The sequence below is a fragment of the Bos javanicus genome, chromosome 2 (genome assembly GCF_032452875.1).
Source record: "Bos javanicus breed banteng chromosome 2, ARS-OSU_banteng_1.0, whole genome shotgun sequence".
NCBI classification, from domain to species: Eukaryota; Metazoa; Chordata; class Mammalia; order Artiodactyla; family Bovidae; genus Bos; species Bos javanicus.
The window spans coordinates 128,609,956-128,677,628 of record NC_083869.1 but is presented as its reverse complement, the minus strand read 5'-3'; the positions used below and the strand labels follow the sequence as shown (position 1 = coordinate 128,677,628).

The window sequence follows — 67,673 nt, the reverse complement described above, 5'->3', positions numbered from 1 at the left end:
TACTTGTTTTCTGTCAGCTCCGAGTCCTTGGCAAAATTTGTTTGACTAAACAGCCACAGTTGAGGTGTATTTTGGGGGAATTAAGGTATGGCTTGTGACCTTATTTTTTTTTGGTTCCAGAATCACTGCAGATGGAGACTGCAGCCGTGAAATTAAAAGATGCTTACTCCTTGGAAGGAAAGTTATGACCAACCTAGACAGCATATTAAAAAGCAGAGACATCACTTTGTCAACAAAGGTCCATCTGGTCGAGGCTATGGTTTTTCCAGTAGCCATGTATGGATGTGAGAGTTGGATTATAAAGAAAGCTGAGTGCAGAAGAATTGATGCTTTTGAACTGTAGTGTTGGAGAAGACTCTTGAGAGTCCCTTGGACTGCAAGGAGATCCAACCAGTCCATCCTAAAGGAGATCAGTCCTGGGTGTTCATGGAAAGACTGATATTGAAGCTGAAACTCCAATACTTTGGCCACGTGATGCGAAGAACTGACTCATTTGAAAAGACCCTGATGCTGGGAAAGATTGAGGGCAGCAGGAGAAGGGGACGACAGAGGATGAGATGGTTGGATGGCATCACTGACTCAATGGACATGAGTTTGGGTAAACTCCAGGAGTTGGTGATGGACAGGGAGGCCTCGAGTGCTGCGGTTCATGGAGTCGCAAAGAGTCAGACACAACTGAATAACTGAACTGAACTGTGCCAGTCCTGTCCTGTTAATTGCAGGAAACTGCCTTTCCCAGACTCCTTTGCCAACGACTTCCTGCTAGGTTCAGTGCCTTGGGAGGTGAGCTGGAGGAGAGAAGTCAGGGGATTTTCCCCCCTCTTCCTCTGCTTTGAGTGGCCTCCCCCAAAGGCAGTGTCTCCTCTTGGGCTCCTGCTGCCTCCAGCCAGGCAGCCGCCACCATCTTTCCATCAGGTGGCCTGGGCTCTGATAACGTCTCCTTCCATTTTCCCCTTTAGTTCAAAGGATGGAGCAACTTCCTGCTGTGGTGCCTCTCTGGGCTGCTTCTCAGTTCCTGAGTGAATTCTCAGCTCTTTCATCACCTGGGCAACCAACTCCCTTATGTGAAAGTCTCTTGGTTTGAAAGACTCAAGAGGTTTCTGTGCTCCTGAGTGGACTATGATGGCTGGAGGGCCTTTGGTGACTTTAGGGACAAGGGGGTGTGGGGAGATCACGGTCAGAGAAACAGGTTACAAAAATGCCAAGAAGGGCTCGTCAGGAGAGGAGCAGTCGCTGGAATAATCTGGGCTGGTTGGATGAGAGGACAGGCTGCAAGCCTGAAGGTCTGTGGAAAGTGAAGTCTTCCTTGGGGACTCTCAGAAACACCTGGAAGAAGGAACCTGTGCGAGAACTAGGCCCCCCATACTTAGGCGGGACTATGATTATGGGACTATTAATGACAAGGAAGACACCTGGATTGTTAAAGAACTTGAGAACATCCAGACATCATTTCTAATAGTAAAAAATAAAAGAGAACAGCATTCATATCTGACTCTAGGGGTTTGGCTAAACACATAACTGTTAAGTCCATCCAACGCAGGATGAATGCGGCCGTCAAAACAACGCTGGATAAAACTGTTTTGTGACCCAGGTAAAGGGTCACCATATTTTGCTTAATGAAAAGAAGCCTGGGGAATTCCTTGGTGTATAGTGCTTAGGACTCTGCGCTTTCACTACTAACAGCGCTGGTTCAATTCCTGGTTGGGGAACTAACATCCCGTAAACCGGCCAAAAAGAAGCATGGCATGAACTATGCACAGTATAAGGCTTGTTAAAACACATACACAAGTAGAGAAAACAGTCTGAAAGATATATATGAAAACATTCACGGAATTAACTCTGGCTGGTAGTAGAATTAAATGTATTTTTATTTTCCTTCCTTTGCTCATTTGCATTTTCTAAAGTTCTTACAGGAAATATATTATTTTATGACTTCAGCCGGAGAAGGCAATGGCACCCCACTCCAGTACTCTTGCCTGGAAAATCCCATGGACAGAGGAGCCTGGTAGGCTGCAGTCCATGGGGTCGCTAGAGTTGGACACGACTGAGCGACTTCTCTTTCACTTTTCACTTTCATGCATTGGAGAAGGAAATGGCAACCCACTTCAGTGTTCTTGCCTGGAGAATCCCAGGGACGGGGGAGCCTGGTGGGCTTCCGTCTATGGGGTCGCACAGAGTGGGACATGACTGAAGCGACTTAGCAGCAGCAGCAGCATGACTTCAGCCATGAAACTAAAAGACGCTTTCTCCTCGGAAGACAAGCTATGACCAACCTAGATGCATATTAAAAAGCGGAGACATTACTTTGCCAACAAAGGTCCATCTAGTCAAAGCTAAGGTTTTCCAATAGTCATGTATGGATGTGAGAGTTGAATCATAAAGAAGGCTGAGGGCCGAAGAATTGATGCTTTTGAACTATGGTGCTGGAGAAGACTCTTAAGAGTCCCTTAGACAGCAAGGAGATCAAACCAGTCCATCCTAAAGGACATCAGCCCTGACTATTCATTGGAAGGACTGATGCTGAAGCTGAAGCTCCAATATTTTGGCCACCTGATGTGAAGAGCTGACTCACTGGAAAAGACCCTGATGATGGGAAAGATTGAAGGCAGGAGGAGAAGGGGACGACAGAGGATGAGATGGTTGGATGGCATCACCGACTCAATGGACATGAGTTTAAACAAACTCCGGGAGATGGTGAAGGACAGGGAGGCCTGGTGTGCTGTAGTTCATGGGATCACAAAGAGTGGGACACGACTGAGTGACAGAACAACAAAATATTAAGGAAAAGTACAGTGGCAGCACAACGCAAGTGGCCACTGAAGCAGGGCCTTTCTCTGGGCTGGCCTGTCTCTGGGATTTCTTTTCCCTCAACCAGAGACCCCCTTCTTCACAGCCCGCTGGGATGGTTTCTCCTCTACTCATGATAGCTCCAGACTATCACAGATTCACTCTAAAAACTCCTTCTGGAAGATGTGGTATATATATGAATATATATAATGGAATATTACTCAGCCCTAAAGAAGAATGAAATAACTCATGGATGGACCCAGAGATTACCTACCAAGTGAAGACACACAGAGAAACACAAATATCATACGCTACCACTTACATGTGGAATCTAAAAAAAAATGATGCAAATAAAGTTTTTTTTACAAAACAGAAACAGACGCACAGATTTAGACAACCAACTTATGGTTACCAAAGGGGAAAGGTGGAGAGGGATAAATTAGGAGGTTGGGCTTGGCATATACACACTATTATATATAAAATAGAAGATCAGCAGGGACATACTGTATCCCACGAGGAACTCTGCAGTGTGGCTCTTCGGTACTCTGTGGTGACTTATACGAGAGGCGGATCTGGAAAAGAAGAGATTTTTGTGTATGTATAGCTATATTGCTTTACTGTACACCTGAAATGAAAGCAACACTATATATTAAAAAAAGAAAGCAACATTATAAATCAATTCTACTCCAATACAAAATTAAAAATTAAAAAAATCCTCCTTGAACTCTGGTCTGCTGTGTACTTGGCATTGTCCAATATTATTCTTGAGTTGTGCTCATGTTTATGACTGGACAAAAGAGGTCTGGTGGGGGCAAAGTGGGGTGCCAGCATCATCTTCAAATATCAGACAGGCTGCTGCATGGAGAAGGGTTGAGCCCCTTTTTGGTAACCACCTCCAAACAAGAAAACCAGAGTACAGAGTAAGGGGACGTATTAAAGAGGCAAGTTCCTTTCGGTTTAAGGAAGCTGTTCTCCCCATGAAGGTGTGGCTGATTCTGTGATGGGCTGCACTTGGCTGCTGGGGATATTCAGTGAGAAGGTAGGGCACTGGGAGAGGCCCCCTAGATGACCTCCTTCTCTGGCCTCTCAGGTTTAAGGTGTTTGTCTCCCCAGTGAGGAAGAAAATGTTCTGAGCGCACAGAGCACCCCTTGTGTTTCTCGGTAGCCTCCTCTGTACTCTCTCGTATCCTTCACAGAGCAGCTCTCCAGCACCGACTTACAGAACTGACCTTTATCTCAGCAGATTGCCCTTGCTAGCTCTTTTACTCAGACAGCCAGAAAAATGCACTTGTTTTCCCTCTGATAAAATTTTCCAATTACACCTTGCATTGTCCTGCCACTGAGCCTCTGCACAAGCTGTACCCACTGCTCAGAACACCATGTCCATCCCACTTTAATTCCTCTTCATTCTTGACTGCTTCTCAAGCTCACTTCCTCCAGGAATCCTTCCCCATGTGATCAGCTCACCTGGGTAGATTAGGAGGCACAGCTCCCATGGCCCCCTGTTTCTCCTCCAACCTGGTACGTATCTCACCATTTGGGGGACAGAGCATGTAACTTGCATCCTGCACGAGCTGACACCAAGCAGATACCCAGGAATATTTGCCGGATGAATGAATGTGCTGAGGGAGCTGGCCAGGGCTTCAATACTGGCTGTGGAATACCCCTAAGCTGTGGAAAAAGCATTTCCTAAAATGACACTCAGGGATATGACCTGCTTCTGTCCCATCTCTGAACACCTGGGGATGCCAGAACCTGTTCTGTAGAAGCAAGAACATTAGCAGGGAGTGGGGTGTGCTTTGGGGGAGGGGAGTGCTGTTTCCATGGTGATTCAGCAGTGAAATGCTTGAAAGGGGTCCCTGACCACTCGTGGATGGGAGGAGCAAGGGATGAATCTTTGACAATTCACCCCAGAGCCTTTTATTAAAGAAAAGAAGCATCATATTCACTTTGGAGTCATTTGCCTCCAAGCCTGGCTGTGTTAATCAGGGACATTGACTTAGATGTTCCAAGTTGGGAGCCTGGGTCTGCTCCCACCCCTACACCTGACTCCAGGTAACCTTGAGTAGACTTTGGTCCCTCTCTGGGCCTCTGTCTATGAAGGAGGCTGGGGTCTAGGAGTCCTCTAAGGGCCCCTGGAGCTCAAATGGCCTCTGCTTCTATGTCACTTTGACGTTGGAATCCTCTCCTGACATCCTGGAATTCCTTATCCAGTTGTTGTCAGTGACCACAAACACAAATTCAGCTCAGCAGTCACTGACTCTGCTTAGAATTTTAGCTGTCTCTCTCAGGGTAAGGAGTTCCAGCAGCTTATTACATGCTAACAAGGTCATGCTTCCTCATAACACATTAAGAATACCCTGCATCACATGCCAGGATTGGGGAAACAGGTTTATACATACCCTGGGAGTCAGGAAGTGAAAAGAATATGGGCCTTGGGCAGACAGACCTAGGTTCAAATCCTAGCTCTGCCACTTGCTTGCAGTGTGCAGGTAGCTTAAGTTCTCACCCTGAGCTTTCTCATTTACAAAAGAGAAAAAGAGCCTCTACTCTCAGTGATGCTGGGAGGATTAAACAAGCTGATGTCTCTGGGCAGTTTTGGAGGACACTTCCTGCAGTGAGTCTTCTCTGGTACAAAATGAGGAACCAAGGATCAAGAGAGGAGCCTTAAAAACCTTCATAAAAAACCAGCCTCCTGGGTATGTAGGCATGGAGATGGCAGGAGGTGGCAATCAGGACAGTCATAAATATCCACTTAGAAGGTTGAGTTGGCAGTAGTTTGTGAGGCCAAATTCCAGAGATGGGAGAAGTAAGGGATTGCATTCTGCAGTTTAGGCGTTGAGGCTGGATTAGAGCTATGTAGAGGAGGCTCCTATTCTTGCCTGGAAAATCCCGTGGATGGAGGAGCCTGGTAGGCTATAGTCCATGGGGTCATGGAAGAGTCGGACATGACTGAGAGACTTAACTTTCACTTTTCACTTTCCTGCATTGGAGAAGGAAATGGCAACCCACACCAGTGTTCTTGCCTGGAGAATCCCAGGGATGGGGGAGCCTGGTGGGCTGCCGTCTATGGGGTCGCACAGAGTCGGACACGACTGAAGCGACTTAGCAGCAGTAGCAAGCAGCAGAGGAAGCTCGACTGAAGCGACTGAGCACGCACGCCTGCACACATCCCGTGAAAGGGCTGCCCAGGTGGCGCTAGTGGTAAAGAACCCCCCTGCCAATGCAGGAGACATAAGAGTTGCAGATTTGATCCCTGAGTCAGGAAGATCCACTGGAGGAGGGCACAGCAACCCAGTCCAGTATTCTTGCCTGGAGAATCCCATGGACAGAGGAGCCTGGTGGACTATGGTCCATGGGGTCACAAAAAGGCGGACACAACTGAAGCAGCTTAGCATGCATCCCCTGAAAGGGCCTGGAACTCAGAGATAGGAGTTGGAGTTGTGGAGTCTGAGCCCCTGTTGGAATCTGGCTTCCAAGTCATCCATTTAGTGCCCAGAGAAGTCAAGGCTCAGAGTGGGATGGGATGTGCTGAACAACCTAAAAGAATGGATGGGACTCACCCTGGAGGCACTGGCTCCTGGAGAGCAGCCTCCCATTCCCTGCTGATGGTTTGTCCCACCAGGACCGTGTACTCTAAGGCATTCTTCTTTTGGGATCGCCACCTTCTTCTCCCAAGCCCACTTAAAGAGACAGTAAGGGAAAAAACAGACTGCTGATAATTCATAAAGTGTAGTCACACCTCTGCATCCTATATCATCACATCACATGCCAAGGGGTGCGGCTCCCTGGGCAGAAATAGGCCCGAGCACTAACCAGTATCTCTTGAGTAACTGATTCATGGAACTGACTCACTCATTTAGACAGAGATATAACTTTTTGAAAAAGCGAAAGAGTTCCAGAAAAACATCTACTTCTGCTTTATTGACTATGCCAAAGACTTTGTGTGGATCACAACAAGCTGTGGAAAATTCTTAAAGAGATGGGAATACCAGACCACCTGACCTGCCTCCTGGGAAATTTGTATGCAGGTCGAGAAGCAACAGAACTGGACATGGAACAACAGACTGGTTCCAAATAGGGAAAGGAGTATATCAAGGCTATATATTATCACCCTGCTTATTTGACTTATATGCAGAGTACATCATGAGAAATGCTGGGCTGGATGAAGCACAAGCTGGAATCAAGATTACTGGGAGAAATATCAATAACCTCAGATATGCAGATGACACCACCCTTATGGCAGAAAGTGAAGAACTAAAGAGCCCCTTGATGAAAGTGAAAGAGGAGAGTAAAAAAGTTGGCTTAAAAATCAACATTCAGAAAACTAAGATCATGGCATCTGGTCCCATCACTTCACGGCAAATAGATGGGGAAACATTGGAAACAGAGTCAGACTTTATTTTTTCGGGCTCCAAAATCACTGCAGATGGTGACTGCAGCCATGAAATAAAAAGATACTTGCTCCTTGGAAGAAAAGCTATGACCAACCTAGAGAGCATATTCAAAAGCAGAGACATTACTTTGCCAACAAAGATCTGTCTAGTCAAAGCTTTGGTTTTTCCAGTAGTTAGGTATGGATGTGAGAGTTGGACTATAAAGAAAGCTGAGCCCTGAAGAATTGATGCTTTTGAACTGTGGTGTTGGAAAAGACTCTTGAGAGTCCCTTGGACTGCAAGGAGATCCAACCAGTCATGCTAAAGGAAATCAGTTCTGAATATTCATTGGAAGGACTGATGCTGAAGCTGAAACTCCAATACTTTGGCTACCTGATGCGAAGAACTGACTCATCAGAATTGCTAGGAAAGATTGAAGGCAGGAGGAGAAGGAGACAACAGAGGACGAGATGGTTGGATGGCATCACTGACTCAATGGACATGAGTTTGAGTAAGTTCCAGGAGTTGGTGATGGACAGGGAGGCCTGGTGTACTGCAGTCCATGGCGCCACAAAGAGCTGGACATGGCTGAGCAACTGAACTGAACTGATAACTTCTCATCTTTTTATATATATTTATTTATTTATTTGGCTGCACTGCATTTGGGTTGCTGCATGTGTGATATTCTATCTTCATTGTGGCATAACGGGGTATTTTTTTTTAGTTGTGGCATGTGGGATCTAGTTCCCTGACCAGGGATTGAACCCCTGTATTGGGAGTATGGAGTCCTAGCTACTAGACCAGCAGGGAAGTTGTTGGTTTTTTTTTAAGTCCCCAAACTCCCATCACTTTAGCTTGATTTTGTGCACACAGGAATGGACTCCAGGAAGCTGTAAGCAAACAGTCATAGATGCTAAGTTACAGAAAATAAAAGATTACAGGTAGGGGATTAAGGGCTTCCCTGGTGACTCAGACAGTAAAGAATGTGCCTGCAATGAGGGACACCTGAGTTTGATTCCTGGGTTGGGAAGATCCCTTGGGGAAGGGAATGGCTACCCACTCCAGTATTCTTGCCTGGAGAATTCTAGGGACAGAGGAGCCTGGCATGACTGAGTGACTAATCTTGGGAGGACAGAAGGGAGAACTCTCCTGCTCTACCTCTTGCTGTGAATCACAGACTCCCCAGAAAGAGACATAACCTTGCATGCCCAACAGGAAGAGGGCTACTATGTTACTACCCAGCAGGAGGAGGAATTTCTCTTTGCCTGGCAACAGCCTAGCCAATGAGAGACTGTCCTAACTCAGCCAATGAAGAGCCACTACCCTCGGAACTCCCAGTTTCCTGCAATAGATGACTTATAGCGGCCCGTCTTTCCCCTATAAAGGAACATTCCTCTCCTTGTTCTTTGGACTTGCTTGTTCACCACGGATTGCATGTCATAAATGGCAATTCTTTGCTCTTTCTGAATAAATCCATTTAGCTGGTAAAATGACAGGCCTTTTTTTTTTTTTTTTAAGGTTTTCCGAAGTTATCCTGAGGGATTGGTGGGAGCTGGGAGACCCTTCCCCAGTAGAGAGCTACTAGAATGAGTTTGGGCTCGTAAGGCTGCCACATAGGATAGTCTCTATCCTTCCATAGGCCATTGTTGCAAAAAGGTAAGCTGCCAGGGTGGTAGGCACAACTCTGGCCACACTGGAGCAGTCTTCTTGTGCACTCAGTTTGATGGATTCCAATTGCAAGCACCTGCACCTCTCTGGGAGGGAGTGGCTCTCTACACAGGACTGTTGGGGGTTGGTGGATAAATTCCCCAGTTCCTGTCCCTGGTAGTGGAACATATCCAGAGGGCCCAATACTGAACTCCCAAAGCTCCCTGGGAAGACTGAGTCCCACTTGCTCAGAGGCCTTACCTGTCTGGTTGTGCCTGGGCTGGCTGCCTCCCCTCCCTCTCTTCCACTCTCCTGTTGGTGCTTTCTGAAATCACTGCACTGCTGTATACCCCCAAGTCCTTGTCTCTGGTCTGCTGCCGGGGACCCAACCGAGGACCTTATCCAGGAAAGCCCCTACATATGAATCTTCAAACTGTGACCTTTCAAAGTTGCGAACATGCATCTGATTCCAGCAAGGAACCACAACCTATGCCATCAGCATGCCCTCCATCGCCTATTGCTGACAATCCTTCAGCTCTACCACCTCCCATCTCCTCTCTCTCTTCCAGTCAGTAGTTCTTTTTCCTGTCCACTCGATACCAGCCCTGTATGCCAGCGGTTGTACGTTTCAAGGTACTGTGCATGAGTTCTCAGTTGTGTCTGATTCTTTGAGACCCCATAGACTGTAGCCCACCAGGCTCCTCTGTCCATTCTTTAAGGAAGAATACTGGAGCGGGTTGCCGTTTCCTGCTCCAGGGAATCTTCCGGATCCTCGTCTTCTGGGTCTCCTGCATTGGCAGGCAGATTCTTTACCACTGTGCCACTCGGGAAGCTTCAAGGTACTGTACTGTAAGGTGAAATATATTTTACTTTCTTGTGTTTGTTTGTATGCATTATTTGTATGAGAAATATTATAAATCTATTACAGTACAGTATAGCGGATAGTGTTAGCTGGGTACCTAGGCTAACTTCTTTGGACTTAATGAAAAAATTGGACTTACCAATGTGCTTTCAGAATGGAACACATTCGTATGTAGGGGACTTACTCTAGTCTTAACAGTCAAGACTGGTGAAAAGCCTTTGAGAAATAAGAGCACACACTTTTCCATTCGATTTTGCCTTTTTCTCTAAAAATAGAGCTCTTTATTTAAAACAGTTTAGGGTAGGTCCCAACAAACATTAGGAAATTATTTAAATATGATATAAACATAAAATAAAGCTAGAAATAAATACAAATATCTCAGAGCAACATATAAACTTCTCAGTACCCTAAAGAATCGGAATGTTGCTTTTACTTAGGGCATCGCCTACTCCACCCCCGTTGTCCTTCACATGTGGCTTTGGAGCTCAAGCTATGCAGTTCCTGGCCAATGAGTCTATGAAAGGGCTTTGTAAACAGTTCAGTGCTGACTACACCTAACAAATGATAATACTGGCCAGCATGTTCTTTCCTAATGCTGCCCATAGTTTTTTGTTTATAACCTAATGACCATGAAGGAGCTGGACTTTTAGAATTCAAGGAGGGTTCAGCCTATGTCAGAAATTAAACTTTGAAAAAAATACTTAGAAAACACACAAGGTTTCAGAATACAGTGGTTAGTTACTTGACACCAGCCTAAGACAACAGTGATGATAGCTTTTAGGGACTTGGAATTACCTCCTTGAAGCAGCTCGACAGGTTCCAGAAAGGACACCGGGCTTGGTCTGGGTATTTCCCCGGGAACTGGCCCTGGGCCTTCCCCAGTGCCACAGGCACAGCTCGTTTTTCTTCTCCTGTGTTGCATGATGGATGCAGACAAGCCTCATGGGAGAGAAACCCCTGCAGACAGGCACGTGTGTGTGCCTGGGCACGCAAGCGTGTGCATGCCTCCCAGCAGTGGGGAAGGCCCCTGCAACCCCGTGCCCCTTGCCGAGACCTTGGTACTGTTTACATGGCCAAGGGGATCGGGGTTGCCCAGGCGGGCCAGAGACCCAACCTCACTCTTAGCGACGTATACAGTGAAGTCAACATTTCCGCTTCCTCATCTGAAACAGAAGACAGGATTTTCAACTTCAAAGGGGCTTTGCTAATTTTTTCTTTAGCAGTGGAGACTCCCAAGCACCATTGCACGTGGAGAGTGCTGGAGAAAAATGAGGGGTCTGGGGAGGCTGCTCTGGTTGAACCTGGGGGAACCTCTAGCTTCCCCTGAGATTGAGACTCCTCCTCCTGTGAAGCCCAGGTCTTTCGGGAGCACAGTTTGAGAAGCCCTGGAAGTTTGAGAAGCTTTTCCAGATCATTCTCTCAATGCTATACCTTTATGCTGACTTCTAAACAGCACAGCCCTGTGGCTACAAAGCTTATGAAGATGTTTTTTGCATCAATGGAAAAATGTATTAAGTCCTGGCAGGTGAAATGGCAGAGGCAAGGTTTGCTCTGATCTCTGTGGTTCTTGCAGGGCCACAAAGCTGACAAAATTAGGTTACCGAAGCAGTTGTTTGAGAACATCCATCACTACCCCCGGGCAAGAACCTGTTTCCAGAGACAGTGGTTTCTCAAAATCGGAAGGGAAATGGGACACCTTTACAACCAGAATGGGCAACTGAAGGGTCTAAAGTGCTAAGCTGGGGATCACAGGCCCGGGGCCCAGTTCCCTGCTGGGCTGCTCCCCACCACCATTAATCAGACTCCCTAGACAGTGCACCATTTGGTTCTTTGCCGTGAAAAGGGAGAGGGACCAGAGATGCCCCTGACTGGGCTTCAGTTTTTGAGAACTCAGTTTCCTGACCACAAGACGGGGGGCAGTGAGGGCAGGAGGTAGGTGGGAGACTTGGAGTGAGAAGCCAGTCACTCTGAGTTTGGGGTCACAGGTGGGAGATGCCCAGTGGTGCCCCCACCTGCCCGGAGCCTGGGTGGATGGGAGAATTCTCTGGTCACCGCGTGATGAGTGCCAACGATGCGGCAGGCACCACGCGTCTGTCGGACCTCTCGCCACGCCCCAGGGGGTAGCTGCGGTGGGGAGACTCAGGCACGGAGGAGGAGGGTGTCTCCCCGCCAGCCACACAACTGGTGAATGTCAGGGCTGGGATCTGGACCCAGGTCTGTCTGATATTCTAGATTGTGAAACACGTGACTCAGAGACTGGGCCTTCAATGACGACGCCCTTCCCCTTCCTCTGCCTCTCCAACACCCTCGGCCAACTAGATTTTCTTCACCGGGGCCCACCCTAGGGAACTCATAAACCAGAAGGCTGAGTTCTGCGGAGGTGGAAGCCCAGCGGATGCTGGAGAAAGCTGCGAGTCTCCGCTCCACCAGGTGCGCTCCAAGTCCTTCTCTCCCCAAAGCCGGATGGGCCCTTGTGCTGTCGGCCTTCATGTCCGCTGGGACCTGACGTTGCCCGTTTCACGGTGTCCAGAGATAATCTTTCCAGCTGGCCTATCACCCCAGGGGCAGTGGGGTGATCTACACCCAACCAACCTCTGACCTCCACCCATTCTTGTCTCCACCCCTCCTGGTGCTTGGTGCAAAGCAAGCAGGTCATAGGGCAGGTGGCTTCTGACGGCTTAGGCTGGTGGACGGCTTCTAATAGCTGGGGTTCTCCGAGGTGCTCTGAGGACCCTCTGCTGCCCCAGCAATGATGCTCCCGGGATTTCAAGTCTTGATGATGTCTTGGGTCCCCAGAAAGCTCAGCAGCAACCAGACTCGGAGGCACAGCTCACCTGGCCAAGTAATGCCCCAAGGGTCTGACCTCGGTCCTCTGGAGGCTCTTAGCCCCCCAGCTGCCAGCACCGCTGTCCTCACTTTCTGACTCCCTCCAGCCCTCTTCCTCCTCTTCTTCCTCCCCCTCATCATCCTCAGGACTACTGTCCCAGCAGAAGGTCAGTGTCCGAAGAGAAACTGGGGGTTCTCCAGGGACTAGATTCAGCCCTGGTGATGATAAGCCCCAGCTGGTCCAGGAGGAGAGGTTGTCTTTGGAGGGCTCTCCCAGGGAACTGGAGTCCTTGGGTGGTGGGAGAGGCTTCTGGTGTTCCTCCCGACCCATCCCCTGGCCTGGCCCCTTCTTGGCCAAATAGCCCGAGGATCCAGCCTCATCCCAGGGGGAGGAGGACCCCGCAGTGCTGACCCAGCTTCTGCCTGAAGAACTGCAGGCAGAGGACCCTTCCCCCTGGACCAGAGGAGTCCAGGGCTCTCCTGCCTTGGCGGGCCCCGGGCTCTGGGGTTCCTGCCCCAGGAAGGGCGGTGGTTCAACATAGGGCTGGAAGCTGACGCCAGGATCCAGGTCCTCTTCATCTGTGCTCTCCTCACCGTCCTTCTCCTCAGCGCTGTCCTTCTCTGGTCTGGCCTGGACGGGGGCTGGGGCCCTGACTCTAGAGGTCAGCCTGACCCTTCTGGTCACTTCCTTTTGGGGACATACGATCAAGTCGTGCAGGCACTCTGGGCCACCAGGCTGAAAGGTTGCCCCGCAGAGTCTGTGTCCGGAGAAGCTCTGATTTGGGGAGAGGAGAGAAGAACAGAAGATTCAGCCTTTCTGGAAGCATGACTGTTCTAATTTGGGTTCCCCCGGAAATAGACAAGGGATTCAAATGGAAGTCGTTTCTCTGGGAAGTGATCCCGGGAAGTGACAGCAAAGCACAGCAGCCCATAGCGGGGTATGATGAATCAGGTCACCTCGAGGGCAGCTGGAGCTGAGCCTTGCTGGGGACTTGGAGCCACTGCAGCACTCGGGCCTCAGAGCACCAGCGGGGGAGGGACGGAGGGGGTGGTGGCGTGAACTCCCTGGGACACGAAGCCTGTGATGTGCACAGGCAGAGGGCACCAGAGGCCAGAGAAAGCGTCCAGGTTGCAGGCGCTGGCTTCAGGAGGTCGAGCTGGTGATCTACCATGTAACGGGAAGGTGGACAGAGGAGCTTGGTGGCTATGGTCCATAAGGTCGCCAAGAGTCGGACATGACTGAAGCGACTTCACACGCATACATGCTCGGGAAGGTAGAGGGATGGGGCAGGTGTGGATATGTCTAACACAGAGGTAGTCCTCCAGTTAGTGGGAATTCCCTGCAGGCCCAGGAATGTCAAACACTTCCGTCTGGCAAACCCTCAGAGCCCATCCTCAAAGTTTCCACATAACCCAAGTGCGCCCCGAGCCCCATGTATGACTCAGCTTCCTTTCCTAGGCCTTCACTGAACAGATCTGACCTCTCCAGGCTTCCCTTGTCCCTGTGGCCCCAGGTTCTAAGTGAGTGAGCCAGCAGATCAATGAAGAAACTGCAGGGTCTGCCTGTGTAAGACTTACCCTCGGTTAGATGGTGAACAAAGTGCTGGGACCTTTTTAAGATGTCTCCTTTTGATCCCATCCTCCCCGCCTCCCCTCCCGGCATCTCTCCTGAGTCCCAAGGCTGGGGGTTCTGCTTTTGGCACTTGACAAATCCTTACCAGAGATGAAACTATTTTAAAAAGGGACTTAAGGCACTTGTCCCTCCCAGGCATATCTGCTATTTTAATTTGGTGCCAAAGGAATGAATCACTAATGGTGAAAATTTAGATGGGTAGATAGATAGATGTTTTGCAGTCTAGGCCATCCTAATACTCTACCTGAACTATCTACCAAGTCTAGCTCCACTTCCTTCCTCTTGGATAACCCTCCCTCTCTGTCCCACACCCCCAGATTTGCCATACCAGGGCCTGTGGCATCTTTGTCTGCTGAAACCAGGGGTTCTCCCTGAAGGTCTTCCACATCACAGGCCCTATGGCAACAGCCAACAGCAGTGGAAGCAGAAATGGTAGCAGCAACAAGAGGGCCCAGTTGGATCCTAGGAAGAAAAAAATAATGACTAGAGAAAACGACTAGAGAAAGTGGGGCTCCTGTCTATCAGTTGCATCTGAGCTGAGGCTTCACATACATCATCCTGTTTAATTCTCACAAGAATAAACCCGGGACTTCCCTGGCGATCCAGTGGTTAAGAATCTGCCTGCCCACGCAGGTGACACGGGTTCAACCCCTGGTCTGGGACGATCCCACATGCCTCGAGACAACTAAGCCTGCACACCACAACCACCGAGGCCCACCCTCTAGAGCCTGGCTCCTCAGTGAGAGGAGTCACCGCAACAAGAAGCTCCTGTGCCCCGACAAAGAGCAGCCCCACTTGCAGCAGCTAGAGAAAAACCTCTAGCAGCAGTGAAGACCCAGTGCAACCAAAATAAATGAATACATAAAACTTAAAAAGAAAAAAGAAAACCTAATTAAACCCATCCTACAGATGGTGGAAAGCAAGGTTCAGAGAAGTTATGTAAACTGGCCAAAGACACATAGCAAGCGGGGCTGAAGCTGGGGTTTTAATGGAGGCAAGTCTGTCTCTAGACCTGGGCTCTTAACCACCAGGAAGATCCTAAGGCCCAGGGGGAAAGTCCTCACTTCTGTACCACCTGGCACTCACCCGGGGCCTCCAGGAAGAAGCAGGTGGGCTCGGAGAACTCGCTGTATTTAGGGTTGCCAAAGAAGTAGATGGTTCTGGCGCTGAGGCAGTGGTGCCCACTGGTGTCTGGCTGGAGAGGAATCTGGACTGGCTGGCCATGGCGAGTGTCTGGAAACCGGGTCTGTGTGGAGAGAGAAAGAGGAGGATGGACCTGTGAGGAGAACTGGCTCCATGCAGTCAGGATGGGGTGGGCTTGGCAGGTGTGGCACAGCTGGGATTCCCACAACTTCTTTACTTGCATTAAGGCTTAAGCATTCAGAGAGCACTTCCCAACACTATCTGGCTTCTCTTCTTCACTGAGTATCAAGGTAGAGATGGGCTGGGTTCAAAAGCAGCCCTGCCATTCAGGGTCACTCCCAGGCACACCCCACCAAGGCCCAGGGGTCCTCACTTTCGGGGACAGATGCCTCAGGTTTCCCACCCTTAGGGCATGTCAAAATATTAGGGTGGAGGAAATCACCCCTGAAGATTCACCGGAAGGACTGATGCTGAAGCGGAAGCTCTAATACTTTGACCACCTGATGCGAAGAGCCGACTCATTGGAAAAGACCCTGATGCTGGAAGGGATTGAAGGCAAAAGGAGAAGGGGGCAGCAGAGGAGGAGATGGTTAGATAGCATCACAGACTCAATGGACATGAATTTGAACAAACTCCGGGAGATAGTGGAAGACAGAGGAGCCTGGTGTGCTGCAGTCCATGGGGCTGCAAAGAGCTGGACCCGACTTAGTGACTAAAGAACAACACTGGAGTAGTCCCTCAGCCATTACAGACACAGAAAACTCTTGGGCTGCTTGTCCAACACAGTAGCCACCGGCCACATGGGGCTATTGAGCACTTGGAACATGGCTGGTATCAACCAAGATGCGCTCCAGTATAAAATACATACCAAATTTCACGGGAGACCAACCAAAATCTCAGTAATTTTTATATTAACTACATGTTGAGATGATTACATTCTAGTGAATGAAATAAAATCTACTATGAAAACTAAATTCACTTGTTTCTTTCTACTTAATTGAATGTGGAACGTTTAAACGACAGGATATGTTCTACATTATCTTTCTACTGGACAGTAGAAAGAACACAAGAACACCTGTGAAGTTCTTGAAGGCAAGGACCACATTAGATGAAGATCTGGGACCCAGAGTGTGCAGAGGTCAGGGGTAAGAGTCTGGGTTCAGTAAAAGACAGAATGAACAAGAACAGGGGTCCATAGACTTTAACCTCACCTTTCTTTGAAAATAGTTTTCCTGGAACATGGCTACGCCTCTTCATTTACCTAATTACTTATGGCTCCTTTTGTGTTACAGATAGAGCTGAATAGATGTGAGAGACGATATGGCCTGCCAAGTCAAAAATATTTACTCTCTGGCCACGGAAAAAATTTGCTAACCCCTGCCATAAACAAATAGATACTGACATAAGCACATGTATACACAGAAACAAGTCTGAAATGGTATATATACCAAAGAGATATTTGAAATCATCTTTGGATACTTTTGGTTTTCTTCCTAGAATTTATCTGAATTTTCTAGTTTTTTTTCCCTAATGAATCTGGTGCCTCAGCAAGTAGGCCTCCCAGAGCCCATTATACTTCAATCAGATTTTTTTTTTTTAAGTTTCGTAATAAAAAAAAAAAGAAAACTGCTCTGTTGTTACTAGCTGTAATATGCAGGTGAAGGATATCCTGGATTTGGCCCCTTGGGTGGGGGCTTGGGGCAGAGGTGAGCCACAAGTCAATCACACTGCAAAGTCAAGGGGTGACTGCAGCAGTGAGCGGTAGGCATGGAAGGCTTCCTGGAGGAGGCATTCAGGGACAAAGCTTGGAGGGTGAAGAGCATGGGGATCTGCTGGGAGAGTGAGGAAGGGGAGTCAGTTTGTGGGGGCATGAAAGGGGCTTCTCACCTTGTTCTTAGTCCCTTCCTTCCAGAAATTCACCTCATAGTTCATATCTGGTTGGGGCAGACAATGCGGTAGCTGGTATGTAGCATTGACAATCAGAATCTCCTCTGTCTGGTTGAACACCAGGACAGGTGGGGCTGGCTCCACTGGAGGAAACAGAACGGGACCTGTCAGGACCTTCCGCAGGCCACAGAACACGCATGCCCCTGCCTCCGGGCAGGCCTGCTCCTCACCCAGCACGGAGACAGTTAACCTGCCTTGACTCGCGTTGTCCCTTCCCCCTGGGTGCCCTTCACCTGTCACTGGTCTGTCAGCATCCTGCCCGTCTGTATCAGTATTCTGTTGCTGCCATAACATTGCCACAACCTTAGTGGCTCATGTCCACACAGATTTATCATGTCACAGTTCTAGAGGTAAGAGTCTGGGCGGGCTTGATGGGGTTCTCAGTGGAAATCAAGGTGTCAGCCGGCCTGGGCTCTCCTCTGGGATCTTTGGGGGCAGAATTCACTCCCATACTCATTATTGTTGTTAGCAGATTTCAGTTCCCTGTAGCTATGAGGCTGAGGTTTATTTCCATGCTGTTTGTTAGCCGGGAGCCTTTCTCAGCTCCTGAAGACACCTGCGCTTCTTTCTTCTTGTAAAATTTTTTGGCCACACTGCATAGCATTGTGGGAATCTTAGATCCCTGACCGGAGACTGAACCCATGTCCCCTGTAGTTGAAACATGGGGTCTTAACCACTGGACTGCTAGGGAAGTCCCAGCACCTGCATTTCTAATCATGTAACCCCTTCATCTTCAAAGCAGAAACACCACATTGAATCCTTCTCACATTTCAACTCTCTGATTCCCCCCTTCTTCTATACCTCTTTTGCCTCCAGCTGGAGAAAGGTCTCTGCTTTTAAGGACTCAAGGGACTAGACTGGGCCCATTTGGATAATCCAAGATAATCTCACTATTTTAACACCCATAAACTTAATTAAAGTACCTTTTGCCATCTAATATTAACATTTAACATACTCAGAGGTTCAGGGATTAAAGCATGAACATCTTTGGGGGGAGTCATTCTGCCTACCATGGTCCTCCGTCTGACTCCTGAGAGACATACTGAAATTCCTGTCTCTCTCAAGGGCAACATACATTCACCCCATCCTGTGCGTGCAGGCTCAGTCACTCCTCTGTGTCCAACTCTTTGTGACTCCCATGGACTGTAGCCCACCAGGCTCCTCTGTCCACGGGATTCTCCAGGCAAAAATACTGGAGGGGATTGCCATTTCCTTCTCCAGGGGATCTTCCCAATTCAGGGATCAAACCTGCATTTCCCGCATCTCCCACACTGGTAGGCGGATTCTTTACCATTGAGCCGTCTCACCCCATCCCAAGGCCCCCCAGGATCTCATCCCATTACAGCATCAACTCAAATTTCAAAATCTCATCTTCTAAAGTATCTAAATCAGGCTCAGGTGAGAGTCTGGGTACAATGCATTCAGCATGACTCCTGGACTCAATTCCTGTCCTCTTGTGCACCAGTGAAAATAAAGTGCAAGTTATCTGCTCCCAATACAAGGAGGTGGGATAGGCAGCGGACAATAATCACGGACATTTTGGTTCAAACAGGGGGAAACAGGAGGTAAAAAACTCACCGAGCCCAAGCAGTTTTGAAATCTAGCTACACAAACTGTATTAGATTTTTAGGCCTGGGAACTACATCTCCTTGGCTTTCAACACTGCCCTCTGGGATCTTGGTTCCACTCTCTGAATAATCCTTCTTTTTCATGAAAGATATTTGCAGGTAAATAGTTTACAGTCTGCTTCTTTCCAGTAGAAATTGGGGGACCAATAACCTTCTTTCATTTCATATTCTCTCTGCTCCTTTTCATCCAAACTGACACTGTTTCTGCTGATATAAAATTCTCAAGAAGCTTGTGGATCTCCTACAGATGTCACGGGGACCTCCTGCATTCGACAGAAGCCAGTTCCACATATCTTTTTGAGAAGAGCCATTTCTATTTTTGGCTTTAGCTGAGCTGGCTGAGGGATAACACTTCAGCTTTCTTTTTTTTAAATTTTATTTTATTTTTAAACTTTACATAATTGTATTAGCTTTGCCAAATATCAAAACAGCTTTCTTGCTTGAAGGGAACTGTATGCCATACCCTTAAATCTCTTCAAAGAGCCTTTTTTTCTGGACTGACCACTTCGATCTTTCTGAGGTTTTAGTAAACGGTTGTACAATCATGTGGGTGTGTGAGTGCACAGTTGCTTCAGTCACTTCCAACTCTTTGCTACCCTGTGGACTGTGGCCCGCCAGGCTCCTCTGCCCCTGGGGATTCTCCAGGGAAGAATGCTGGAGTGGGGTACTGTGCCCTCAACCAGGGAATCTTCCCCACCCAGGGATCAAACCCACGTCACCTGTGTCTCCTGCCTTGGCAGGCAGGTTCTTTATCACTAGCGCCACCAGGAAGTCCCGGTGTACAGTCACGTCCTTGGCTATTTCTCTGCGTCACACTCTTAATTTTAGTATCTTTTGCCATCTGGATAGGTTGAGAATTTTCCAGACGTTCGAGTCCTGGTTCCTTTTTGTCTAGGCTCTTTCCTCAGTTTCTCTCTTTCCTCCTTGCCTTTTGATATAGTTGCCAATGATAAACCAGACCATGCCTTCAGTATTTTGCTTGGAAATCTCCTTGATAAATGACCAAATTAATCATTTATAAGTTCTGTTTTCCATGCACATGCAAGACACAATTTTGCTCATAGTTTTCCAGTATATAAGAGGCATCCCCCTTCCCGAATTTCTCAGTAACATATTCCTCACTTCCTTCTGTGAGGCATTACCTTTAGTATCCATACTTCTACTAACAGTCTGCTCATGATGATTTAACTATTCTTAAAAGAGATTTATGGCTTCCTAGATGGCTCAGTGGTAAAGAATCTGTCTGTCCACGCAGGAGAGGCAGGAGACGAGAGTTCGATCCCTGGGTTGGGGAGATCTCCTGGAGGAGGAAATAGCAAGCCATTCCAGTATCCTTGCCTTGAAAATCCCATGGACAGAAGAGTCTGGTGGATTTCAGCCCAAAGGGTCTCAAAGAGTCGGACATGACTGAGTGACTGAGCACACACACATACCTGAAGGGGATGTAGGTTTCCTCTGTGACGCTCTTCACTTCCTTCTGAGCCCTCACTGGCAGAATCTTTAATGTCCATTTCTACGGACAGTCTGATCAAGGTTATCTAGGTTTGACTGATGGTTTGAAGATGGAGGGGGCAATGACAAGGAATAAAGCAACAAGAGAAAATTAATATACCATTGTTCCAGGTCCAGCTGAAATGCCACTGTTTCCATGCAGCCTTCCCTGAGTACCAGACGGCAGGAGCCCTGACCACACTGGCCTTCCCTGCTCTGTGTTTGTGCTCAGGGAAAGCATGGGGCTTCTGCAAGGTGCCACCACTTACGTGTTCAGGAAACACCCACTGGACTCTGATATGTATTAAGCCCCGGGTAGGGAGCTGAGAGAACTGGGGAGACGAGGCCCCCACAAATTTTGACCTCAAGGAGTTGGAGGAAATTAGAGGGAAATGAAATATTCAAACTAAAAAAACTCAAGAGAGAAAGTGACCACGGTCACAGTTGAGGGCAAAAAAAGGCAGGAAGGATCATTCAAGTTTGAGGTGTGGTCTAAGAGAGAATCAGAAGAGCTTTAGGGAGGAAGAAACAACAACAAAAAATTAATTAAAAAAATAAAAAAGTAAGCACCTCTCTGTATCTGTCCCTTTATTGTTCTAATTCTTATTCATATTCATCCATCGTTCTTCTAGGCAGACAATCTCTCTGTCTGCCTTCCCAGCTTTCTTTTCCTTTCCATCCACCTATCCATCTTTCGTGACTATGCTTCTTTTCCTTCCCACCCACACATCCTTCTCAGCCGTCCTTCCTTCTTCCTAATTTTCCTACCTTGCTTTCTTTCCAGCTGACATTTCTTCCTTCCTATCCATCCTGTCTTCCTAATCATTTATACTTTCTTTCTTCCTTTCATCTAGCCAATCAGCCTTCGTTGCTATCCCCCATCCTTCCTATCCATCCACTTTTTCTTTCCATGTGTCTTTTCTTCTTGCTTTTCCTTTCTCCTTTGCCTCTCCTTCCCTCTCCCCCTTCCCTCCCTTGCCAGGCACCCAGCCTTCCTTCTGTGCTCTCTAGCCACTGACCCAGGCATCTGAGTTTCGTTCGTATCCTGTACTTCTCCCTCTCCCCCTTTCCCCCCTTGCCAGGCACCCAGCCTTCCTTCTATGCTCTCTAGCCACTGACCCAGCCATCTGAGTTTCGTTCGTATCCTGTACTTCTCCACCCCTACTAGCTCCTTCACTGTAAGCATCTCTCCATCCTTCTAACTGCTTCCTTTCCACGCATCCATCGCTTCCTCCCTATCGTTTCCACATTTCCTTTCTTCTCATCCATCCATCCATTCTTTTGTCCATTTGTCCATCTGCCCTGCCAGCTTCCTCCCATCCCAATCACCGCTTCTTCCTTCTCTGTCATTATTTCCCGCCATCCTTCATCCAATCCTTTCCTCCCCTCCCTTCAAGCCCTATTTTGTCCTCAAACATTTTGAGAAGCCTGAGTGATAAATTACAGATTGTAGTTCCATGAAGCTATTGTGTGAGTATTTATACTCCCTTTCTTACTCTTGACCCAATCCAGCATCTTGTCCAAGATCAGAAAGAGCCATTTCATATCACATCTCTATCACTTACGAGCTAGTAAGTTTCTTAACTTTTTTGAGTTTTAATTGTTTAATTTTTTTAAAACATGGGTGGATTAAAATGAACCTCACAGGCCTATTGTGAGGATCAGAAATAAAATACACTGGAGAAAACATTGCCCTCTTCACTCAATGCTAACAGTGGTGGTTCCTGAAGGTTATAAGCATGGGGAATGTTTTCCTCCCTATTCTTATCTCTCTCTCCCCTGAAATTTCTGTGGTGTACAGAAGTTATTTTTGCAACTAAAATTTTTTAAAAATTGTTTCTGAAAGAGAGAGACTGAACATTAACAAAAATAGGAATAAATAAAATGCCTTGTGCCGTTCATAACCAAGGTTGTACACAGTAGAAGATCATGAACCTCATTAGTTGGAGGTTCAAGCGCAACTGGGTTTCCCTGGTGGCTCAGATGGTAAAGAATCTGCCTGCAATGCAGGAGATCTGGGTTTGATCCCTGGGTTGGGAAGATCCCCTGAAAAAGGGATAGGTTACCCACTCCAGGATTCTTATCTGGAGAATTCCATGCTCAGAGGAACCTGGTGGGCTATAGTCCATTCAGTTGCAAAGAGTCAGACACCACTGAGCGACTCACACACACACACACGCACACACACACACACACACACACAGACTGAACTGCTGGCACTGGCGAACTCTGATTCCCAATTGCAAAGTCAGACTACTTGGACTACAGGCTGGGGCCCGTGGCGGTGGCTCCAGAGCTGCCCACCGCTTTGGGGAAGTGGAGGGCAGATGGCTAGGACAGATAGCAGTGCCACCGAGCTGAGCTCCTGGGCAGACAGCCTCCCTCTCACAGGTCCCTTCCCTACCTTCAAAGAAGTAATCCATGAACTTGGACTCTACCCAGGGGGACCTGGCGCTGGGTGAAACTGCTTGCACACGCCCCTTGAACTTGTTGCACAGGTCTTGCTTCTCCAGGCACATCAGAGAACACACCAGCTCTTTGGTTCCTGCACACTTTTTCACTCTCCGCCACCGTCTGGGGGGTGCAAAGCTGAGAGAGGAGACAAAAGAGTGTAGGTCATGGATTCGGCCTCTTGGGATGAGGAAACTTGGAGAATACATGATTACTTGGCCCTCCATCCCACCTGATTGTCCATCCATCTATCTGTCCAGCCAGCCAGCCATCGGCTGAGAAAGAAGAAGGACCGTCTTGTTAGGAGCTTGGGCTCAAGAATGACAGATGAGGGTGGAATCCAGGCTCTGCCCGTCACTAGCTCTGGGACCTTAACGCCCCTAAGGCTGAGTCTCCTCATTTGTGATGTCTCCCTCACAGGGCCGCCCTGCTAGTAACCATTCTCCACCACGTTTATTCATTCAGGCAGTTACAGGCCCCCTGCTGTGTGTCCCACTCAGTGCTGGCTGCTACGTGAATGTCAGCGGGGACACCCAAGTCCATGACTCCAACTTCCTGAGAGCACTGAGGTGCAAAGGAGGGACCCGCTTGCTGGGCATTGTTCTTGGGGAATCTGCAATTCTTGGCAGACAAGGTCTTGCCCTCAGGAACTGATGCTCTGGAGGGAGGGGCTTTCCCACCATCGGCAAATCGACAAGACAAATCCAAGAGCTGGTAAGTGCAGTGATAACAGGGGAAGGTGGGGTGACTACTTTCTGAAGGCAGCTCAGGAAAGGCCAGGAACACAGTGCTGAAGCTGAGGCTGGGATGCTGAGAAGGGAGCCAGGAGAAGGGGTGGGGGGAAGGAAATCACAAAAGCAAAAGCCTTGCGATGGAAAGGGACTTGATTAGTCCAGGAAAAAAGCAAGACCAGGGTGGCCAAAGCCCAGTGGACAAGGAACACAGAGGGTGGGCAGACAGGAGATGAGGAGGGAGGGGGGTGGGCAGAGCAGGCGGAGTCTCACCGTCTTGGTTTGGAGTTTGGATTTTATTCCATATGTCATAGGAAACCGCCGGAAGGTTCTGAACAGGGGAACTGAGGTTATCCAGTTTATGTTTTTAAAATATCACTGTGATAAGCCAGTGTTTAAACAGAGTTTAGGCCCCTAGTCTGGCATTTTGTTGCGGCAGCCCTGGCAGACTAACACTTCAGCTTTCTTTTCTTTCGGTGTCCTAAGAAATGTGAGCCTGACTCAAGGCCACGAAGATCCTCTCCTGTGCTTTCTTCTGTCAGTCTTATAACTTGAGCATTTACATTCCAGTTCTCTTTGATTTTTAAAAGTTTCTCTCTTTTCACCTTCTGTTTCTTTTAAGGCATTATCTGTTGTTTTGATTTGCTCTTATATTTCTTTTAATTTATTCTTCATTTATGAAATATGGTGGTGGTGGCTGTCATCTGCAGCAACATGGCTGGGCCTAGAGATTGTCATACTAAGCAAATTAAGCCAGACAGAGGAAGACAAATATCATATGAAGTCACTTATATGTGTAATCTTAAATGATACAAATACACCGATTTCTCACGGTTCTGGAGACGAGAAGTCCAAGATCAAGGTGTCAGCAGATTTGCTGTCTTCTGAGGCCTCTCTCAGGAGATGGTCACCTTCCTTCTCCCTGTGTACTCACCTGGCCTTTTCTCTGTGTGAGAGCAGCCCTGGTGTCCCTTCCTCTTCTCATAAAGGTGCTAATCCTATTGGCTAAGGGCCTCACCCTTAGGACCGCATTTAATCTTAACTGCCTCTTACATCCTAAATACGGTATACTTGTGACTCTATCTCCAAATACAGTCCCAAGGGTATTAGAGCTTTAACACATGAGTGACTAAGGGGTGGAACACAATTCATTCAGTCTGTAACAGGGAATTATGAATTAAGCTGCTATGAAAGTTCACACACAAGTCTTCATATGGACATATGTTTTCACATCTCTTGGATATAGATCTAGGAGTGGAATTCGGGAAACGTGGTCACTGAATGTGTAACTCTACCAGAAACTGTAAAGCTGTTTTCCAAAGTGACTATATCATTGTAGTTCCCGCCAACAATATATATCCACAAGGGATTGGTTGTGGATCAGTATCCACAAGGGATTGGTTCTAGTGCCCCCTCACTGATACAGAAATCTGCAGAGTTAAGTTCCCTTACATAAGGGGCTTTGTATCTGCATACAACACATGTACATTCTCTCATATACTTTAAATCATCTCTAGATCACTTATGATATTAAACATAAATGCAAGCACTATGTAAATAATTGTAAATATGATGCAAATGCTACATAAATATTTGCTACTGTGTGGCAAATTCAAGTTTGTCTTTTGGGGCCGTCTGAATTTTTTTTTTTAATATTTTTGTTCCATGGTCGGTTGAACCTGTGGCTGCAAAACCTCCAAATATGGAGGGCCATATGCCCTCCATACCCACTCCAGTATTCTTGCCTGGGAAATCTCAGGGACAGAGGAGCCAGTGGGCTACAATCCCGGGGTTGTGAAGAGTCGACACAACTTAGCAACTAAACAACAAAATGCCCTCCACGTGCTTGTCTACATTTAGTACTGTCACATCTTTTCATTTTAACCATTCTAGTGGTGTGCGTATTTCCTTGTAGCTTGAATTTGCATTTCCCTAAAGACTAATGATGTTGAACATCTCTTCATATGCTTTTTGGCCATTTACATATCTTCTTTTGTTAAGTGACTATTCAAATATTTTGGGGTGATTCATCTTACTTTTGAGATGTAGGAGTTCTTTGTCTATTTTGGATATAAGTTCTTTGTCAGTGTATGTATTGTGAATATATACTTTTCAATGACTGATTTTTTCATTTTCTTTGGGGTTTTATTTTATTTTTTTAAAGAACAAAAGTTTTAAATTTACTGAAATCCAGTTTATCAGTATCATTGGCTAAATCGTATGGCACCCCCCCCCCTTCCCAGTTCATATGTTGAAGCCCTAACATCCCAGTGTGACTGTATTTGGAGACGGGGCCTTTAAAGAGGTAATTAAGATTAAACACCGGAGAAGGCAATGGCACCCCGCTCCAGTACTTTTGCCTAGAAAATCGCATGGATGGAGGAGCCTGGTAGGCTGAAGTCCATGGGGTCGCTAGAGTCGGACACGACTGAGCAACTTCACTTTCACTTTTCACTTTCATGCATTGGAGAAGGAAATGGCAACCCACTCCAGTGTTCTTGCCTGGAGAATCCCAGGGAGGGGAAGCCTGGTTGGCTGCCATCTATGCGGTCGCACAGAGTCGGACACGACTGAATCGACGCAGCAGCAGCAGCAAGATTAAACACAGTCCTAAGGGTGAGGCCCTAAGCCAGTAAGACGAGCACCTTTAGGAGAAGAGGAAGGGACACCATGGTTGCTCTCACATGGAAAAAAGGCCAGATGAGGACCCAGAGAGAAGGGAAGTGATCATCTCCTGAGAAAGGCCTCAGGGGTGCTAATGTAACAAATACCTAAAAATGAGTTAGTGGCTTTGCAGTTGGGTTATGGGTAGAAGCTGCAAGGGTTTGAAGTTCATGTGAGCAAAAGCCTAAATTGCCTTGAAAAGACTAGTGGTAAGAATATAGATCCCCTTCATGGATTACAGCCTTGTCGTGGTGAAGGGGCTTATGTAACTCAACGAAGCTATGAGCCATGCCATGCAGGGTCACCTAAGATGGACGAGTCATGGTTAAGAGCTATAACAAAATGTGATTCTGGGAGTGATCAGATGGAAAGGAGGAATATCTTATTGGAAACTGGAAGAAAATCGGTCCTTGTTATAGAGTGGCAATGAGTGTGGCTGAATTACATCCCAGTGTTTTCATGGAAAATCAGAAGTGGAAAGTGATAAACTTGGTTACTTAGCTGTAGAGATTTCTAAGCAATGTGCTGCAGATGTAACCTGATTTCTTCTTACTGCTTACAGTACAATGAGAGAGGAGAGAGACAGAGACAGATAGAAGGAATTGCTAAGTCGAAAGGAACCAGAACTTGAAGATTAGGGAAATTCTCAGCCTATGGATATTGCAAAAAAATAAGAAAGCATGTTCTGGAGAGAACACCAAAGTTGTGGCTGGAAAATCATTTGATAAAGAGATCATGAGTGTGACTCGCAGATTTAATCAGCCATCTCAGTAGAAGCCAGGAATAGAGATGGGATTTTTTATACATATCACCCAGTTCTGTTCACTGGAAAGATCTCTAAGCAATAGGGCAGTAGTGATCAGACAGCTACACAGTGTTCTTTAAAACCATTTTTTACCAAATGGAGACATGGTTGATTTCAGGTTTTAGGTCAGGAATTGTGCAAATGAGTCTGGAACATCTGTTTGCAACAAATGACAATAAAGATATCAAGACTTACTAGGGTCAAGTTCAAAGGACTCAGGAGCCAACCTGAAGAGACTTTCATTGGCCAAAGATGAGACAATTCAAGCTTCAATGAGTAGAATCAATTGCAATGAACTAAACCATTAGATATGTTTAACTACTTGAGTTGGTGATAATAATAAAAAAAACAAGGCAATCATCTTTGGGACATGATAGGGAACCAATTCATTATCTTCCAAACTGGTAAAGAAAAAAATTTCAAGCATTTATTCCATCTTGCCTGTATGAACAGTACCACTGAATATCAAATACTACATGAAAGGAAGCATCTCTTTGTAAAATAATTCTAGCTAATAAATGAAAAAATAGTACTATTAGAACATCACAGTTTTGGAATCCGCACAGGTGTTTCAAAAGTGTAAAAGGACAGGAAAATATCATAAAGGTCTGAGGTTAGGCTTTCAATTCTTTAATCAATTTATCCCAACTCCACTATGCCTAGCTGTGTGGTTTTGAGCAAAACACCCTCTTAGTGCTTCAATTCCCTCCCCGGTAGAGGGGAGTCCCTGAATCCTTCCTCGCAGCGCAGTGTGAGACTAAATATGTTTCATGAATGGACACGTGCAGACACACAGCCAACACGCAGAACACGCTGGGTATTTTCTGCCTCCGATACAGTTCTGCGTCATTCTCTCTTTCTTTTCTTTCTCTCTTCTGGCCGCACTGGGTTTTTGTTGCTGCGTGTGGACTTTCTCCAGTTGTGATGAGCTGGGGCTACTTCTCAGTTATGGTGGTTTCCTACAGTGAAGCGTGGCTCTAGGGTGCACAGGCTCAGTAGTTGTGGCCCTCGGGCTTAGCTGCCCTGCGGTGTGTGGGATCTTCCCGGACCAGGGATCGAACCTATGTTCCCTGCATTGGCGGGCGGATTCTTAACCACTGGACCACCAGGGCAGTTCCCATTCTTTCTTTGGAAAGCTCTCTACAGTCTGTCCTCTCCCAAGCCAGGCCCCCACCATTCACATCTGGAGGCTACTGATGGAGGCACCATGATAGAACAGGAAGAGCACAAGCTTTGGGGTTGGACAAATGCGGGTTTTTCTTCTGCTTCCATCACTGACTTCCTTACTCAAGTCACGGCCTGAGTTATTCCTCACCTCTAACGCAGGGGAAATGCAGAGCCTGCCTGGCAATACAGGGAGGCAGAAGGGAGGTACTCACGCTAGGCTCCTAACACTCAGCCTGGCACAGGAAGAGTCTTGAGTATGTGGCAGTTCTTCTCCTTCCTGCCTCCTCCTTCCCACCAATTCTAGATTAATGCTGCTGAGTAGCTGCTTTTATTAGCTTACTCTCTAATGAAAGATCTTCAGATGACTTCCACCTATGTGCAAAGATGACAAATCTGCCTTCACTTTTAGACTTTTAGACTCCTCTGCATCAGTGATGGATACCTGGGCTGCCAGCGTGAGAAGGACCCCAAGGCTCTGTGCAGGCTCCGTGGGGAAAAGGGTGATCATTTCACCATGTCTAACACAGCTCTGCAAGAGATATCTCTGCCTCCTTTACCTGCTATAATGTCAAGCACTTTACCTAGGCCCTCTAGATTCCCATTGTCGGGCCCTCACAGCTCCATCCATGCCCTTCTCGGACTTTTCTCAAAGATCCTGCCTTGCTCCTGGCAGGTCCATCGCCTGGGCACTGTTCTCCATTCAGCATCACCCCCACCTCCAGAGTTTTCATGAATACCCTCTCCCAATACCTGCCGCATGCTATCACCTGTGAGACTAAGAGAACCAGCGGGTGCTGTCCACACTGAATGCAGCTACTTATTGCAGAGAAGCCCCTCCGGCCCCTGTCCACGTCTTCAGGCCCACCCCCCCCCACCCCACCAGCCCAGAGGCACCCCTCCACCTTTGATAGGCCACAAAATAGGTCACGTTCTGGGGGTTTCCAGGCCCTGGGAGCCACGTCAGGTACACACTGAAGTCCCGGGAGAGCAGCGTCACATTCTGGGGAGGGGCCAGGAGGGGCCGCCCTGTGGAGGAGAAAGAGGTCATGAAGCCTGGAGCCATTCTGAGCTGAAGAGTGGCATGGCAGGCAATTGGGTGCTTGCTCAGTTTAAGAAACAGGCATTATCTGGGGTGGCTGAAGCAGACGGGATGTGATGTAGGCTGGGGACCCAGGGGGCATGATTCCAGTTATAGCTGTGTGACCTACAGCCCCTTCCCCTCCTTAGACCTCAGCAGCCCATCTGTGCCAGGCTGGGAAGCCCACCCTGGCACTTGAGGGTTCCAGCAAAACAGCACAGAGCAGGACCATCTGATAGATCCCTGGACTTCAGGGGGAATGGCCCCGAGGGTCTCATGGAATGGAGGCTCTGTCCTGTCCTCGCCATGTCCCCAGCGTCTGCCTGCAAAGGTCCCTATGCACACAGTAAGTGCACAGTGAAATCTGTTGAGTGAATGAATGAATACTGTGAGGACTTGGATTATCCCTAAGGCCGCCTAACTGCTGTCCCTGCTTCCAGCCTTGTCTCCTCAATCCATATGGCATGTGGCAGCAAGGGTTAAAATGAAAGTCAGATCATGTCACCCTTTTGCTTTAAAGCCCCAGTGGCTTCTGTTTCACTCAAGGTAAAACCAAAGTCTTTGCCGTCACCCACAGGACCCTACCCAGTCTGACCCAGGACGCCCCAGGACTCTGTCCCCTCCAGCCACACTGGCCCCTTCCTGTTCCTAGAGCGTGATGGGCCTGCACTCACCTCCAGGCCTTTTCACAAGCTGTCCCTTCTGCCTAGACTGTTCTCCCCCTGGATATTCCATCTGGCTCACTTCTTTGCTTCCTTCACATCTCTGCTCAGATGTCACCGTCCCAGTGGCTCTTTCCCTGATCGCCTCTAACTTGCCCCTAACTTCCCTCCTTGGCACTTCTTCCTTCTCACTGCTCATCTTCTGAAATATGCATCTGCTTACACAGCTGCCCAGTTCCCGCCCTTCCCTTGCTCTCAGAATAAAGTCCATGCTCCTTATCAGGGTACGTGAAGCCCTGCCCAGGTTGGCCTGGCCATCTCGTTGACATCTTCCTGACAGCTCACCAACACACCTCACCAGGCTGCAACCAATCTTCCTTCCCACCCTTCTCAAACTACTCCATTTCTCTGTGTGTCCTTGAACCCAAGCGTCCTTGACAGCGTGGTATTTGCCATCTAATCTTTTCAACACTTGATTCAAATGTCACTTCCTCCGGGGAGTCTTCCTGACATCTTTCAGAAGTGGTGGCGATGCTGCTGCTGCTAGTGATAGCAGCTAATGTGTATCGTGTCCTAACTATGGGCCAGGAGCGATGCAAACTATGTTATCTGCACTTTCTCCTTCAATCTGCCCCACATCTCCAGGAGGCAGGTACTAATTGTGAGCATCACATTACAGATGAGGAAACTGAGGCCCCCTCAGCTAATAAGTTGCAGAAATGGAATTCAAATCCATGCAGGCCTAGTCAATCCCAAAGTCTGAGCTCTTTTTTTTTTTTTTAATTTATTTTTATTTTTGGCTGAGGTCTTCATTGCTATGGGAGGGCTTTCTGTAGTTGTGGGGGCTGGGCTCTTTGTTGTGGTGAGTGGGCTTCTCATTGCCTTGGCTTCTCTTGTTGCAGCAAACTGGCTCTAGGGCACGAAGGCTTCAGTGGTGGTTCACTGGCCTAGCTGCTCCGAAGCATGTGGAATCTTCCCCAACCAGAGATTGAACCCATGTGCCCTGCACTGGCAGGTGGATTCTTAACCACTGGACCACCAGGGAAATCCCCAAAGTCTGAGCTCTTGATCACACTTCCTCCCCTAGGTTCTCATGGGGCCTGTTGTTCTTCAGCCACGAAGTCATGTTCAGCTCTTTACGATTCCATGGATTGCAGCATGCCCAGCCTCCCTGTCATATCTCCCGGGGTTTGCACAAACTCATGTCCACTGAGTCAGTGATGCCATCCAATCATCTCATCCTCTGTTGTTTTGTTTTCCTCCCACCCTCAATTTTTCCCAGCATCAGGGTCTTATCCGAAAAATGAGTCAGTTCTTTGCATCAGGTGGCTAAGGTATTGGAGCTTCAGCTTCAGCATCAGTCCCTCCAGTGAATATTCAGGGTTGATTTCCTTTAGGATTGACTGGTTTGATCTCCTTGCTGTCTAAGGGAGTCTCAACAGTCCTCCAGCACCACAATCCAAACACATCAATTCTTTGGCGTTCAGCCTTCTTTATGTGAGCTTAACTCTCATATCCGTACATAACTACTGGAAAAACCATAGTTTTGACTAGACGGACCTTCGTTGGCAAAGTGATGTCTCTGCTTTTTAATATGCTGTCTAGGTTTTTCAGAGCTTTTCTTCCAAGAGGTAAGCGTCTATTAATTTTGTGGCTGCAGTCACCATCTGCAGTGATTTTGGAGCCCAAGAAAATAAAATCTGCCACTGTTTCCACTGTTTCCATCTATGTTCAGCATTATTCTTCCAATATCTGTGGCTCATTACTGGTCAAGAACATCTCTCGATCACTGCATGCCAGAGGTTTCAAAGAGGGCAACAACTCTACTCCTGCCGTTTAGGTGCTCATGATCCCATGGAGAATTCACATGCGCCGGGTCACATGCACCGTGATAGATATCCATACAGTTTACACAAGGGCACCAGGGAGGGAGGGACCCATTCTGCTGATGGCCCTCGGTTCAGCCCCACACCCCTGCCCTTTTGGGCTCCTGCTCTCACCCCAACCTGTGTCCTCTCGTTGGAACTGTATCACCTGGATGCTGCTGCTGACACTGCTCCCCGTTTCTGGACTTCCCAGCAGGTGGCCCACAGGAGGCCAAAATCTGTCTCCAAGTGGCTTATCTGAGAACAGGCTTCACATCTGAGCTGGGCCACAGTGGAGAACTAGCAGCCAGCAGTTGCCCTCGAGGTGCTCAGTCGCTCCATGGTGTCTGACTCTTTGTGACCCTGGACTGTAGCCCGCCAGACTCCTCTGTCCGTGGATTTCCCAGGCAAGAATACGGAGGTGGGTTGCCATTTCCTTCTCTGGGGGATCTTCCCGACCCAGGGATCAAACCTGTGTCTCCTGCACTGGAAGGCAGATTCTTTACCACTGAGCCCCCTGGCAATCCCAGTTGCCCTCCACTGAGCCTTCAAAGGGTGCCAGGCACAAGGGTGGAGTTCAGTCAAATCCGCATTCAATGAAAACCTCATTCAGTCCTCAGGACAAACTATTCTGTGGTGTAGGCGTCACTCCTCTTCCATAGAGACAGAAGAGGCTATATACCCATTAAGACAGAAGGGGCTACACACCCATTGCACAGTAATAGTTTAAGAGCTATAAGAGCCCTTGGATATAATCTAATATTAATGTCAAAAGCCAATATTTGTCTGAGCAACTTCTTTGTGTTGGGCACCACATTATTCTAGTTAAGTGTCACAACCCAACTGCCTGAGACTACACACCCATTGTGTGTGGGAGCCAGGATTAGAACCTGGATTCAGCTTTGCTTCACCCTAAACCTTCGCACCACAACTTGTGTTCTGTACATTAAATATTCATCGAGTGTAAGGAGAGCTAGGGCTAGACAGCAGAACTACGGAGTTTGGTGGTGAAAAGGGGAGTACAGAGTACCCCCTCCGCTCCCACCACGTAGGTACCCTATTCCTCATCAGCTGCCGTAACACTGCTGTGAAGGAACCAGGAGCTGGGGCGTCCCTGGACTGACCCGGGTAGAAGGACCAGCCGCCTGCCCCACAGCCAAAGCTGGCCATGCTCACTTCAGCCTCAGGCTTCTCTGTTCTGTGTGTCTCACCAATGCCTCCCTTCTGGGGTAATTCCCTTAACTTCTCTGAGCCTCAGTTTCTCCATCTGAAAAGGGAGAAAATACTACCTACATTGTAGGACAGTTGGGTTGCAACGCTTAACTAGAATAATGTGGTGCCCAGCACAAAGACGATGCTCAGACACATGTTGGCTTTTAACATTAATATTAGATTATGTCCAAGGGCCCTTCTAAGCTCTTAAACTATTAGTCTAGGATCAGGGCGATATCCTGGGGCCAATCTGGGGTCCTTCTCCCTGGATTGGCTGCGGTTTGGTGGTTGGATCCCAACCACCCAAGGTATTTTGTACCCTGTCACCTTATTTACTAGCGAGGGTGCAGGAAAAAAAAAAGGTGACTTGTTAAAACGGTAGCACAGCTTAGACTAAGCGGGTGCTCCTTCCCCTCAGGCTTGGGTGGAACTTTTGACACCCTGAGTTGGGAGGAAGGGGAGGGGAGGGAACCCCCCCAACCCCTCCACAGCCCCCAACACCCCCACCCCCACCCCCGACGCCTGTCCCCCCGCCAGCGAGGGCAAGGCACTTCAGCTTGGTTTCCTGTCCAATGAGGGTCAAGTGTGGTGGTATTCACGCAGCGGACAGGGCTTTTAGGAAACCTTAAAAAGCGCTTTATAAACAAATGCAGCTGACTTTTGAACTGTATCTATTTTTCTCTGTTCACCTGGGGCTGCGCTGGCACTAGGAAACTGGATCAGGTCCTTCCCGTAAAGGAATTTCAGACTCGAGTCTGTTAAGTCCCCGGTTAGAAGAAAACTGGTGGTGGCGGGTTGGAGGAGGCGGGGAGAATGGGCTCTGCCGATTCGCACGACCAGGGTTACCCCGCACAGACCTCTGCCCGGCCACTCCCTCCCTGGGTCGGTATGAAGGTGGGTGCAGACCGGATGGAGCGCTCCCGCGGCCCCGCGCCTGCCCGGCGGCCCCCCGCCCTTACCTGGAGCGGACTGCAGCAGACACAGGAGCAGGGGGGCCCAGCGTCGGGCCCCCGTCATGCCGGTCCTCCCACGGCCCCGGGTGGGACCGGGTAGGCCTCCCACTCCTCTGGCCTCCTGGTTCACACCCGGCAGGTGATGCGACCGGCAGCCAATAGGAGGCCGAGCCGCGGGCCCGCCCCTCCGAGGGCGGAGCCTGGGAGGCTCCAGGGGCTTCCCCTGGGGCCGCCCCGCTCAAACCCTCCAGGAGCTCCTCAAAGCCTCTACTTCGTTTTTTTCTGCCTGATCCGGGAGAGGGGTTGGAGTCGGGGGGCGATCAGTAAATCCGCCTATGGAGGGAGGGGAGAAGAGGAAAACTGTTCATAGTTAATAACCACAGGAATTTCAACACGGGACTTGAAACAGGACGAACTAGTTCAGGGCCAATTTAAGAACGTAGCCCCAGACACCACTGGTTGTATCCGGGCGCGTTCCAAGTGCCAGGTTCCAGGTCAAGCACTTTGGCCGGTTATTTACTTTAATTCTAGCGACAACCGGGGGCGGGGTCTGTCCTGTTATTCTTTACATCCTTCACGCGGGAGTGACAGCTTCCAGAGCTTCCTCGGCATGTTCCCAGGAACACTGGTCCCTCTGATGCCAAAGCCTGTGGCGTGGTACCTGTCACTGGAACAGTAATTGCTTCCAGACAATGGAACAAGCCTCACCACAGAAGAGTCTACAGTCATTAAAAAAGATGTTGCCAAGACATACATAGTCACTCGGGGATGTTTACTCAGTAGCAGAAAAGCAAGTACCAAAATATGAGCGCTTTAAAAATCTGTGTGCCTATAAGCATTTGTGAGCTTCCCAGGTGGCAGGAGTGGTAACGTATCTGCCTGCCTACTCAGGAGATGCAAGAGACTCAGGTTCAACCCGTGGATCGGGAGGATCCCCTAGCGTAGGAAATAATGGCCCGCTCTGGTATTATTGCCTGGAAAATTCCATGGACAGAGGACCCTAGCGGGCTACAGTCCATGAGTTTGCAAACAGTCGGATATGACTGAGCAGGAACACACACATAGGCATAGAGAGATTTGGAAGGGTATAACACCAATATGTTCCAGTAGTCACATATGGATGTGAGAGTTGGACTATAAAAGCTGAGCACCGAAGAATTGATGCTTTTGAACTGTGGTGTTGGAGAATACTCTTGAGAGTCCCTTGGACTGCAAGGAGATCCAACCAGTCATGCTAAAGGAAATCAGTTCTGAATATTCATTGGAAGGACTGATATTGAAGCTGAAACTCCAATACTTTGGCCACCTCGTTGGAAGAGACCCTGATGCTGGGAAAGATTGAAGGCAGGAGAAGGGGATGACAGAGGATGAGATGGTTGGATGGCATCACTGACTCAATGGACATGAGTTTGACCAAGCTCTGGGAGATGGTGAAGGACAGGGAAGCCTGGTGTGCTGCAGTCCATGGGGTCGCAAAGAGTGGGACAGGACTGAGCAACTGAACTGAACTGTACTGAGCACCAATATGTTAGCCTTTGTTATCTCCCAATGGTGAGGATTTTTTTTTTTAAGTTTTCTTCTTTCTGTTTATGTCTAACTTCTAAAGTTAAGTAATTAAATTAATCCCAAACTAATTTCTAATTAATATATATTGCTTTTCGAACAAGAAAAGTCACTTGTATTCTAAAGAAAAACCATACCTCTCCTTTATGAACTCTGTTGTTTTCTGTTCTTCCACAATTCTCAAAGAAGGTTTTGTTTCCTCTTTACAGATGAGGAATCTGCCATTCTGAGAACCTTGAGAGCTCATGCAGGTGCTGAACTCCGGATTCAGTCCCAGGCCTGTCTGACTCCATGGCTACACTGCCTCTGGGTAACTGCTTTGTTCATTCTCTGGGTCTCAGTAATGGGCTTGGTAACTGTTGATCAGTTGTGACCAAGCCCATGAACTAGGACCAATGATGTTGCAGAAAGAATTCTGGGGCTCATTTGATTGTGTTCCAGCAGTTCTTGGGAGAGAGAATGCATCTTCTGGGGACCTGGTTGCCCTGTATTTGTCCCTGGGTGCAGATGTTCAGACATTTCAGGAGACTTCTGGGATTTGCATCATGTATTGAATTCAATCAGCACTTCTTAACATGGGTTCACAGAAGCCATGTCCAGACCTCAAAGGTGAGCAAGATAGAAGCAGTCTCATCTGGGAGCATACTTAAGTATCTTTGAATCGTCCCTGGAACTGTGGCTTCATCTGACCAACTGCAGTTCTTTCAGACCCAGAACCCCACTGAACTGGGAGCAGTTTAGCAGGGGGCACAGAAGTGTCTTCCTTTGCCACCTGTTCCACATGTGTGGCTCATCTGAATCTGGCACCTGTTCTTTTTGACAAAATCTGCCACATGCTTGCTTTCCCTTGTTCTCTTTCTCCCCACCCCATAATTTCAAATTAGGAAGTTGTGTATCTGAATGCCTTGCTGCAACTGTTCGAAAGGACATTTTGTGACCACAGAGGTCGGGTAAGTTGCATCTCTCAAAATGTTAAAAGACCTCATCTTGAGAAAAAAGAAAGATGAAAGAGAAAATCTCAGCTAGTTTCCACGACCTAGCTTCTATGTAGGTCCTCAGGGAGCTGCTTCCGTGTCTTTCCAGTATCTCAAACACTGATTATAAGTCCATTCTGGAGTAAACTGAGTGTGTCTCTATCGAGATCTCTTTACCTAAAACAGCATTCAATAGCATTACTCTATATTGGAGTCCTTATTATGCAGGAGGCACTTCAGTCTACATGTATTATAGTCTTTAGTACACACAGCAATCCCATGAGGTGGGTGTCAATATCTCTTTTAACTGATGACACTGAGAGCTTGCACTGCTTGCCCAAGGTCACACAGCGGATTAGTGATGGGGCTGGCATTTGGATCTCAGTCTGACCTGTGGGTTTAAAACTTCTTCTACTCAGCCCCCTGATGGTTAAGGGCAGACGAAAATAAAATGCCCCGATCTTGATCACTTCCTGATTTGCAAAGATCATTAGCACTAAACTTACCAGTGCTGGGATACCAGCTTCCTCTTTGGTGAAAGAAGAGGTGCTGGTAAGTGTTTAAGGACTGGGTCTCTGGGGGCAGGGGAAAGCCCTGCTTGGTAGCACTTGCCAGTTTCTGTGGTATAAATACTTCCATCATGGTCAATTTCAGTTTGACGTCGCTGAATACAAAGTTGGGAAGAAATGCACACTGTGGGCTCTTCTGAGTCTGTGGTAGCCAGCTTCTACACAACACATGGTGGGTGGAAGAACCAGAACTGAGCTTCTCCATGTTTTGAACAAACTATATCTCAAGACCTAAGTGGCCCATAGGGATCGTGTTGAAGTCTCTGGTCCAGACTCATGACCCCTTACGTGGCAGTCAAACGCTTTTACAGCGGGAGCTTCCACTGACCTTTTGAACCTCCCTCAGGTTCTCTGTTCTCCACCCACACAGAGAGTCCTCCTGGAGCCTCTCTCTGTCTCTCTGTCTCCTTCCTCCTCTCGCTCTCACTCTCATTCTCACTCTCTCTCATCTTTCAAATACTGTGCCCAGGATTCCCTTCCTCAGCTTATCTCGCCCAGAGTCTTTTAGTCTTTTAGCCAGTTCCTATTCTTGCTTCCTGTCTCAGCTCATGAGTCACTTTCTCAGGGAACTTTCCTTAACCCTTGACTTTGATTTGTTCTCAGTCCTCAAACATGTTTCCTTTGGCAGTACTAATCACCATTTCATAGAAATCATTTTTGTACCTTTAATATTTCTTTGCCTGGATATATCCTCACAGCTTAGCACATAGTAGGTATTCAATGATGAGTAACAGGCTTTATTTTTTCTTAACTTTTTATCTTATATTGGAGTACAGCTTATAACAATGTTGTGATCATTTCAGGTGGACAGCAAATGGACTCAGTCATGCATATATGTGTATCCATTTCCCCCCAAATTCCCCTCCCATCCCAGGCTGCCAGATAACATTGAGTGGAGTTCCCTGTGCTACACAGTAGGTCCTTGTTAGTCATCCATTTAAAATAGAGCAGTGTGTTCATGTCGATCTCAAACTCCTTAAGTATCCCTTCCCCCCATTTTTCCCACTCAGCAGCCGTAAGTTTGTTCACAAACAGACTTTTAATGTCTGGAGTTCAGGCAACACATTTCCAGATGCCTGAGACAACTCAGCCCCACTCCTGGCTCTTAGCTGGCACATGGTAGTTACTCTATAAATGTTCATTAAGCTGTACTTGGCGTATGACTCATAATTGAAAGACCTCAGTATCTCTTCTGAAAGTATGATTTCACAGTCATGCCTTGCTCCATAGATGGGATTTTATAATCACACCTCTTCTATTGACTCCGAGACTGATTTGCATAAATCCACATTACTGTACAAGGAGTTACACCTTTCTTCTTTCCTTCCTGCTTCCAGGATCCAGCAAGGTTGGATCAGGATCTGTGGACATTGGAAAATGCTGATGAGGAGGAAAAAGCTAAGAGCCAACTGGGCCTTAGGTGTTTGGAGAAGAAAGAAGCAAATTTAGGAGCCAGTCGCGGTGACTATGAGATGAGAGAGATGGAGAAAATAGATTTTAAAACTTTTTGTTCTGTGTTGGGACTGGAATCTCTTTTGGCATTTTCAAGAGACTAAAGATATTAAATGTTTGAAACTATTGTTGTTTTGTCTGTTGTTTTTGTTGCTCTTGCTGTTTTAATGCAATTCCAGGCAGGCCTCAAAACAAAGACAGAAAGTCCAGTTTTGTATATGGTAGTATTCAGTTCAGCTGAGTTCAGTCGCTCTGTTGTGTCTGACTCTTTGCGACCCCATGAATCGCAGCACGCCAGGCCTCCCTGTTCATCACCAATTCCCGGAGTTCACTGAGACTCACGTCCATCAAGTCAGTGATGCCATCCAGCCATCTCATCCTCTGTTGTCCCCTTCTCCTCCTGCCCCCAATCCCTCCCAGCATCAGAGTCTTTTCCAATGAGTCAACTCTTCGCATGAGGTGGCCAAAGTCCTGGAGTTTCAGCTTTAGCATCATTCCTTCCAAAGATATCCCAGGGCTGATCTCCTTCAGAATGGACTGGTTGCATCTCCTTGCAGTCCAAGGGACTCTCAAGAGTCTTCTCCAACACCACAGTTCAAAAGCATCAATTCCTCAGCGCTCAGCTTTCTTCACAGTCCAACTCTCACATCCGTACATGACTACTAGAAAAACCATAGCCTTGACTAGATGGACCTTTGTTGGCAAAGTAATGTCTCTGCTTTTGAGTATGCTATCTAGGTTGGTCATAACTTTCCTTCCAAGGAGTAAGCGTCTTTTAATGGTAGTATTACTTAAAACTTTTTTCAATGGTAGGAATAGAAACCCTGAACTATCTTAAGCCAAAAGGGAATTCTGCAGGCTCACCAGATTGGGAAATTCAAGAATGGATATAGCTTTGAGAAGGCTCTGGCAGAAAAAGATTCTGATTGGCTTGGCTTGGGGCAGGTGCTATTCCCCGAGCCAACCAGTGTGGTCAGGATCAGTTCAGTCACTCAATCATGTCCGACTCTTTGCGATCCATGGACTGCAGCACGCCAGGCTTCCCTGTCCATCACCAACTCCTGGAGCTTGCTCGAACTCATGTCCATTGAGTCAGTGATGCCATCCAACCATCTCATCCTCTGTCATGCCCTTCTCCTGCCCTCAATCTTTCCCAGCATCAGGGTCTTTTCAAATGAGTCAGCTCTTCGAGTCAGGTGGCCAAAGTATTGGAGTTTCAACGTCAACATCAGTCTTTCCAATGAACACTCAGGAATGATCTCCTTTAGCATGGACTGGTTGGATCTCCTGTCAGTCCAAGGGACTCTCAAGAGTCTTCTCCAACACCACAGTGCAAAAGCATCAGTTCTTGGGCACACAGCTACAAAACAATAGGGATGGGGTGGTGGTTGGGAATGGGGCTCATGGGGCAGGCTAATTGACTAGTCTGGGTAGTTTGCCCTCCCCTGGGGTGTGAGGCATGAATGGAACACCCTGATTGACAGCCCGTCCAACCACGTGGAGGTGGTGAATGGGCAGTTCCCCAAAGAATGGATGTGGAGGAGATAGCACATTTCCACTACAGAGGGTTACATGTGAGGAGACCTCAGAGATCATCCACAGCAACTTCCTACCCCGGAAATGTAGGCATTCAGACATGGCTTGGAATTCTCCAGTGCTGAATCCTTTGGGGCTGCCAATTCTGTTTCTGAACAGTTCCATGTAGGAAATTTTCTCTTAAATTGATCTACCACCTTGTAATTTTTCACTTGTCCTCTAGCTCTTCCTTTTGGGGCCTCTCAAAATAAAACAAAGCCCTCCTTTCCATGTCAACTTTTCAAATGTTATCTCTGGAACCTTCTTATTGGATGGTGTTGGGGTGACAGCTAGTTTTCTAGGGGTAAAAGCATCAGTCTGGAAATCTGGGGGCCTGAGTTCCAGCCCCCGTTCTGCCTTTAACACAGAATCATGGCCATCTTGGGAGCAGGTGTACACTGTTCCCATATTATAGATGATTATACCCCAAATTCATATGTTGAAATCCTGACCCCCAAAGTGATGCAGTTGTGAGATGGGGCCTTTAGGAGGTAATAAGTTCATGAGGATGGAGCCCTCGTGAATGGGATTAGCACCCTAAGAAGAAGAGACACAAGAGAGATCATTTTCCTCTTGGCCATGTGGGGGTAAGAGGAGAAGACTTCTGCTGTCAGCAGACTGTGAAGAGCAATCTCAGCAGGGACACAATTGGCTGACAAATTGGCTGACACCTTGAACTAACCTCTGGTAGCTCAGCTGGTAAAGAATTTGCCTGCAGCACAGGAGACCCAGTCCAATTCCTGAGTCAGGAAGATCCGCTGGAGAAGGGAACGGCTACCCACTCCAGTATTCTGGCCTGGAGAATTCCATGGGGTAGTAAATGGGGTTGCAAAGAATTGGACATGACTGAGTGACTTTCACTTGGAACTTTCCAGCCTCCAGAACTGTGAGGAAATAAATGTTGTTTAAGTCATCCAATCTGTGGTATTCTGTTATAGCAGCCTGAATTGACTAAGACAGATACTGAAGTAGGGAGAGGCAGGCTCAAGGTCCCACAGTTGGAAATGGGGAAGCTGCAATCTGCAGCCGGGACCACATGATTCCAAAGATTCCAGTTTTAACCACTCCATGGGCTTACACAAGTTACATCCTTTCTCGGGGCCTCGGTTTTCTCATCTGTAATTTGGGAACGTTAGTGTGCAATAGAATCACCCTGAGGGTTTGTTAAACCACAGATTGCTGGGGCTCATTCCCAGAGTGCCTGATTCTGTATTTCTGGGGTGGGGCCTGAGGATTTGCATTTTAACAAGTTCTCAGGTGCTGCCAGTCTGGATTCCACACTTTGAGAACCACCATAGTAATGGATTCCAGCTCTAGCATACAGGTTGCAGGGTGGGAGAATTTTTTCCTTTCCATTTAGCTTAGCTTAGCTTAATCCTCTTTATATGCAGAGTACATCATGAGAAACGCTGGGATGGAAGAACCACAAGCTGGAATCAAGATTGCTGAGAGAAATATCAATAACCTCAGATATGCAGATGACACCACCCTTATGGCAGAAAGTGAAGAACTAAAGAGCCTCGTGATGAAAGTGAAAGAGGAGAGTGAAAAAGCTAGCTTAAAATTCAACATTCAGAAAACAAAGATCACGGCATCTGGTCCCATCACTTCATGGCAAATAGATGGGGAAACAGTAGAAACAGTGTTAGACTTTATTTTTTTGCCCTCCAAAATCACTGCAGATGGTGACTGCAGCCATGAAATTAAAAGACGCTTACTCCTTGGAAGAAAAGTTATGACCAACCTAGATAGCATATTCAAAAGCAGAGACATTACTTTGCCAACAAAGGTCCGTCTAGTCAAGGCTATGGTTTTTCCAGTGGTCATGTATGGATGTGAGAGTTGGACTGTGAAGAAAGCTGAGTGCCGAAGAATTGATGCTTTTAAACTGTGGTGTTGGAGAAGACTCTTGAGAGTCGCTTGGACTGCAAGGACATCCAACCAGTTCATTCTGAAGGAGATCAGCCCTGGGATATCTTTGGAAGGAATGATGCTAAAGCTGAAACTTTGGCTACCTGATGTGAAGAGTTGACTCATTGGAAAAGACTCTGATGCTGGGAGGGATTGGGGGCAGGAGGAGAAGGGGACGACAGAGGATGTGATGGCTGGATGGCATCACTGACTCGATGGACATGAGTCTGAGTGAACTCCGGGAGTTGGTGATGGACAGGGAGGCCTGGCATGCTGCAATTCATGGGGTCACAAAAAGTCGGACATGACTGAGCGACTGAACTGAACTGAACTGAACTGAGTCCTTTTTATGGAGTAGGGCATGACAACCAACAAATGGGGATAATGTGGAGCTGATGCTCATCTTTGAAGAGAAACAAAAGAAACAGGCTCAGAATCTTATAGGTTTTCTGAGTATGATAATTCCACTTATTGATCACCTACTATGTATCAACTGCCTTCGCTACTTTATCAAATCTACTTCTTACAGCCAGTCTATAAGGTAAGTATCAATACTGATGCTTTGCCAGTGAGAAACTGAGGTTCAGAAAGGTTAAGAATCTGAGCTTATGCGTGTGTAGTAAGGTTCAGCTGCTGTGGAACACATTCTGGTGGTTCCTCAAAATGTTATGTATAGAGTGATGATATGACTCAGCAATTTCACTCTGGGGTATACAGCCAAGAGAACTGAAAACGTTTCCACTCAAACACTGCATACGAATGTTCAGAACAGCATTTATCTGTAGTCACCAAAAAGTGGAAGCAGCCCAACTTTCCAACAACTGGTGGAAGTATAAACAAAATGTGCTATATCCATACAGCAGAATACTATCCAGTAATGAAAGGAATTGCGTATTGATACAAACTACAAGGGTGAACTTTGCAAACATTATGCTAAGGAAAAGAAAGGGAAGTGAAGTCGCTCAGTCGTGTCCGACTCTTTGAGACCCCATGGACTGTATAGCCTATCAGGCTCCTCCATCCACGGGATTTTCCAGGCAAGAGTGCTGGAGTGGATTGCCATTTCCTTCTCCAGGGGATCTTCCCAACCCAGGAATCCAGGAATCGAACCCGGATCTCCCGCATTGCGGGCAGACGCTTTACCGTCTGAGCCACCAGGGAAGCCAAAAGAAGCCAGACACAAAAGGCCACGTGTTGTTTCTACGTGTATACTCCATTTACACGAAATGTCCCAAATAGGCAAATCTATAGAGACATTAAGTATATTAGTGATCGCCAGGGGCTGGGGGAGAGCAGGAGAATACAGGAGTGACTTTCGTGGTGGGTCCAGGCGTTTCTTTCCCAGGTAATGAAAATGTTCTGGAATTAGTGGTGATGTGCAAGGACTTTGTGAATATATTAAATACTGTACACATTAAAAGGGTGACTTTTATGGCAGGTGAATTCCACCTAGCAGCAGCAGCAGGGTTCCTAAGGGTACACAGAGAGAGGTGAAATTGGGAATTGAATGCAGGGGGTTATGGCAACCTGGAAGGAGCCCATGGCTAAGGACCTTGGATCAACCGTTAAACTTGGGTAAGGCCCCTCCTTCATCCCTTCTGACCTCAACCTCCTCTGCAGCAGGGTGAGGGGGTGGGATCCCGCAGGGGCCTGAGGCCAGAAGACTCCAAGTGTCAGTTCAGTTCAGTCGCTCAGTCGTGTCTGACTCTTTGCAACCCCCTGTACTGCACCACGCCAGGCCTCCCTGTCCATCATCAACTCCCAGAGCTTACTTAAACTCATGTCCACTGTATCAATGATACCATCCAACCATCTCATCCTCTGTTGTCCCCTTCTCCTCCCCTGCCTTCAATCTTTCCCATCATCAAGGTCTTTTCCAAGGAGTTAGTTCTTCGCATCAGGTGGCCAAAGTATTGGAGTTTCAGCTTCAGCATCAGTCCTTCCAATGAATGTTCAGGACCGATTTCCTTTAGGATAACTGGTTGGATCTCCTTGCTGTCCAAGGGAGTCCAGTCCATTCCCCTTGGACTGCAAGTGTGGGGCTGCCTCATTGGACCGCCCCAGCAGCTGAGACGGGCACAGCGGGAGTCGGGGAGAACGGGCAGGACCGCTCTCTTCCCAGAACCCCCTCCCTTTTCCTGTAAGAACAGCCTGGCTCCTTCCAAACCTGCCGGTAACGCTCTTTCCCGGCTGCGGTTCCCAGGTGTGCTGGGCTCCGGGGGCGTGCAAGGGCCAACGCTGCGCCTGCCCACGCCCAACGTGCGCCTGCCGAGACCTGGCGGCCTGCCTGCTCCTTCCGGGAAAGTGCAGGCGGCCGTGCCAGGCCGACACCTGCGGCCCCGATTTGCGCGTCAGCCCGAGCCTCTGCTTCCAGCGGCTTCCTCCGTCTGCCCCCTTTCCCGTCTGCCTATCCTGGCCGACAGACTGTGCGCTCCGTCCTCCTGGGGACTCCTCCCTCCCTCTCTTCCTTAATTACTTAATCCTTTCCTTCCTTTTTCCTCTTTCTTGTATCTCTTCTTAATAATGAAGTTTTAATTACACCGCAATAGATGGTACGTTTTCCTTTTAATGCATAATCCTCTGTCCTTTCTCCTCCCCTCCCCACCCCTCCACACATAGAGTAACTGAACAGTTTGGGTGTGATTTTTTATGAACCCACAGAAAATATGATATTGTGTGTCTCTGTATATGGTTTTTAATATATATTGTTTTCCATAAATTGTCCTAGTCTGCTTGCTTCTGGCATTTTTCTCTCAACAAGACTTTGTTGAGAACTTTACACATTGTTACATAGAGACCTTTTTTTCTCACTGTTGAAAGTATTTCATATTTCAGGCGGATGGCAACTGCAACAATAAAATTAAAAGACGCTTGATCCTTGGAAGAAAAGCTATGACAAACCTTGACAGCATATTAAAAAACGGAGACATCACTTTGCTGACAAAGGCACCTATAAACAAAGTTATGGTTTTTCCAGTAGTCATGTTTGGATGTGAGAGTTGAACCATAAGAATTGATGCTTTTGAATTGTGGTGCTGGAGAAGACTCTTGAGAATCCCTTGGACTGCAAGGAGATCCAACCAGTCAATTCTAAAGGAAATCAACCCTGAATATTCATTGGAAGGACTGATGTTGAAGCTGAAGCTCTAATACTTTGGCCACCTGATACAAAGAACTGACTCACTGGAAGAGACCCTGATGCTGGGAAAGATTGAAGGCAGGAGGAGAAGGGGACGACAGAGGATGAGACCGTTGGATGGTATTACTGATTTAATGGACTTGAGTTTGAGTAAACTCTGGGAGACAGTGAAGGACAAGGAAGCCTGTCATGCTGCAGTCTGTGGAGTCCCAAAGAGTCGGACATGACTTAGCCAATGAACAACAACAAAGAATTTTATGGTCTGGATGTGCCATGTTTTATTTAACTGATCTCTAATTGTTGGATATTTAGGGTGTTTTGGAAAAGGAGTACGTCAAGGTTGTATATTGTCACCCTGCTTATTTAGCTTATATGCAGAGGACAACATGAGAAACGCTGGGCTGGAATCAAGATTGCGGGAGAAATATCTATAACCTCAGATTTGCAGATGACACCACCCTTATGGCAGAAAGTGAAGAGGAACTCAAAAGCCTCTTGATGAAAGTGAAAGTGGAGAGTGAAAAAGTTGGCTTAAAACTCAACATTCAGAAAACGAAGATCATGGCATCTGGTCCCATCACTTCATGGCAAATAGATGGGGAAACAGTAGAAACAGTGTTAGACTTTATTTTTTTGCCCTCCAAAATCACTGCAGATGGTGATTGCAGCCATGAAATTAAAAGACGCTTACTCCTTGGAAGAAAAGTTATGACCAACCTAGATAGTATATTCAAAAGCAGAGACATTACTTTGCCAACAAAGGTCCGTCTAGTCAAGGCTATGGTTTTTCCAGTGGTCATGTATGGATGTGAGAGTTGGACTGTGAAGAAGGCTGAGTGCCGAAGAATTGATGCTTTTAAACTGTGGTGTTGGAGAAGACTCTTGAGAGTCCCTTGGACTGCAAGGAGATGCAACCAGTCCATTCTGAAGGAGATCAGCCCTGGGATATCTTTGGAAGGAATGATGCTAAAGCTGAAACTCCAGTACTTTGGCCACCTGATGCGAAGAGTTGACTCATTGGAAAAGACCGTGATGCTGGGAGGGATTGGGGGCAGGAGGAGAAGGGGACGACAGAGGATGAGATGGCTGGATGGCATCACTGACTTGATGGACGTGAGTCTGGGTGAACTCCGGGAGTTGGTGATGGACAGGGAGGCCTGGCGTGCTGCGATTCATGGGGTTGCAAAGAGTCGGACACGACTGAGTGACTGAACTGAACTGAACTGAACTGAAATTATTCATGTTGACAAAACGCCTTGACAACACATTTATACACCACACATGCTTGGGCACGTGTTCCCTGGGAATAGATAACACAGAGTTATGTATCTGCTGGGTCAAAGGACGTGTACATTTCATGATTTAACAGATATGGCAAATTGCTCTTCACAAGGCTGAACCAATCTATTCCCCACCTGGAGTATACATGAGATTATCCTCTCCCTAACATCTTTGTCAATCTTTGCTTTCATCAAGCAAATTTTTTTTTTGCCAATAGTGTTTTCTTACTGTGGTGCTAATTTGCATTTGCATGGAGGTTATTTTGAAAGTCCAGGTTGCCAGTGTGGGGGAAGAACTCAGGAATCGGAGTTTGGTGGCCTGAATGCTAGACCCCCTGTGTCATCATCTGCTGTGTGACCTTGAGCATGCCAGTCACCTCTCTGGTCCAGGCATGTTCACAGACACCATTTCTCTGCAATCTGTATTTCTCCTGCTGTCTGAGAAACTTGGTTATGAGTTTTCTTTCGGGTTCCCTGTTTCTTTGTCTCTGGGATCCAAGGTTTCTTGGTCCCCAAAGAGCCCATTCTTCCCTCTCTTCTCTCTACCAGGACTCTGAAATGCATGGGTAAGGCACAGTGTCCAGAAGTTCTTGTTAGAATGCACATATGTGCCCACCAGTGGACAAATCTTCAACTTGTCCATTGCTCGCTGAATTCTGACCGGCTTTCAGCAGACAACAGGGGCAGGACGCCAGATAGAAAGGGCTTTATTTTTTCCTTTTGTAAAATTTCACTACGTTGCTGTTTTTCAGTCTCTAAGTTGTGTCTGCGGCCCATGGACTGCAGCACACTAGACTTCCCTATCCTTCCCTATTTTTGGAGTTTGCTCAAACTCATGTCCATTGAGTTGGTGATGCCATCTCGCCCCCTCTCCTCCTGCCCTCAATCTTTCCCAGCATTGAGGTCTTTTCCAATGAGTTGACTTTTCGCATCAGGTGGCCAAAGTATTGAAGCTTCAGCATGAGTCCCTCCAATGAATATTCAGGGTTGATTTCCTTTAGGGATTGACTAGTTTGATCTCCTTGCAGTCCAAGGGACTTTCAAGAGTTTTCTTCAACACCACAGTTCAAAAGCATCAGTTCTTTGGTGCTCAGCCTTCTTTATGGTCCAATTCTCATAACTGTACATGACTAACAAAAAAACTATAGTTTTGAGTATAGGTACCTTTGTCGGCAAAGTGATGTCTCTGCTTTTTAATATGCTGTCTAGGATTGTCATGTACTTCCCTTGTAGGGAGTCTGCCTGCAATGCAGGAGACCTGGGTTCGATCCCTGGGTTGGGAAGATACCTGGGAAAGGGAAAGGCTACCCACTCCAGTATTCTGGCCTGGAGAATTCCGTGGACTACATAGTCCATGGGGTTGCAAAGAGTTGGACACGACTGAGCAACTTTCACTTCACAGGTTTGTCATAATCCTTCCCAAGAGAAAGCGTCTCTTAATGTTGTGGCTGCAGTCACCACCTGCAGTGATTTTGGAGCCCAAGAAAAGAAAATCTGTTCCTGTTTTCATGTTTCCCCTATTTGCCATGAAGTGATGAGACCAGATGCCATGATGTTAGTTTTTTGAATGTTGAGTTTTAACTCAGCCTTTTCACTCTCCTCTTTCACCCTCATCAAGAAGCCCTTTAGCTCCCTTTTGCTTTCTGTCATTAGAGTTTTATCATGTGCATATCTGAGGTTGTTGATATTTCTCCCAGCAATCTTGTTTCCAGCTTATGATTCATCCAGCCTGGCATCTCTCATGATGTACTCTGCATATACGTTATTAATGAACACACAGGTCAACAGTATACAGCCTTGACGTACTCTTTTCCCAATTTTGAACCAGTTCATTGCTCTATGTCCGGTTATAACTGTTGCTTCTTAACCTGCATACAGGTTTCTCAGGAGACAGGTAAGGTGGTCTGGTAAGACACTTCAGTCGTGGCTGACTCTTTGGGACCCCATGGACTGCAGCTCGCCAGGCTCTTCTGTCCATAGGATTCTCCAGGCAAGAATACTGGAGTGTGTTGCCACGCCCTCCTCCAGGGGATCTTCCCGACCCAGGGATCAAACTGGCCTCTCTTAGGTTTCCTGCCTTGGCAGGTGGGTTCTTCACCACTAATTCCACTTGCTAATGCCATTAGCAAGACTTTACTATAAAAAACTAGAATGTGCTCAGTGTATAAAATTAAAAAGAAAATTAAAAAAATATAACCCCCTCCCTAAAGAGACTCATTGTTGCCATTTATGTGTCTATCTTTAATTTGTGTGTACATAGATAGTATTTTTATACACATTTTGATACTAATTTCCCCTTACCATTATATGATGAGCATGTCATTTAAAACATTTAAAAAAATCAACTATATCCCAGTAAAAATTTTAAAAATAAAAACCATATTTTAAAAAATCTTTATTTTTTTTGAACTGCTTTCAGAAAAGTTGTACCAATTTGGGTTGCCCTGGGGAGGTTTGGATGGGTATGCTTTGAAAGGAGCAGCATGACCCTCAGCCACTCTGGTCTCTAAGGATTGGAAAACTACATCTAGGAGAGAGTTCCTTTGAGAGGGTGGTCAGAGGAGCCCCAGCTACCACCTCCACTGGCTTTTCAAGCTCACAAGCCACTGGGAAAGCCCCTTCAAGGTCACAGTTCAGTTCAGTCGCTCAGTCATGTCTGACTCTTTGTGACCCCGTGGACTGCCGCACACCAGGCTTTCCTGTCCATCACCAACTCCTGGAGCTTGCTAAAACTCATGTCCATTGAGTCGGTGATGCCATCCAACCATTTCATCCTCTGTCATCCCCTTCTCCTCCCAAGTTCAATCTTTCCCAGCATCTGGGTCTTTTCTAGTGAGTCAGTTCTTGGCATCAGGTGGCCAAAGTATTGGAGTTTCAGCTTCAACATCAGTCCTTCCAATGAATATTCAGGACTGATTTCCTTTAGGATGGACTGGTTGGATCTCCTTGCAGTCCAAGGGACTCTCAATTCTTTGGCACTCAGCTTTCTTTATAGTCCAACTCTCACATCCATACATGACTACTGGGAAAACTATAGCCTTAACTAGATGGACCTTTGTTGGCAAAGTAATGTCTCTGGTTTTTAATATGCTGTCTAGGTTGGTCATAACTTTTCTTCCAAGAAGTAAGTGCCTTTTAATTTTATGGCTGCAGTCTCCATCTGCTGTGATTTTGGAGCCCCCAAAAATGAAGTCAGCCACTGTTTCCACTGTTTCTCCATCTACTTGCCATGAAGTGATGGGACCAGATGCCATGATTTTTGTTTTCTGAATGTTGAGCTTTAAGCCAACTGTTTCACTCTCCTCTTTCACTTTCATCAAGAGGCTCTTTAGTTCTTCTTCAGTTTCCACCATAAGGGTGGTGTCATCTGCATATCTGAGGTTATTGATATTTCTCCCAGCAATCTTGATTCCAGCTTGTGCTTCATCCAGCCCAGCGCTTCTCATGATGTACTCTGCATATAAGTTAAATAAGCAGGGTGACAATATGTAGCCTTGACGTACTCCTTTTCCTATTTGGAACCAGTCTGTTGTTCTGTATCCAATTCTAACTGTTGCTTCCTGACCTGCATACAGATTTCTTAGAAAGCAGGTCAGGTGGTCTGGTATTCCCCTTTCTTTTAGAATTTTCCAGAGTTTATTTTGATCCACACAGTCAAAGACATACTCAATAAAGCAGAAATAGATGTTTTTCTGGAATTCTCTTGCTTTTTCAATGATCTAGCGGATGTTGGCCATTTGATCTCTGGTTCCTCTGCCTTTTCTAAAACCAGCTTGAACATCTGGAAGTTCATGGTTCACGTATTGAAGCTTGGCTTGGAGAATTTTGAGCATTACTTTACCAGCGTGTGAGATGAGTGCAATTGTAGGGTAGTTTGAGCATTCTTTGGCATTGCCTTTCTTTGGGATTGGAATGAAAACTGACCTTTTTTAGTCCTGTGGCCACTGCTGAGTTTTCCAAATTTGCTAGCATATTGAGTGCAGCACTTTCACAGCATCATCTTTTAGGATTTGAAATAACTCAACTGGAATTCCATCACCTCCACTAGCTTTGTTCATAGTGATGCTTCCTAAGGCCCACTTGACTTCACATTCCAGGATGTCTGGCTCTCGGTGAGTGATCACACCACCGTCATTATCTGGGTCGTGAAGCTCTTTTTTGTGCAGTTCTTCTGTGTATTCTTGCCACCTCTTCTTAATATCTTCTGCTTCTGTTAGGTCCATACCATTTCTGTGCTTTATTGAGCCCATCTTTGCATGAAATGTTCCCTTGATATCTCTAATTTTCTTGAAGAGATCTCTAGTCTTTCCCAATCTATCGTTTTCCTCTATTTCTTTGCATTGATCATTGAGGAAGACTTTCTTATCTCTCCTTGCTATTCTTTGGAGCTCTGCATTCAGATGGGTTCAATATGCGTATTCAATATCTTTCCTTTTCTCCTTTGCTTTTTGCTTCTCTTCTTTTTACAGCTACTTGTAAGGCCTCCTCAGACAGCCATTTTGCTTTTTTGTATTTCTTTGTCTTGGGGATAGTCTTGCTCCCTGTCTCCTGTACAATGTCATGAACCTCCGTCCATAGTTCATCAAGACACTCTGTCTATTAGATCTAATCCCTGAAATCTACTTCTCACTTCCACTGCATAATCAACCTCAAGGGATTTGATTTAGGTCATACCTGAATGGTCTGGTGGTTTTCCCTACTTTCTTCAATTTAAGTCTGAATTTTGCAATAAGGAGTTTATGATCTGAGCCACAGTCAGCTTCCGGTCTTGTTTTTGCTGACTTTCCCCCCAAATGCTCTTAGAAAATCAACTGCATTTCCTGATAGTGAACACCAGGAGGCACCACACACCAAAGGAAAGTAACCCTGACTGGGAGACGTGTTGGATCAAGAGCTTTCTTGGGCCACTCTAAGGCAGAGAGAGCTTCCCTGGTTCCTTAGATGGTAAAGAATCTGCCTGTAATGTGGGAGATATGGGTTCGATCCCTGGATTGGGAAGATCCCCTGGAGGAGGGCATGGCAACTCACTCCAACATTCTTTCATGGAAAATCCCCATGGACAGAGGAGCCTGGTGGGTTACAGTCCTTGGGGTGACAAAGAATCGGTCATGACTAAATGACTAAGCACAAGGTGGAAAGAAGGTCATTTCTCCTGACTTCCTTGACATCCTCCTGCAGCCTCTGGGGAGGATTACCCTCAGATGTGCCCATAGGAAGCTCTGGGAGTTGGAAGGCCATGTCTGGGAGCACCATGGCAGGGTGCAGGATGGTGGTAGGCGCCACGATCTGCAGTTTCCCCATTGTGCGTCTTTGGGCCAATCACACCACTGCTCTGAGCCTCAGTTTTTCTCATCTGTCAAGTGGGAGTGACAATTCCCTGCCCCCCTCCCCTTTTCTTTTTTTCTTTCTTTCTTTTTTTTTTATTCTGTGTATGCTGCTAAGTCGCTTCAGTCGTGTCTGACTCTGTGAGACCCCATAGACAGCAGCCCACCAGGCTCCCCGTCCCTAGGATTCTCCAGGCAAGAACACTGGAGTGGGTTGCCATTTCCTTCTCCAATGCATGAAAGTGAAAAGTGAAAGTGAAGTCGCTCAGTCGTGTCCGACTCTTAGCGACCCCATGGACTGCAGCCTACTAGGCTCCTCCATCCATGGGATTTTCCAGGCAAGAGTACTGGAGTGGGTTGCCATTGCCTTCTCCGTATTCTGTGTATAAGTTATGTAAAAGTATTCAGTTGGCCAAAAAGTTTGGGTTTTTCATAACGAACGGAAAACCCAAACTAACTTTTTGGCCAACCCGATACTTTGAAACCAAGGCACAGGGGCTCTGCAGTGTAAACTGTAGAGGGCAAGCATGTAGCAGGACTAGTTAGATGGCTGCTACACCAGAACGGGGCAGATGATGATGCTGGGAGCTGTGGAGGTGATGAGCAGCAGCTGGATTCTGGGTATATTTTAAATGTAGAACCAATGGGACTTGTTGAAAGATTGGATATGGGGTGTGAGAAAAAGACAGGATCAAAGGTGTTATCAGAGCTTTTGGCCTGAGCAAAGACCAGAGTTGCCTGGTACTTAGATGGGGAAGATGGTGCAGGGATGGCTTGGAGGTGCATGTGGAGTGTTCATATTTGGACGTGGTAAGTTTGAGATGCCTTTTCGGTCACTGAGTGAAGGCAGAGGTCAGAAGATTGAGCCCTGATCCCTTTCTTCCGGTACTAGTCTAATCTAGTAGATTAGACTAGATCAAGATGAAAATATATCTGACATACACTCTGTCACATCCCTTCCAGCATCCCTGGCAGACATCATGGACTCATCATAACACCCAGAATCCTTTTCAGCCCGGGATTTTACCAACCAAGTGGAGGTGATACAAAGGGGAAAGCTCTCCATCATCCTTGGACTTGATGGGGGGCTTGAGACCCTGATGCTGGGAAAGATTGAGGGCAGGAGGAGAGGGGACGACAGAGGATGAGATGGTTGGATGGCATCACCGACTCAATGGACATGAGTCTGAGTAGGCTCCAGGAGCTGGTAATGGACAGGGAGGCCTGGAGTGCTGCAGTCCATGGGGTCGAAAAGAGTCAGACATGACAGTGACTAAACAACAACAACTGAGAATGTAGTTAAAACCATAGATTTAAAAAAAAATTGTTTTTGGAGTATAGGTGCTTTACAATGTTGTGTTAGTTTCTCATTTCCCTTCAGTTCAGTTGCTCAGTCATGTCCGACTCTTTGCGTTAGTTTAGTTAGTTAATTAATTCAGTGTTAGTTTAGGTAGTTTAGTGTTAGTAGTTTCTACTGTACAGCAAAGTGAATCAGTTGGTACGTATATATATTCCCTCTTTTAAAAATATGGAACACTTCATGAATTTGTGTGTTATCCTTGCGCAGGGGCTGTGTCCTGCCGAAGTGAGCACAAAAGCCATAGGTTTTGAGTCAGAAAGACCTGGACCAGAAAGCTAATCTTGCCACAGATGAATTTGAGTCCTCAGCAAAAGAATTTATCCTTTCTGCCTCAGTTTACTCATTTGAAAAATGGGATTAATAATAGTTCTTATCTCATGGGTTTGTTGTGAAGGTTAAATGAGATAATACAAGAGGCCTACTTAGCACAGCTTCCCTGGTGGCTCAGATAGTAAAGAATCCATCGGCAATGTGGAGACCTGGGTTTGATCCTTGGGTTGGGAATTGGGAAGATCCCCTGGAGGAGGAAATGGCAATCCACTCCAGTATTTCTTGCCTAGAGAATCCCCATGGACAGAGGAGCCTGGCAGGCTACAGTTTATATCATTACCAAGAATCGGGCACAACTGAGCAACTAACTATGCACACATGCTCTTAGCAGAACACTGGGGGCGTAGTCAGTTCTTTATCCATATAAGCAGCAGCAGCAGTAATAAATCACTGACCTGTATTGTTCCAGCTCAAAGAGTCTAGATTTCTTACTTGCTATTTCTGACCTCCAGGACAGAGATGTTGTAATGTTGGGGCTTTCCAGTAGGAGGCACTGTTGACATTTACATCTCCATTGCCTGCAGAGATTCAGGAAGTGAGGAGAAAGTTTCTCTGGGGGACCGTCCTCCAGGCACCGTCCTGGCAGCTGCCTAGACCCTTTCTTCCCCCAGCTCTTGGTCCTTCCCAAACCGCAGTGTCTCAGCTTTCTTCACCGGGTCTGGTCTATCTTCCTGGGTGTACTTCCCGGCCTCCTCCTGCTGTGGTCCATCCGAGCTACTGAATCTGGCTTCCCAGGCCCCAGCCAATCCCTCCTCACTGTCCATTTTCCCCAAGGTGACCAGGTGCATACCGGTGGCCTTCTCTTTGCACTTCGTGTCCGCTTGGTATGTGTCTCGGGCCCTCTCTCTTCCCCTCAGCTCTGTAGGAACCCTTTTCCCAATTCCTCCTCTTCGGGGCAGGAAAGAGATGGAGGTGGGTTAGAAGGGACAGAAGCCAGACACGTGTTCCCTGAACCGCCTAGTCTCGGTCATGGGTGAGCTCAAGAGGAAACCAGAACCCGGGTCTCCCCAGCCTCAGGCGTAAGTGAGTCACTTGCCACCCAGACCGCATTCATCTTCCGACTCAGACTCTCGTTTGGCCTGTGTTGAGCACCTGTGACTTGCCAGGCCCCGTGCCCAGCACTGGGTCAAATGGACCTTGAGGAAGACCTTGTGCCAGGCCTCAAGGGGCAGGACCGTTTCTGGGTGGGGGTGATGGGTACCACTCCAGTGGGCCACGACAGTGCAGAGCAAATGTGCTATAATGGAAGGATGGGCCCCCAGTGTGCGGTCTGGGGGAGACTTCTGACTGTCTAAACAGCAGATTCAGTGAAGCATGTGCCTGTTTTAAGGGTCCCTCTTGGATCTAGCTTTTCTCACACTCAGTGGCCAAAATGGACCCTTCCTCAGCCTCCATATGCCTTTCTTGGCCAAATATCACATCCTCCCCACAGCCTTCAGCACCCCCAAGACAATCAGACACATATAGACACACACACACACACACACACACACACACACACACACTGATGCTTAGAGTAAGATGACCTCATGGGAAAGCCCTGGAAGAGGGCCAGTCACTTGAGAAGTAGCCTCTGAAACTGCCCCCTCTCTCTCCCTCCCCTCCTGCTTCGCTGCCCACCACCCCTTTCCATGGGTCCCCTCCACGGTTTGGCATCCAAAGCCTGGAGGATGTCTGTCCCCAACCTTTATCCCTCTCCACTGGTAACCCGTTTGTACACAGAAGATGCCAGGACTTATGGCCTGATGAACCACAGTGTGCCTCTGCCGCCCACCCTCAGATATGAAATCTGCAATCTTCGGCATGTGTTTGCTGCACAGATGCCCCCAGTAGGTCACCGGCTTTCATGATGAACAAATGAGAAGGAAAACAAACAACCAGCAGTGGGCTGCTTCTCGGGGCTCCGGCGCCCCAACCACAATGGCATGCCTGGAGGTTTCCAGTGGACGGAGGCATGGGGTCAGTGTAGGTGCTGGCTGGGGTGCCACATGAGCTGAAGTGGGTGGCAGTTATTCTATAGGTTAATCAAAATAATCTCTTTATTTCTTCACATAAAAGGATATATATATATATATATTAGATGTTAGAGAAACTAGGAACTAGACATTTTCTGTTTTTTTTTTTTAAGGAAAAAAAAGACATTTTAAGACATTTTTGATATAACACACAAAAAGCAAAGGCATACAGTCCCCCAACCACACAGTAGGGGCTTCCCTGGTGGCTCAGATGGAGAAGAATCTGCCCGCAATGCAGGAGACCCGGGTCTGAGCCCTGGGCTGGGAAAATCCCCTGGAGAAGGAAATAGTAACCCGCTCCAATATTCTTGCCTGGAGAATCCCTGAGACAGAGGAGCCTGGCAGGCTACACAGTTAACGGGGTTGCAAAGAGTCGGATACGACTGAGCGACTAACACAACGTGTAGAAATGATCCGTTCCTGGGAATTTCACACAAACCACACACCTTTCTTTTTTTCTTTAACACAATGTACTCTTACTGTAGAAGCTGCCTGTTTTTAAAAAAACATGGAACAATATATCATAAGTGAAAAGAACTAACACTTACTAAGACTGACTGTGTAAGGCGCAGTGGAAGTGCTTTGTATGGAGTTTCATTTAGTCAGCTGTGTGAGATTATTTACTGGCCCCATTTTACGGAGTCAGAAAGTCAGAGTCAAGTGCTCTTTTGACCCTAAAAGGCAGTTAAGAGATAGGCAGAAGCCTGGCCTGGGAGGTGGGAGGCCAGGCTCCAGCTCATTTTTCCCTGGTTCAGGGCCTCAGTCTTCTCATCTGAGAAATGGGGGAGCAGGGCCAGAATGACCTTCCCCATGTGGAGGGGGTTGCAGACCCCTTCCCCACTTACGGAGGTCACCTCCTCTGAGGCCTTGCTTCACCCTTGTTCTGAGGCTGACGGCAGTCGCTCATGTGCACTGAGTCATGTGCCAGGTCATTCGAAGCACTTCTTTTTATCCTCCCATCAGTCCTAAGAAAACCTGGGTTATTTGCATTGCCCGCCTTGACAGGGGAGGAAACTGAGGCATGGAGAGCTAGAGAAACTTCCCCAATGTCATTTCACATCCAATGTCATTTTCAGATCCTGTCAGCCCCACATCTGTGTTCTTACCCACCCCCTGTTGCTTTTCAATGCTTCCTTACCCATGGGAAGGCAGACACTTTACCTCTTGACTCAGTAAACACGTATATCAAAATTTAACTGGGATACAAATTTCATGAGCTAAAATCCTATCTGTACCATGTGACATGCTCTCAATATTGTTTATCTATTTCATAAAAAAAAAAAAAAAAAAAGGAAAAAAAATCCTGGTTGTAGCTGCTACATTTGGGCTCAAAAGGGGTTGTGACCCATAGTTTGAAAACCATTGCTTATGCGGTCCCTTCTCTGCCCCTGGGGGGAGGCCTTTTTAATGGGTTCACAGTCTTTCTCTTTTGATCCTAGGAAGTAGCTGGTAGAGGCACTGTGACCTATCTCAGAGGGGAGGGAACTAAGGACCAGAGAGGGGTAGGGCAGGTCCTGCCGGGGGCACACAGGGAGCCCCGGGGTTCCCACCCAGGGCCAGGTCGGGGGCAGATTCAGGCCAGTTGACACAGCGCCTTTGCTGATCAGCTCCTCTTTGTAGGGAGTCACATACCTTATAGCACAAGGTTCAGGTCTTTAAACTTCTCACCACCCAGGGCGAGGGAGAGATTAGGGGCCCCTTGTTACAGATGAGACAGCTGAGGCTCAGAAAGCTCGAGTGATTTGGCCAAGGCCACACAGTCCGGAAGAAGCCAGGCCTGGTTTGGGTCCCCACCAAGTTCCCGGGACCAGCTGGGGACCTGAAACCTAACAGATGCTCTAATGAGTGTGGGCCTCTGGCCGGCCCCAAGCCCTCTCCCGCTGCCTGCTGCCCGCTGCCCGCTGCCAGCTGCCAGGGCTCCGTGATTTCCACTTCAGCCCCCCTTTCTGGGAACACGGGCCCCGGGTGTGGATGGCTCCCCCGGAGTTCAGAGCTTGCCGAGGCTCCGCCTGGGTGAGGGTCCCTGGGTGCGTACTCTTCTGAGTTTCGGTTCCAGGTCCCTGCACGCTGGCTCACTGGCCCTGCCCTGTCGGCTGGGAGGGAGGGAGGGAGGAATCGGAGGGAGGAATCAAGACCGCTCCCCTGGGCTTGGGGCGGAGGAACCCTGCTGGCGCCTCTGCCTCTGGGCCTCTCCCACCCCGCCTCGCCTCTCACTCCCAGGCTGGGTTCTGGGGCCTCCTGTGGGGCCCAGGCCCTCTCTGGTCCTTTCTCCAGCCTGGGTAGGGGCTCTCCCTCTCGGTCTGCCCTTTTCCTTGGGAGAGAGATCGCAGGGAGAGGGTTGAGCTTCAGGTCTGACCCCTGTGCTGAGGTCAAGCTTCCCCGGTGGAGAGGGGCAGACTCGGAGCCTTGCACCCTCTGCTCCATTCTTGCTTCGCATCGTCCCTGCCCCAGAGAAGGGGAGGAGGGGACCCTGGAGTCCTGAAGCTAACCCTCCCTTCCAGAGCAGGAAGGGGGCTGACCCCACCCCCCTAGCAGGAAGCCCAGAGCTGACTCAGGACACCTTCCAGACCTGGGAGGGGAGGAGGGGGAAGGAAGGAGGGCTGGAAGCCAGGGCTGAGGGCCAACAGCTGGGCTTTGACAGGGTTCCGCATGGTGTGGAAGTGCCAAGTGTTCAAGGGGAGTGCCATTTTCACCACCACCCTCCTCCCTGCCCATCTGGGCCTCAGCCCTCCTAAAGAGCTGGCTCAACATTCTCTTCCTCCAGGAAGCCTTCCCCACCTCACACTGCCTGGCATCACTTTGCATCTTCCATGAGGGAAGGCGGTGAGACTAAGACCCAGCACTGCATACACTCACAGCTGGGAGCTTACACATCTCAGAGGGCTTGGTCTGCTTTCCATCTCTTGCACAAATGTTTGAAAATGACCCTCTGAACCAGTTTGCAGATAAGACACACACACAGTCACACAAGTACCTCTATCATTTCTTGATTGTCCTATCTTGGTTTTGGCTAGGAACAGATGTTTCCTAAGTGAATTCTGGACTGTCCATTGATATTAATCCACCCACCTGACTCTTCTACCAGAATAGAGAGTCCTGTGGTCAGAGAGACTTGGAGCCCTGAGATTTAGGGATTAAGCAATGCTAATCTGATTTCTGTACTGCAGGCCTTTTCAGATCCTTTAATAGTTAATGCACACTGTGAATCTCCAAGTGTCAACAGTTTACCAAATTTACTTGATCTTAGAAATTTTGTATAGTGGAGCATCTTATGTCTAGTGTGCTACTGAGCACCCTTTGGAAAACATTGGGATATGGAATGTACTAGAATGAGCCGACACAACTGAGCAATAACTTACATCAACACACAATATACTTCCATGGACTGAGTGCTTACTCCCTGTTAGGCTCAGTACTAAGCCTTGATGTGATAGATCTTAGCAAATTCTCAGAACAACTCATGAGATGAATATTATTTTGGAAGTAAAAAGGATTTTCTAAGTCATTTGGTAGGTTAATTCATGACGATCTCCTAAGCTATGGATTCTGCCCTATCTGAAGTGATATTCAAAATATTTATCAACCTACATGGCACTGATCAATTCATCAGAGATCTCAGATTCCTGGGTAGACTAAGCATTCGCCCTTTACTCTTTGGATTGTGAGGAGACCTGGAAGATTTGAGTGTAGGAACAAGGCTCTCTGGGGTGATGAGGAGGGTGCATTCAATGTTAATTCCAGCAAGAGGGATTTGGTTCAATTCTCTGGATGTTGAGACCTGGGGATGGGAGCCCTGGGGAGCCACAGGGTTTTTTCTGCATGGTTGAGAAGAGAAGCAGTACTGCCCATCTTGGTTGGCTTGAGGTGTGACCTAGCTTGAGAGGCAGAGGCGTGGATGACCTCGGTGTCCCGGAAGTGCACCACGGCCAATATGTATGGCTGAGTCCCTGCTGGACCTGCAAGCCTCCCTGGATAAATCACTTTTCCTCTCTGGCCTCAGCCTTCCCATCTGTCTGATGAGGGTGCTGGAGACGTGATTGCTTTTTGGCCCTGTCCCCAAAGTCAAGCATGGTCCAATCTTGCTGCTGCCTCTCAACTGATACCCTCTCTCTTAACCAGATCCTGGGCTGTGTCTACCCTGACCCCATTCTTTCTCTCCTCTCCACTTCCCTTCTCCCAGAGCTGCAAGATCTGACTAAACTCTCTTCTCCTCCTAGAAGTCTAAAGCCTTTCTGGCTATACCAGCCTCACTCTCTCCAATGGTTTCCACTTGTAGAGCCAGAGCCTCTGAACTTCTCCAGGCTTCTGGAAGATTAACAACAGCTCATACAATATAGCATGCTTATGTGCCAGGTACTGTACTAAACGTTGGATGTTGACTCATCTAATCTTCACAGCAGCTCCTCTGTTCTTATTCCCAATTTGCAGATGGGAAAAGTGAACCAGAGTTGTTCAGTAACCTGCCCACAGACACACAGCCAGTATATGTTGAAGCTGGGATACAAACCCAGATGGTGTGGCTGTTAGGGCTTTGTTGTCCAATGAGGGAGCCTCCTCCAGCCACATGTGACTGTTGAGCCTTGGACATATATTTAGTGTGAACTGAGATGTGCTGCAAGCATTCAATGCACAACAGGTTTTAAGGCGTGGTATGACACAAAGGATATAAAATATCACATTAATATTTTTTGCATTGTTTGTATGGTGAAATGGTATTTTAGACATTGAATTAAATAAAACAGATCATTAAATTAATTTCACTTATTCTTGTTACTTCTTGATGTGACTGCTTGAAAATTTAGAATTACACATGTGGCCATTTTATATTTCTATTGGACAGTGCTGTTCTAAACTCTGTGCTCACAGGCAGTCTGTTGAATTAACCTGCTTCTTGGAAGAAGGGAGGTGGGGCAGGTGATGAGAGTGGTAATGGTAGTCATGGTGATAGTGGTGATTTGTTGGTGGTGTGGTGGTGATGATGGTGGTGGTAGTGATGGTGGTGGTGGTGGTGGTGATGGTGGTGATGGTGGTGGTGGTGATGGTGGTGGTGATGGTGGTGGTGGTGGTGATGGTGGTGGTGGTGGTGGTGGTGGTGGTGATGGTGGTGGTGATGGTGGTGGTGATGGTGGTGGTGGTGGTGATGATGGTGGTGGTGGTGGTGGTGATGGTGGTGATGGTGGTGGTGATGGTGGTGATGGTGGTGGCGGGGATGGTGGTGGTGATGGTGGTGGTGGTGATGGTGGTGGTGGTGGTGGTGATGGTGGTGATGGTGGTGGTGATGGTGGTGATGGTGGTGGCGGGGATGGTGGTGGTGATGGTGGTGGTGGTGATGGTGGTGGTGGTGATGGTGGTGGTGATGGTGGTGGTGATGGTGGTGATGGTAGTGGTGATGGTGGTGGTGGTGGTGGTGGTGATGGTGGTAATGGTAGTCATGGTGATAGTGGTGATTTGTTGGTGGTGTGGTGGTGATGATGGTGGTGGTAGTGATGGTGGTGGTGGTGGTGATGGTGATGATGGTGATGGTGGTGGTGGTGATGGTGGTGGTGGTGGTGATGGTGGTGGTGGTGGTGGTGATGTGGTGGTGATGGTGGTGGTGGTGTGGTGGTGGTGGTGGTGATGGTGGTGATGGTGGTGGTGATGGTGGTGGTGGTGGTGATGGTGGTGGTGGTGGTGATGTGATGGTGATGGTGGTGGTGTGGTGGTGATGGTGGTGGTGGTAGTGATGGTGGTGATGGTGGTGGTGGTGATGGTGGTGGTGATGGTGGTGGTCGTGGTGATGGTGGTGATGGTGGTGATGGTGGTGGTGGTGGTGGTGATGGTGGTGGTGGTGGTGGTGGTGGTGATGGTGGTGGTGATGGTGGTGGTGGTGGTGATGGTGGTGGTGGTGGTGATGGTGGTGGTGGTGATGGTGGTGATGGTGGTGGTGGTGATGGTGGTGGTGGTGGTGGTGATGGTGATGGTGATGGTGGTGGTGGTGATGGTGGTGGTGGTGGTGATGGTGGTGGTGGTGGTGGTGGTGTGGTGGTGATGATGGTGGTGGTGGTGGTGGTGGTGGTGGTGTTGGTGGTGATGATGGTGATGATGGTGGTGGTGGTGATGGTGGTGGTGGTGGTGGTGGTGGTGGTGGTGATGGTGGTGGTGGTGGTGAAGGAGGTAATAACAATAGGGAGGAAACATTAGTGGGGTGGTGATGGATGAAGCCTTCTCATTTATAGCATCTAATATTTTAAAAGAAACATCTGTGTTTTTTTTTTTTAATACATATCCATTATAAAAGTGCTTTCCAAGCGGCTCAGATGGTAAAGAATCTACCCGCAATGCAGGAAACCCGGGTTCAATCTCTGGGTGGGGAAGACCCCCTAGAGAAGGGAATAGCAAGCCACTCCAGTATTCTTGCCTGGAGAAATCCATGGACAGAGGAACCTGGTGGGCTACAGTCCATGGGGTCCCAAAGAGTTGGACACAACTGAGTGACTAACGTAAAATACATATCCCTGATAAAAAATAATTTGAACAATAGAAAGTGAAAGTCTCCCTCTATTCTTTTACTTCAGAGATTACCAGTAGTTTAATGGGTGCGATCCTCTAGCCTTTCTGTAAACAGAAACAGCAAGAAGATATAAACTTAAAAAAATAGATGGTTTGATAATATATGCTGTCCTGTAATCCGTTTTTTTTTTTTCTCTTACCTAGTAATATATTGGGCCTATTTTTATCCATCAAATGAACGTAATTAATTCTTTTTACCATTTTATAAGTATCTTGCATGGCTCTGTCCAAGTTATTTAACAAGCCCTGTATTTGTGTTCATTTGAGTGGCTTGAAATTTTTACTACTTAAGCAGAGATAAAATGGCTATCTCGTATACCTGGTGTATCTTCGAACTTTTGAGACAACATCTCTGTAGGACTGATGTGCCAGAGCAGAGCTGCTTCACGTTTACTATTTTACTCGGATTGCCCACTGGCCCCTCAGAAACTACCCTCCAGAGCACACGTAGGCCCCTGTCCCATCTTGGCATCGTCAGTTTCTGCTACGATGTGAGCATGAGCCTCTCAACTCTCTGCCCACATTCACCTGCCACCCTCCTGTTTTTCTCCTCACAATAGCCAGAGTTGCCTTTTCAAAACACAGATCTGATCATGTCATTACTTGTCACCTCCTCCAAAAAAGCCCCTTTGAGGTCAGACTGCCCTTGGTTAAAGACGAAGTCCTTCCCATGCCCTGGAAGGCCTGTAGGGTCTGGCCTCCGCTCACCTCACCAGCTGCTTCTGATGCACGTTCCCCTTCAATCTCTGCAGCCACACTGGTTCTCCGTGAGTGCTCCGCATTCTCTGTTCTTTTCCCACCTCAGGGCCTTTTCACAAGCTGCACCCTCTGCCTGGAACACCCTTTCCAGCCCTTATTCTACCCTTTCACCTGTGTAACTCCTGCTTATCCTTCATCTCCCAGCCCAATGGCACTTTCTCAAGGAAGTCCTGCCTGATGCACCTCCAGACTAGGCTCTCAGAGGACACCCCACCCCCACGTCAGCACACTCCTCACTATTGCTGAGCACACAGTTGTCTATAAGGCCCGTCTCTGTGGAACCCAGGTTCCAGCACAGTGTCAGGCTTCCAGACATTCAGTAAAGATTCGTTGGATTTTTTCTTTAACCACATCAGTTCAGTTGAGTCGCTCAGTCGAGTCCAACTCTTTGTGACCCCATGGACTAAACCACATATTTGTTTATAAAACCCTAACCCATAGGATGTATTATTTACTTATTTCTTTTTGGCTGCACTGGGTCTCCACTGCTGCGTGTGGGCTTTCTCTAGTTGGGGCAGGTGAGGGCTGTTCCTTGTTGTAGTACATGGACTTCCCATCGCCGTGGCATCTCTTGTGGAGCACAGGCTCCAGGCATGGTGGCTCAGTGGCTGTGGCACACAGGCTTAGTTGCTCCACGGCATATGGGATCTTCCCAGACCAAGGATTGAACCCGTGTCCCCTGCATTGACAGGCAGATTCTTAACCACTGGACCATCAGGGAAGTCCCATGATATGTTCTTGTTTGACTCTCCATATGACTTTGCAAGGTAAACAGGGGTGTTGTAGCCATTTTATAGAGGAAGAAACAGGTTTGGAAGAGGAACCTGCTTTGGCTAATATCCCTCAGCAAGTAAATGGCCCTGGTGCAGGACTCGAACCCACCTCCCGCTGATACTTCTCATACCTGGACTCTCAATCTTTCCTTTACTCTTTGCAGAAAATTACACCTGTATCATTTTTGTTTTGCATCTATTGCTGATCTTCCATCTGGCCTCTTGTGATGGGAAGCTGGTGGGAAGTCCTGGGCAGCAGAGTCATACAATCCGATTTATAGTCTTAAAATACCATTCTGGCCGCCATATGCAGATGGACTGTGGAAGGGCAAGGGTAGGTGGGACACAGGTTAGAAATGATTGGTGATTCGGACCGAGTGGTGTTGGGGGGCAAGAAGTGGTCAGATATGGAGTATATTTTAACAGCAGGCCTACAGGATGTGCTGATGAATAAGCCGGGGGTGGCGGTGGAGGGGGGTGTGGTGTGAGGGGAAAAAAGGGGAATCCAGAATGACTCCTGGACTTTTGCCCTGAGCACCTTTTAGTGGGTTGCAGAATCTGGGGAATTAACAGGGGTAGGGGGATGATCAGAGTCTGGGGGCATGTTTGAGATGTTAAACTCAAGACATCCAAGACAGTGAGCAGACAGGTAGAGTATGAACCCAGCCTAGGGCAGGGGACTGAAGAGGTACACACTTGGGAATCATCAGCTTAGAAATGGGACCAGGGAGGCGTCTAGACTCCCGGCCCAGTGCTCTTTCCACTGTTTCTGTTTCCGTCTGTCCCTTTCTTGCTCTCTCAGATCCCTGGCAGATCCTGCCGGGAGCAAGCAGTGGGGGTGGGTCTCTGGGTGACACAGAGCCCTGCCCACCATTTCCCCCACCTGCCCTGGCCCCATTCCCTTGGCAAACAGCCCTGGGCCTCCTGGGCTGCTGTATTTCAGAAAAGCGTTCCAGTTTGGCAGAGCAAATACAGCCGAGGAGAAAGGCAACACCTTGCAAAATCGCACCAGGCCCTCAAAGGAGAGTTTCTTGGTCTTTTCTTTAACTTTCTCATCTGGCCTCCAGCCAAGAATGTGTCCTGTATTTTCTTCCTTGGTCCCTCCCCACCGCCCACCCCATCCCTGGTGTCTGCAATTCCCAGAGTGTTAATCTTCTATCACAAGACTGGGAAATCTCAGAAATGGCCTGGAGCTGCACAGCTGGACTGGGTCCCTCCTATGCCCTCCCACAAAGCCCTGGCTTCCAGTGGAGTGCCGGGAAGGAGTGTGGGCCCTGGAGTGGGAGTGCCTGGATTTCAGTCCTAGCATGTGGCTGTATGACCTTCAGCAAGTTACTTCCCTCTCTGTGCCTCAGTCTCCTAAGCTGTGAAATGGGGACAATAATAGTACTACTTGACAGGCTTGTTGTGAGGTGTATGTCAGTTAGTATAGGTAAAGCCTAGAATGGTGATAATTATGATTTCTCTGGGTTAGGTCAAGATAAAGAACACAGGCCCCAGAGGGGTACTGCCTGAGTTCCATGTCCAGCTCCACGACTTACGACTTACTCCCTGAGTGCCTTGGGTCTTGTTTAGGGCAGAGCTGTCCTCACAGGGTGGGGGCCTGTGCAGGTGCTGCAGGCGGAGCCCTTACCAGTGCCTGACACACATCCTGAGTGCTCTGTGGATGTTGATTTAAAGGAAAATCAGTGTGCTTTCTTACCTGGGCTTTCTAAATCTGGCCCAGGCCTCTGACCTCCTCAGCCCAGGCTGAGATCACTCCCTGGCAGGCTTCTCTGCCCAGACTTATCCTGCTGATGCTTGAAATTCCACCATTATTGCCTCACTTCTTTGGCTTAACGCTTTGCCATCATTAAAATGCAGATAGCCAGGGAAAGGGTCACCAGTTCTATACTCCGTCTTTTATTCCTCAGTGTGAGGACGTTCATCAGCGATTTTCCTGAGAGGGATATGGGAAGAAAAAGCATGCTCTCCTATCATGTCCCCTGCCCTGGGCTTGACCCCAGGCTCTCCTGTTGCCCCTGAGGGGAGCCCAGTTTCCTTGCCCCGGCCCCCCGCAAACCCTGTCAGGATCTGGTCCAAGCCCAGCTCTCAGTGTGCATGCCCCACGTACCCCTTGGCCAGCCTGGGTGTCTTCTCACCCATCGTTTGGGCTTTCTGGCCCCAGTGTCTTTGCTCATTCGAGTCCCAGCACCTGAACCACACCCCCATTCTCCCACTCGCACTGTTCTTCGCCTCTCTTGGAGGGTCTGCGTCATGGCTTCTGAGCCTCAGCACTCCTGACGTTTGGGACGAGATAACTCTTTGTTGCGGAGACTGCCCCACAGCATGCAGGGTGTTTAGCGTCATTGCTGGCTCCTACCCACTCTTGCACCTCTCCAGATGCGGCAGCCCCAAGTGTCCCCAGATGTTGCCCAGTGTCCCCTGGGGTGGGGTGGGGTTGAGAACCACTGGTGCATAATGTATGACAAGGGGTTTGGAGCTGGCTAGACCTTGGGTTTATGGCCCGCTCTGTTCCTGCTAGCTGGGGGAGGGGTGGTTCATCTTGGTTTGCTCAGCTGCAAAACAGACACCAGAAATCTTGTCTCATAGACAATATTTTAAATTTATTTTTATTCATTTATTTAGGCCATGCCGTGTGACATGCAGGACCCTAATTCCCCAACCAGGGATCAAACTCATGTCCCCTGCAGTGGAAGCATGGATTCTCAACCACTGGACCGCCAGGGAAGTCTCCAGACAACGTTTTAAAATGATTACTATTGCAAGGTTACGTTGATAGATGCTTAAAAAGGTGAAGCAGAGATTCAAACGGCAACCTTGCCATCTGCTCAGACTAAATTCATCCCCTGTCTCCCTTTTTTCAGGAAATGCACCCCTGGCCTTCTACCTAGTACTGTCAGGCCCCAAATTCTGGAGTCTTCTTTGATTTCTACACCCCTCCATCTGTCCATTTGCAAAAGCTTTGAGCACCTCCCAAACCAGTCCCAATCCAGCCCTTCTACCAACTTCCACTCCTCTCACCCCAAATCTCCACTGTGGGCCTCACGGCAGCCTCCCTAACAGCCTCCAGATTCTACACTGTCTAGTCCACCATCCACACAGCAGCCAGAGGGCTCTTCTTACAACAAACTCGAGTTAAACCCTAGTTAACCTCAAACTCTATACCAGGACCTCTAGAGCCTCCTGCCTGGCCCTGCCTTCCCTGCCCCTTGCCCAGTGGACAGCATCCTCCCTGGCCTTTTCCTGTTTCTCAGACAGCATTGTGACCACAGCTGTCCCACCAAGGCCTTCACACTGGTGGACACCCTGCCTGGCACGTGGGCCTCCGTGCTTACCTGGCTGGCACCTTCACACCCATCCTATCCCTGCTCCAGTGCTGTCTGGGGACCTTGCTTGAGTCCCTACCTAGAGCAACCTCCCCCACCCCAGTTACTCTGGGTCCCTTTATCCCACTTTATTCTCTTCACAGTCTTTATCATGATCAGAAACTATGCTCTTTATTTATTTACAACCTTGCCTGTTAATAGTCTTCCCCAACCAGAATGGTCAGCTTCTTGGGAGAGGAGTCCTGTCCACTGTTGCATCCTCAGGGCCAAAGACAGCACCTGGCACACAGCAGGCATCCGAGAAATGCTCGATGGATATGTGAATCCAGTTGTAAAATTTCATCATCTGTCAAATGCAGCCCAGAGGCCACCTGCCTGTAGCCCATCCCTCAGTGGAAGCCATATTCCTCTTCTCTGAGCCTCTGCAGGATCTGTAGCTCTCCCTTGGCTGAATCACTTGGCCCTGTTACTTTATTTTTATTAAAAAAAAAATATATATATATATATATATATATATATATATTAGACTGTGGTGGGTCTTACTTGCATTGTGTGGGATCTAGTTCCCTGACCAGGGATCAAACCGGGGCCCCCTGTATTGGAAGCACAGAGTCTTAGCTACTGGGCCTCTAAGGAAGTCCTGGCCCTGTTACTTCCTTATGCAATATGGCCCATTTCTACAGATGTATTGTGAGCTGGAGGACAGGGATCTGGACAGGCTTATTTCTATATCCCCTGTAAGCTTGGCACAATAAATACAGATGGGGACAGTGGGTACTTAGGGAGGGTAAGAAGAGCTCTGTGATTTGCTAATCATTTCTGGAGCTTGGCAGACAAACTTCA

General features: G+C 47.9%; 1 protein-coding gene across 1 annotated transcript; it reads right to left on the bottom strand.

Annotated features, from left to right (window-relative positions):
• Window positions 1–9,918: 9,918 nt before the first annotated feature.
• IFNLR1 (interferon lambda receptor 1) lies at window positions 9,919–34,568 on the bottom strand. The gene is made up of 7 exons (XM_061393192.1): window positions 33,935–34,568; window positions 29,061–29,184; window positions 22,745–22,929; window positions 17,162–17,304; window positions 15,218–15,377; window positions 14,460–14,593; window positions 9,919–13,273 (listed from the first exon to the last, which is right to left on the bottom strand). The coding sequence occupies exons 1-7, from the start codon at window positions 33,990–33,992 to the stop codon at window positions 12,503–12,505; spliced, it is 1,575 nt and encodes a 524-aa protein (XP_061249176.1). The 5' UTR covers window positions 33,993–34,568; the 3' UTR covers window positions 9,919–12,502.
• Between the last annotated feature and the right edge of the window lie 33,105 nt (window positions 34,569–67,673).

Coding starts and splice junctions, on each gene's coding strand:
- IFNLR1 (XM_061393192.1), bottom strand. CDS start 33,992: ATGACGGGGGCCCGACGCTGGGCCCCCCTGCTCCTGTGTCTGCTGCAG. Junction 22,930..29,060: donor TATTTTGTGGCCTATCAAAG/GTGGAGGGGTGC, acceptor CTCCTCTCTCAG/CTTTGCACCCCCCAGACGGT. Junction 14,594..15,217: donor CTTCTTCCTGGAGGCCCCGG/GTGAGTGCCAGG, acceptor TTTTCTTCCTAG/GATCCAACTGGGCCCTCTTG.